Here is a 72,089-nt window from a genome sequence, read left to right as displayed (position 1 = left end):
AGTACACTGTGCAAACTGCAGTGTTATAAATAGAGCTATCAGATGTGAAGGAATTGACACAGTCAGCTTCAGAAGTGCTTGCAGAAGTCTATGGGAATTTTACATTTATGGTCTTGGAAAATTCCCATTAATCTCAAATGATGTTCCTATTGGTGAGCTTGCTCACAATTCATCAAAAATGCAATTGTATACACGATGACGTATTTACGCCATCTGACACCTGGGGGCAAAAATGGTCCTGCAATGGTGCCCTGAGGCCTCTCATGTCAATGTCTGTAGGTTATTTGAACACAGACTTCAGCCCATCATTTGAACACAGATGTCAGCCCCGGGTAGGAAATCGTGTCCAGCTCTCCTTGGTAAACGATTCCATTGACAGGATTGCTGCAGCAACTGTTATCCTGCACATGCCCAATCTTGTCTGGTCTCGGAAGCTAAGCAGGGTCAGGCCTGGTTAGTACTTGGATGGGAGACTGCCTGGGAATACCGGGTGCTGTAGGCTTATACCATAGTCTTTCGAGACTGAAGGTTGCCATCCAACCAAAGTGGTTTTCCTGACTGTCTTTGTTTAGCTTCAGAATATAATTCTTGACTCACATGCATAACAAGCAAACCCATTCTCTGATTTACTTTTAAGTATCTTAAAGGATGCCTTTGCTCTTCCTTTTTAAGTGTTCTCACAACTAAAATTGGACAATTAATGCACATTGTGCTAGCAGGAAATGTGGGATATTTTTTCCCTTTAGCAACACCAGCCAGTAATTACAAAAATGAATTCTTTAAAGTTTGGAAAATTCACCTTCTTATTTGTGTCTAATTATCTACAAATGGGTTTGGGAGCAGTATATCCATTGCCTTCTATACTCTTTTTTTATTATTTTAAATTGGCTACCATAACTGGCAAGTTTGGAGATTTTTGTTTCTTTTTATTGAACTGGGGAATTGAAAACAGGAAAAGAAGTTGGAAAAATTTAGGAACCAACTTGGGGAAAAAAAAACAAAAAACACCTTTGGTTTAAGCTCTCAGTGAAGTGATTGATAAGGTGTCTCCATAATCAAATCCTTTCAATTGTGCTTGGGGAAATCACATGTTTGGCACAGTGGTAAAGAGCCCCTTCAGTGTAATGTTCTCTGCTGTACATTTGCCTGAAATGCAGGGAAACGACACAAGAGCACGGTTTCACTTCTGTGCTCTTCTGTGAATCCCAATCACTTCCATGTTTCTTGTGCAGAAAAATAAAATGAACCAGGCTCCAATAATCTACATAGTGACATGGGAGCAAGTCTGAATTTAACAGACTGCACTCCTGAGTAAAGTACAAGTACAAGTACATGTACATACATGTACAAGTAGTGGCATAGCTATAGGGAAGGATCAATTGTTCTGGTTGCCATGCCCAGGGAGGGTGTCAGGGGTACCTTTCTGAGGCATTATGAGACGCATCGGTAAAGCAGCTACCACGTTTTCCAGACTCACAAAGAGAGTCTGGTCCAACAAGAAGCTGACGGAACATACCAAGATCCAGGTCTACAGAGCTTGCGTCCTGTGTACACTTCTGTACTGCAGCGAGTCATGGACTCTTCGCTCACAACAGGAGAGGAAACTGAACGCTTTCCACATGCGCTGCCTCCGACGCATCCTCGCCATCACCTGGCAGGACAAAGTTCCAAACAACACAGTCCTGGAATGAGCTGGAATCCCTAGCATGTATGCACTGCTGAAACAGAGACGCCTGTGTTGGCTCGGTCATGTCATGAGAATGGATGATGGCCGGATCCCGAAGGATCTCCTCTATGGAGAACTCGTGCAAGGAAAGCGCCCTACAGGTAGACTTCAGCTGTGATACAAGGACATCTGCAAGAGGGATCTTTAGGAGTGGATCTCAACAAGTGGGAAACCCTGGCCTCTGAGCGGCTTGCTTGGAGGCAGGCTGTGCAACATGGCCTTTCCCAGTTTGAAGAGACACTTGGCCAACAGTCTGAGGCAAAGAGGCAAAGAAGGAAGGCCCATAACCAGGGAGACAGACCAGGGACAGACTGCACTTGCTCCCAGTGTGGAAGGGATTGTCACTCCTGAATCGGCCTTTTCAGCCACACTAGACGCTGTTCCAGAACCACCTTTCAGAGTGTGATACCATAGTCTTTCGAGACTGAAGGTTGCCAACATACGGTCAGTTATCAACTGGGATGACCAGTGATGATCAGGGAGGCCATGATTACGTAGTTTAAATGATCTTAAAGGCATTCCCCCATATAGCTGACATTTGTGTCACTTCTGAAGCACAACTTGCCATGGAGCCTGCTGTGTTCTCAGGCTTGACCACTGCACAACACACTAGCAATGATCCCAACTCTAATCCAGGCTGCTAATACTGGAAGCACCTATTGCAGGTCCGTGAATCAGCAGCCGCATTGTTGCTTTGGAGGCTATTATTAGTTTATTATTCTGAATATTTATATACTGCTCCTCAACCAAGATGTTCTCCAAACCATATACACAGCAGGAGAAATTAAGAAGAAATTTATAAAGATGGTTTCCAGTCCTAAAGGAGTTCATCATTGTTAAATAAATAAATAAATAAATAAATAAATAAATAACCCGCAAGGGAGACACCAATAAATAGCCAGTGGATAAAAGTTACCATATATAGAGAGGAATAGGAATTATATTTAGCCCTCCCTCTGCTAAATATAAAAGAACCATCACTTAAAAGGTGCCTTTTTATTGATTGAGCAGGGACAACTAGCACATTCATATTTTTTTTAGCTGCAGCTTTTAAAATAAAACTCTGTGCATTCAATTTTTAACAGAAAAGTGGGACAGAGGTATTTTAAAGCAAACCCATCATCTTTCATCTCTAACCCTAGATGGCACCATCTGAGTATGACAGCCAGTTCAGCCCTGACCTCCTCACCTCCTGGACTGAAAATTGCCACTGACAACCAGAAGGAAATGATTTGGTGCAGAAAGCCTGTTTCCCCAACGCTGAAAGAGGCCTCAATGCTTTACCGACTCCAGCCTGAATGTTGAGTGTTCAGGTTTTGAGCAGCGCCCAAATAACAGGGGGCGGGTGGGTTAAGTTAATTTTAGGGCACAATCCTAACTGCGCCCTATGCCGGCCCAAGTCCCTTGGGCCAGCCAGGGAGGGTCACAAAGGTGCTGTAAAGCACGTTTGCACCTCCTCAGGAGGAAGCCAAGCCGGCGCACTGAGAAGCACCGGACTGCAGAGGCTGACGGAAGCCTCCGCGCCAGCTACCCCCCAGCTCCTTGCATTGTCTTGGATGAGCCGACGAAAGGTAGGCGTGGGGGGCGGGGAGGAGGAGGGAGGGAGCCATTCTTGGGCGGGGGAGGGAGGGCGATGGGCGGCCTTGGGGGCAGGAAGGCGAGGAGAGGGAGGCAGGGCTGGGATCCTGGAGAGAACGGAGTGGCTTCAAGCCTCTCTGCTCTCCTTGAACTTGTGCCACCTCAGGAGCTGGCGCAAGTCCGAAGAGACCCATTGGGGCCAGCAGCCTTCATCCAGGGGTAAGGGGAAGAGTTTCCCCTTGCCTCTGCCTAAGCCACTTCTGACCACAATCCTGCGCTGGATACAGCACAAGCCTCCTGGCTTGCCTGTTCCAGTGCAAGTTAGGATTGCACCCTTAATTAATTATATTTACATCAAATTAATTAAATTAAGTTTACAAGCCCTTTCCCATGACATGCCCCAATTCTGGTCATATCTTGATCCCGTGTCTTCTAAAAACCAGGAGTTAAGAGGGTCACCAAAATAGGTGAGGGGACTGGACACCCCCCCCCCCAATCCTGAGCTTATCAGGGGAAGATTCTAAGATTCTCTTGAAGGCAATCTAACTGCATATTAACCTGGCCTATAATGAAAGCAACCCTTTATCATTAAGCTTTTTTTGGGGGGGGGGGTGGAATTTCATTTTGTTTATCGTGAGACTACTTTTTCTGATTTAATACATCATACTCCATGTGTGCCTGTAGGTGTGCATGAAATTTTGCATTAAATCAGCAAATTCATTTTTGCACAGAAGTAAAAACTGCAATACTTTAAACCTAGATTTTAAAAAAAAAAAAAACTTTGGAGACAGGCTTGGCTTTTCATATGTATGAGCAAAATGAGAAAAAAGTTATCGCAAAAACTTGCAAACATCTGTAATTTCCCTGGGGAAACACAGATTATTGGTTAGAATGGTGTGGGCTGAAATTTGCTCCCCCCCCTCCCCCGCTGGCTGAAAGTCTGGAGCGTTGCCAAGAAGGTTTTACATTTCCCTTTTGCTCAGCTGCTGTTTCCAGCCTTGGCAGTCAATGTCCCCATTATATTTATCGGCCTGAAATGCTGGTCCCAGCTTTGGCATGCACCAAAGTTGTTCTACTTGTTCTCCCCTCTCTGCCCCCCTCCCCCCGCATCACTGGAGTGAAATCAGGAGGAAAAAAAAATCTCGCTGGAAATTCTGGCCAGGTCAACATAAGTCAAAATGAGCTCACGCGTTCATGGGCAGGCAGAGGCATCAAGGCTGGCCTTAGGAGCTGCTGGGGCCCAACTGGAAACACTTTTTGCGGGGCCCTAGGTTCACAGCCAAGGTCTGTAGAATCTTAGAGATATAACTAAAATTTATTATAGACTTTGTAGCAGAACAATCAAAATGTGCATTATAAAAGCACATGCAGGTTAATAGACTAAATGGATGCAAGCACATTTTGGCCTAGATTACCCTAGTGCGGGGGGGGGGGGTCTTAGGCATGGGTCCAATTGTGAGCAATTGGTCCAATTGGCTTAAAGCTGGCCCTGATGGGCATGGGATGTAGACAAACATCTCTGGCTGTAACTTCTGGCCTCCCTGGAGTCAGCCTTGAATGATTCATGTGATGGACCTGTAGGTCAGTGAACTTGGTCTGCATGCAGAAATTCCCAGGCTCTGCATATCTGGGAAAAACCCCTGTCTGAAGCCCTGGAAACCTGCCTGCAGTCAGGATCCCCAAATGGAGCTAGAAAACCAGTGGCATGGCTTGAGATGAAGCTACTCACTACTGTAGTCCTCTTGTCTAAATTGCCGTACTGCATAAGCTCTGAAGCACAGATGGAACTCCTGCACACAAAAATTCCAGGCATTGCAAGATTTGAATCAGGTCCCCTAAAACCAGAATCCAGCTCTTTAGATACCAAAGCACTGGAACAATTGGATAATTGAGGAAATTGCTGAAGAGGGGCCCTTCCAGATGGCAGAAAATATAATATGCCTAGTGTTGTGTCACCTTGAGCACAAATCACAGTAGAAATGTACCCATGCTGCTTACAAAAATGGAGTGTGTATTCTTGGAAGGGGAGAGGACATCAGTGTTGCAGAGGTAACATATATAACAATAACACTGCAGTGCTGCAGAGGTAAAATAGAGACCCAATAACAAACTTTTTAAAGGTTAATTTGCAGCTCCTGGTTAGGGAAATCATGCTTGTAGCTTCACTTTATTTATTTATTTTTTACCACCCTTCCTCCAAAGAGCTCAGGGCAGTATACACAGCTGCTCCCCTCCTTTTATCTTCACAACAATCCTGTGATGTAGGTGAAGCTGAGAGAGAATGACTGGCCCAAGGTCACCCAGGAAGCTTCGCAGCTGAGGGGGGACTTGAACCTGGATCTTCCAGGTCCAAGTCCACCTCCCAAACCACTACACCACCCTGGCTCTCACTCTTTACACTGGCATAGCTAGAGGGGAGGGCGGTGCACTATGTTTTGCAGGGAGCCTCCCTGTAGTGTGCAAGCGGCTCCTCCCCCTCCCCTTGAGAGCCATTCGCCTCCGTTTCCCCTGCCCACATGGTTCCAAAGGGGAGGGGTGGAGGGGAGGGGAGGAGTCACTTGCATGCTGCAGTGAGGCTCCCTGCAAAACTTAGTGCGCCACCCCCCCCAGCTACACCAGTGACTCTTTACACACTCTTTACAGTGTGCTGGTGGTGGGTCTTCTGAGATGAGATGGTTTTAGCTCAAAGGGATCTGTTTATGGATTTCATCTGAAGAAAAAAAAATTCATATGGATTCTATACAATGCAGTGTTTCTCCTGTACCTGAGTTTCTCCAACTCCTGTACCTGAGTTTTCCAGTTGGGTCCAGGAAGCAGCACTTCAATGGAGATAAACCAGACATTGAGAGAAGACCACCATCTGGTCCATTTCAGTAGAACATCATACAAATCCACCCAAACATTTATTGTGAAGTGAATGCACAACGGCAGTGTTTTGAATGTTTCAGGGTACCTTACAAATGCTGTAATGTGAAGACCCCAGGAAGGGGGTTAAGATTCAGTGGGTGCTGCCACTACTGAACCTGCCCCCCTCCCTGGCTTGATCCACCCTTCTGCCAACCCCCATTCCTTCCCCATTCTGCCTGTCCTGTCCCATTCCACTCCCTCCCTGCCTCCCTCCTGACCCCTGCACAGTCTTTCAATCATTGGCAGATATCTAGTGTCCATCATTACTCTAACCCAGCCATTCACAATAGCCGTAAAGCTCTTAAATAGCCCATAGGATTAGACCATGAGACTGGGAAACTAGATTTAGGACAATTTGATTGGAAAGTGATTTCACTTATCTGTGCTCAAGGAGGCTGGATTTTGAGGGGAATATGTGGGGGAAATCTCAGCACGTCCTTCTTAAAATGAGCTGGTGAGTACTTTAGAATCAATGCCATTAGGAGACACTACATGATCTGCTGTTCACATGATCACAGTCCTTCATCCCAGAAGGTACCAGGTTAGTGTTCCTGGCCTACTAGAGCTGGCATGAGTCCAGATTGGGCACTCCTGTTCACCTGGCCAGGGTTAGAAATCAGGTTTGGTTGCCCAGGTGACCATGACCAAAGAGGTAGAAGAGTACCATCATAAAAGAAAAGACATTTTCTTATAAAGGGCATATAGAATTATACCTAAAGATGCTCCTGGATCTTAAACCTAACTCTGACAGAATGACTAGTGCATTGTTGGCCATCTTTTGAGGAGAGAGGTGCTATGGTGGTCAGGAGGTATCATAGAAATTCATCAGATTTGGTTTCATTTATGCTTACCTACCCAATTGCCATTGCACTGCGTTTTGGTCTGCCAGTCCTGTTGCTATAAACCTTCTCTCTTATGTTGATTTTTGGCCTGTATGGCCCGGTTGACTCATTAAAGAACATGTCTGTGGTCTGTCTGTCTGAATATGTCTGTGACCACTAGGCCAAATCTGTTGCATCTATTTTTGAGGAAACCTCCCAGGACCTCCAATACATGAGGAACATCCAGCATGGGACTCCTGTCACACACCTGGGACGGAGGATCTCCACTTCTGCCTGCTTTTAACCATTGAATTACTCCCATTTTGTTCTTGAATAAGGGGGGAGGGAAGGTAGGTGCTTCCCTTGACCATCACAGGGGTCAAAGCACTGATGTTGCTTTGGACTAACATTTCAATGCTTGCTGTAGTATCCCTACCTTACCTTTACAATTTGCTCATTTGTACGTAAATAAACAGTTTATTTCTCCCAGGCTCTCCTCCAAAGAAGAACAACTCTTAAAGTATCTCTCTCCTGAATATCATGCTGCTCAACGGAAAGAGGAGTGTGACAATCCTAAAGCCAGCTTCAACCTTTGGGCATAAAGCTGTCTTGTAAAATTGGACAAGTGCTAAACATTTCAACTTTTTTTTTTTTAAGCTCACTAGGTTGGAACATTCTGTGCTTCAGAAACACCTAAGTTGACTTCACTGTTTTGCAGGATCAGATCTGGCAAAGCGACGGAGTTACTAACATGAACCAGGCTTGGTTGGGTGCGAGTCAAGAAACCAAATGCAAATAGATCATGTTTCTTCTATGTGATAATTAGCAGCTGGACATGTGCATCTAGTGCCTTTTTTTTTTTTTTAAAGGATCATTTCTCAATGCTAACGTTGCTACCAAGAGTCTGGTGTCTTCGTGGAGCAGAATGATTTATATGGTGCGTGTGAGAAGACGATTCAAATCAACATTCCAGAGAGACTGGGCTCCGTATTGCCAATCAGATCCCAACAATATTTTCTCCGTACAATTTTCTCATCCCATAAACCAGGGCTTTTCAAACTGGGGCATCGTGATGCTCCAGCCTGTGGGCCCTGGCCCCTGCCCCCTTAAGGGGTGGGGGCAGCCTGGAGGCAGGGAGGAGGTAGCGGTGCAATCCCCAGGATCGTGCTGCTCAGGGGGGCTGCAGGGTGCACGTACCCAAGCTCCTGCAGCCTCCCAGGGGTGCGGGGAGCCCGGTTCGACCTGCAGCAGGGCTCCCCGCAGCAGTGAAGGTAGATGTCTCCGCATCTACCTTCACTAATGCGGGGAGCCCTGCTGCAGGTCATGTCAGGCTCCCCGCACCCCTGGGAGCGGCGCAATCCTGGGGATTGCGCCGCTGCCTTCCCCCGCCCCTGCTGCCTCCCCCTCCCGCCCACGCAAGAACTTAGTGGCTCTCAAACTCTCCCAGAGAGTTTGAGAACCACTGCCATAAACTACTGAAAGCAGAGAAACATATTTTTAAAGCTCTTTCTTTCTTTCAACAGTTGCTGGTGGTTTAAAAGTCAGAACCAGAATGGAAGGCAAGCACCACGGAGTTTGACAAACATTCAAACCAAAGTTAACACCCCTGCAGAGGTTAACCAAGATTAACCATTCTGGCACCCTATTTTATTGTTCTCCTTCCCAAACAGTATGCTTTAGTTAGCCTATATTGGTGTGATCTGAAGCCAAGGGATGTCTTTGCTCTGCAGAAAACACATTTTACAATCCCCTAGTATTCACAGTTAGTAACTAGATATATGGTCAGAATTTTGGAAATAACATCCTTCGAAGCCAGGTTTTCCTTGCCTTTTCCATTGGTCCAACATGTGCATTCATGCCAAAGTGTTACAATTTTTTTTTAAATTTTAGATGTGTTTTTATGTCTAAAATAATGCACATTAAAAAAAAGAGTTTTAAGGTAGATATTAGGTGTTACATGGTCTTTACTTCCAAGGTTAGGAATTAATCTGGCTGTTACATTTTGTATCAGTTTAATTTCCAAATAGCCTCTAAGGAGAGCCCCACAAAGAACATATTATAGCAGTCCATTTGAGAGGTTAGCAGGGCATGTACCGTAATGCTCAAATCCCCTTTTTCCCCAGGACATCCTTTGTAGGTCTTGAAGGAAGACAAATGCAAATCATTTGCATGTATCTTCTAAGAGATGTTGGGGTTTCATCTGCTCATGGGAGCAGTAACCCCAAGTGGACTCCAGAGGGGATGGAAAGTACACTGGAGACTGGATTGGCTGTGAACAACATGTGGGGCATGCGGGGCTTGGGGTTGTGCACTGTCGCTACAGCAACAGTAGTGGCCAATTCTGCATATCACAAGACAGTGCTGGGGACCCACAGGAGACATGCTGTGTTTGTGACATACAGGTGGAGCCTATTAATTCATAGATTTTACATCTATGGATCTGGCTCAACACGGGTCCCCTGAACTTGCATTGAGCCAGGCTCCACCTGTGCCCTCCGAAGAGAACTGGAGCTGTGCTCTGTGGAAGAGCTCTGGAAGAGCTCTGAAGGCCTAGATTACTACACCCGCTCAACCTAGTGCTGTGCTGGTGCAGTATGAGTCCTAAGGAACTGACCCACAAATCAAGACCTAAGCAAGTCACTCCCTCTCAACCTTGTCTTATCTATGTGCAGTATGGAGATAAGCTTGGGGGTTCTCCTGAACTCACAGCTCCTCCCGGATGTCCAGGTGTCGACTGTGGCCAGGAGTGCCTTTGCCCAGCTCTGCTGGTGCACCAGCTGCTGCCGTACCTGACTTGGGCAAATCCGGCCATGGTGGGCCATGCCATGGTGACATCAAGATTAGATTATTGTAACGTGCTCTACGTGGGGCTGCCCCTGATGGTCTGTAAGCTACAGCTAGTGCAGAATGCAGCAGCTCGGGTAGTTGCTGGGGGTCGGCGGTTTGACTCTGTCACACCACTACTCCAGCAACTGCACTGGCTGCCCATTCGTTTCCGGGCTGAATTCAAGGTACTGGTTATGACCTTTAAAGCCCAAAATGGATTGGGACCAGCGTATTTGAGAGATCGCCTTCTTCTGTATAGTCCGGTCCATTCTCTGAGGTCATCAGAAGGAGCCCTATTGGTTGTGCCATCATTGAAAGGGGTGAAGGGGATAGTGGCTGGAAACAGGGCCTTTTTGGTGATGGCACCTGCACTATGGAATTCCCTTCCCTTTGAATTGAGGACAGCTTCCTCGTTATTAACATTCAGGGGGGGAGGGGGGCTGAAGACTTTTTTATTCAGGAAAGCCTTCGAGGCCTTATACGGGCTGTTTTTACATACTATGTCTTTTACTGCATGCTTTTAATCTACTGCTGATTTGTATTTTATCCTGTTTTGATCGTTTTTAATTCTTTTTACTTTTAATGTTTATTTGCATTTTACTTTGTATTTTAAATTTGATTGTTAGCCGCCTTGGGTGCCCTTCGGGGAGAAAGGCGGAATACAATTCTAATAATAAATAAATAAATAAATATAAGATAATAATACTGATGGCCGAATCCTGTCCCCCTCCCCCTGCTGGCATAACTAGTGTTCTTTCCCAAGATTTTGCTCAGACTCAAAAAATGACTCTGCCACATTTTGGATCAAGCAGAAATCTTTTCCCGTTCAAACTTGCTGATCACCTTGAAGGAGTTTTGCTTTCTCCTGCAAGACACATCTCGAATGACATCATCTGGAATTATTTGCTCCTCAGGCATCTTTCTCTAGTTCGTCCATTTGCCGCAATGCTACAGAATGAAGGACATTGGTTGGCCTTTGCAAGGGTGTAGCTAATGATCGTGTAACCCGGTGCCAAGCTCAAAATGTTGCCCCGGATGTTATGTCACAACCGGAAGTGACATCATGCCCAGGCTTTTTAAAAAGTGAAAATTGGGAGGAACTCACCTCCTTGCCCTAGCAGCTTGCCACCTAATTGCTCTTCTGCCTCCCCCCAGTCAGTGGCATAGCTAAGGCATCTATCTGCTACCTGGGGTCAAAGAAGATTTGTAGCCCCCCTAGACAAAATCAAATTAATTTAGTAAATAAATAAAAAGTGTACCCCAATAGGTTTGATAGCTTCACACTGTGCTGGGGTGAAGACAGATGGTTATTCTCCCCCTTTTAAATATAAGAGGGGCACCACTTGAAAAAGTGCCTTTTACACAGTTAGCAGCAGTAACTGTATTATGATACATGGAAATGAGAGCTGACTCATATTAACACCTTATTGGTTTCATGCTGTACCATGATAACATATCATTGCAACATGTCAATAACATGATAATATGTCACTGGCTCTCAGAACAATCAGTCTTGTAGTTCTGTTTTGAATTAAGAAAATTGACTTTTTGTTCCATAAAGCAATTGTGTTTTCATTTTCTGGTTAATTGGCCCTAAATTTTGATAAAATACAAATATTCCAATGCCGTTTGTTTCATTGCATTCTGTATTAAATTACCTTTCCAATGATATATAACATGATGGTATTATTCATACATACCAAGATTTTCACAATTTTGGTCACTAGTGTCAAGCTCAGCTTGTTGCTCCCTAAAGCTTGATGCCGGGTGCAACTGCTACCCCCTGAACTCCCTTAGCTATGCCACTTGGCCTATGAGAGGTTAGTGGATGGATGGTCAGGTAGTTGCTGGATTAGATCAGATCTGGGCAATTTGTAATTCATCAAACTGCACACAGCCACTTGATGTGAGCTTGATAGTCTCATCTGCTCTGTAAGCCCACCATTGCCCCCAGGGACAGCCTCATCACCATACATGACTGATGTTTCACATTTGGCTGAGCTGGCCTAGACCAGATGATCTTCCAGTTTTTGAAGACCCGTGAATGGACCTCCCAATGCAATTTGAACCTACTGCTTGCATTTCTCCAAAGCAGGGGTGTCCAAACCTTTTGGAAGGAGTGCCACATCACCTCTCTGACACTGTGTCTGAATTAATTTACATTTCAAATTTGAATAAATTTACATAAATGAATACTTTAGAGGTGAAACTTATATGAATGAATGAAGGTCTTGCAATAGCCCATGGCCTATAAAAGGCCTTGCACAAAGCAAGGTCGGCCTTTCCTCTGCTGCCACTGCTGCATCATAGACGTGAAACAGCAAGCAGTGGAGGGAGTCCTCATCCCACAGCTCACATGAGAGGTTGAACGCTTGGCCGTCATGCTGAGAGCGGTTGCCTCAGGCCAGCACGGGCTCCAGCAAGTTTCTGGAGGGCCAGACCTCATTGGAGACTGGGGGCTCAGAGGGATGGATTGGGAATCCTTGAGAGCCACAAGTGGCCCCAGGGCTGAGGTTTGGGCACCCCTGCTCTAAAGTAACCATAGGTTGTTTCTGAGTGTAAGAAAGCGCCCTCAGTGTAGACAATTTAGAAATATAGGAAGTTGCATCATCATCATCATCAACAACAACAACAACAACAACATACTGAGAATATTAATGCATATAGGGCCTGATCCAGAGCCCGGCGCACCAGCTTACAGCCGGCATGCACTGTTGCAAGCATGCCTTAAATCACATTTGTGAGCCCTACCATGTGCCCAATGCAAGCTTGCGCTGGGCCAGCTTGGCGCTGGGCCTGTGTTCTGCTACCTGGAGTTTGCCTGGAGCTCCAGGCAGCAGAGAGGTGAGTGGGGTCATGGGGGGAGCACTCTGGGGCAGCAAGAGGGTGGGGAGAAGGCATTACATGGTTGGGGAGGGAATGGGGCGGGAGGGGGAGGGACCGGCAGAGCTGCCACAGAATCAAGTAGCCCCATTGCAGGGCTACCCGGGGGGAGGGGATGAAAGTCCTCTTCCCCTGAGGAGCCACCGCAGGCTGCCCGGCATATGTTGGTTGCCGCATTAGCCATTTTGTCACCACAGCAACCTCACACGCTGGGCAGCTCAGAATTGGGCTGCCCCTCAGTACTGTTGACATTGACTGGCAATAGCTCTCAGGGATTTCAGACCAGAATCTTTCTCTGCCTTACCTACAGAGGCCAGGGATCACACTTGGAACCTGTGTGCAAAGCACATGTTCTACCATTCAGCAACAACCCCTCTCCCAAGTTCCCTGGCAACATGGCTCAAAAGTTCAAGAACATTTCTGGTGCAACTCTCTTGATCTTCAGCCAGGACCTGACATTTGGCTCTCAGCAAAAATGTTTGCTGAACACAGTCTCTCTTTGCCTTCTCACCTCCCTGATGACCCGCCAGCTGTGTTTATACATCTACTATATGTTCATCAATGAGAACATACAGAGGCCATTGGATGTCTTAATGGCTAACATGTGAAGAGACTTTTCATGATGAATGTGTAAGGTACTCAAGTAAATACTGTTTACATTTGAAAGGCCTCTTCACTGGGGTGTTTATTCAACATGTCTTGCTCAATCTGTTTGATAATGGCAGGTTTAATAATCTGGAACCGTGAAGAGCATCTGAGATTTGCAGATGTGCTTTTGACATGGCACTGTTGTGATCCAGATTTCTCTGCTCTGTGTCATTCACAGGTGCAAGGACATTCAAAATGCAATCACATCACGTTACACCTTTGTACTTACTGTACAATACAGGGGAATTAGGGAAGGGGGAAGTGTGAGGCTGCTGTTTGTGATGGAGCACAACATCTCTTGCGATATTTAATTCAGCTTTTGTTCATGCATAAGTAAGCACCAAAACCTCATGTGGAACATTACAAACACCACAAGAAGATAATGCTGCATTGAGGAATTTGTGAGTTTTACAAAAAATTGTGCACCAATGTGCTATTCTCATAAGACGCAGATGACCTGAGTGTGTTCTAAGTTGTCTAAGTACTTTATCTTCTGACCAGTCTATTACAGGCTTGGGTCAGCAGATTACATTAAATAAAGCACACTGACATACTGTAAGTAATGAAAAAGGGCTTCCTAGCACATGTCACACTTCCACCATGAAGAGCAGGCACATGAACTATCCATAAGGATTTGGCAGCACCATCTACAGCTTCTACAAGAAATACAAAAAAGGCTCACTAGATCGCAATTTGAGCTCACCAGTACATATCTAAGGGCACAATCCTAACCAGGTCTACTCAGACGTAAGACCTATTTTGTTCAATGGGACTTACTCTCAGGAAAGTGTGGTCAGGATTGCAGCCTAAGGGTCACAGTAGATAACATGATAATTAATTTGTTGCTGCCAAAAGCAATGCTGTGAGGTTAGTTCCCTTCCCCTGCATCTCTAATAGAACTTGCTTCATGCTATGAGATCACAGTCCTGCATTTCCAAGCTTCAGCACCTAATGCTGTGGAGCGGAGACTAAGAAATTCAGGGCATTGTGATGTCAAGGCACATCGTAAGTTTTATGGTCTATTTTATTATAGTTCATTTTTATTAAGAAATTTTAATACGGTGCTCTTCAGCCTGAAGGCTCCCAGAGAGCAAATAGTTTTAATAGGAAATACAGTCAAACATCAGATCATTATTATGAAAGCCAAAAACTGATAGTAGTCAAATAAGCATGAAACCAGCACATAGTCTTAAAATTCCAGAAATCTTTAAAGGTCTGGACAAATAAAAAGGCCTTCACCTGGCATCAAAAAGATCATCAGATTCATCACCAGATAAGCCTCCCTAGGGAGGGTGTCGAAAAACTGGGGAGCCATCACCAAAAAGGCCCTATCCAAAGTGACCACCTGGCTCATTTCTGAATGCGGGGGGACAATAGAAACAGTATTATTTATTCATTCACTTTTGAATACTGCCCTTCCTCCAAGGACCTCAGGGTGGTGTACATTGTTCCTTCCCTCCTTTTGTTCTCACAACAACCCTGTGAGGTAGATGAGGCTGAGAGTTAGTGAGTGGCCCACGTCACCCAGGAAGCTTCATGACTGTGCAGGGATTTGAACCTGGATTTTCCTGGTCTAAGTCCAACAGCATAACCACTACACAGAATGAGATCTTGATAAGTGAGCAAGAGAAAAAGTGAAAGGGTACCCCATGCTGCATAGCACTTTGAACTGTGCTTGGCAACAGACCAAGAAACAGGGCAGGAACCAGTGTAGCTGTTTTGAGACTGGTGAGCTATGCTCAATAAACCTACTCCGTTTTTAATTGATTGCCGCTTTCATACAGTCTTCAGATACAGCACTACATACAATGGATTTCAGTAGTCCAAACAAGATATTACCATCATATAGATAACAACGGCTAGGCTATCTCTGTCTGAAAGGGCTTACAGATAACACACCAGCCTAAACCTGTTGAAGACACAAGGCGCAATCCTAACCCATTTTCCAGTACTGACCTAGCCACAATGCAGCCCCAAGGCAAGGGAACAAATATGCCCTTACCTTGAGAAAGCCCCCTTGACTGCCTCCCCACTGCAGGATGCAGTGCATGCCACATTGGCACAGCTAAGTCAGTGCTAGAAAGTTGGTTAGGATTGCGCCCACAGTGTGCTACTTGAGACTCCAATGACCATGCTGGATCTCACAACACCCTCAAACTTCAGAGGTCCTTCAGAGGTAGTGCAAACCCAAACAGATGAACCACCAGCTCACAGGTTGGATGAAGAACACACCACACACAGCTCTGGAAGAAAGGAAAGAACCCCATGCATTACATAGGACAACCGTGCAACTCTTTCAGCAAAATGGTGGTGAGTATCATGGCTGATCCCAAACCTCTACTGCCTTGTGGCTACATCCAGTTACGGAAGAGGCTTCAGGAGTCAACCTCGAGGCAAAATCCAGAGCCGGAGTCCCTGAGGCAGTTCATGGCTGAACACAGTCACGTTCTGGCAACTTCTGCGACACCGCTGGAACCAACCGTATTGACTTCTGCCTTTCCATTGGACCATTTCAGCGATGTGGAGAGGGGGGATTTGCTGCATGGGAAACATGCATACTTACTTTACCCAGGCTTCGCGCACTGGAGAGGACACTCTGTTCCAGATCCACCATTCAGAGCATGATACCATAGTCTTCCGAGACTGAAGGATGCCAACATGGATTGTGGCTGAAAACAGACACGAAAGATGCAACATTCAAAGGTCAGTTGGGTATTATCAGTTGGCACCTCACCCACCCCCAAATTCACTTCCAAAATTCCTGCTAGCTGATACTTCAGCTCTGAGTTATTCTAGATTTTGTGAGTGATGGGGGATATATTAGGTGCATGACAGGCATTATGTTGACTGTAACGTCCTTATCCCCTCTGCTATTATAACTAGAATGGAGAAGCAACTTGCCCAGGCTTATGACAGCGTTCATCTCATAGAACTAACACCCAAGATGGCCCACACATTTCCTGGACGGTCAAATGAGACCAACACCCCAACAGAACCACACACACCCTCTCATTGGCACATAGCAAGTAAGACAGACATCCATCTGCATAATTCAAAAACCAGGCAATAAACCTTTTTCCCAGCATAGCGAGGCAGTGATGGAAAAGCAATACTGCTGCTTTACTACCATTCATGCAGCTGTTAAAAGCATAAAGCTCCTGTTTGGTGGAGGTGGTGGGGAAACAGGAAACTAAAAAGGATAAATGTGACAACCCCAGAGAAGTGCCCCAAGATTCTTTATGGCAACGTTTCAGTGAGGCATTTCTGAATCCCATCCACGTACTATTTGCATTACTGGCAGCACTAATTGTTCTGTTGGACTGTATTGCCTTGGCACAAGTGCAGAGTATGCTTTCCCAAAGGGCAAGTCTACTACATCAGTGTTTCTCAACCTGTTAGTACCAGTGGTGCTCGAGGTGGTGTCTGGTGGTACTCATGGGACTCCTGAAGACCTCCTGCCCGGCACTGAGACCAGGAATGCAATACAACAAACAGCAGTAGGAGATTCATTTCAGTGGGCAGAGCTGCAAAGCTTGCTTCTCTACACTTGAAAAAGCTTCCCATCCACCCTGAACCTCTTACTGGTGTTTGTCATGTTGCATCTCACCTCCCAATCCAGAAGTAACTGGCAATAATGTCATCACCACTTACTTCCGGTGGTACTTTGAATAGGTGGACCATGTGAAGTGGTACGGTGAAGGACAAATGGAGAAACACGGTAGTGGATGGAGGCAAATGAAAGGATCTTCTTTGAGTCCAGATAATTATCTGATGGTGCACTATGGCCATTCTGTAGGTAAGCAGCAGCTTGGGTATCAAAAGAATGGGAGCCTGCAAGATCAGTCTCGAAGTGGCTTATATCTCTATGATGGAAGAACTGCGGCAGGAGTGGGGGAGGAGTGGAATAAAGTCTTCGGTATCAGAATGTGTAGCACATTGGCAACAGTCTTATGCACAAAGTCCCACTTACTCCCAGGCAAGTGTATATAGTATCGCAGCCTAAGAACAAAGGTCTTATATTAAGGGGGATGTATTTTTAGAGGGCTTGGGGGAAAGAGGGAGGGGACAATTGCTCACACAATCAATTATAGAGACCATGGAATTTTGGGGAGGCAATAATTCATTGGCAGAGCATAAGTCCTGCCCCACGAACAGAAGGTTCCTGGCTCAATCACCTGCATCCCTAGGCATATATGGGAAAGATCTCCACCTAAACCCCCAGAAAGCCACCATCAGCCAGCACAGACAACAGCACATCACATGACCAACAGCCCAAGCAGGCAGACAGCAACCCTACAAAAACAGCCTCACACAGATAGATTCAGGTTGGCAATTCAGAGAAGGGAGTCACGTATTTGCTTAGATTTCTTGGCCACCTCATTCCAGGCCAAGTACCAACTTCCACATCAAAACTGAATAGAACATAAATGACATCAGAACTGTTTTCCCCTCTTTTAAATTATTCCTTGCCTCAACTGCATGAATTGGGGATGACAACATTTTTCTCTATTACAAAAAAGGAAATAAAGATGCAATCTGGGCCTTTAAAGTTATGTGAGGGTGTGTCACGTTCTTCTGATAAAGAACAATTAAATGGCATCTCAGAAAAATCTGTTTCTCAGTAATAATCAGGGTTGTTTCAACAGGCCTTCCCTGTTCTAAAGATACACCCATTGGCAGCCCTGGGGACTATTCAGTCTGGCTGCTGCTCTCATGTGCCCCTACCATATCTTACAAAAGCAAGCTGTCCCACACTATAAAGTGACATCTCTCTTTGCTTCTGTGTGCACTGTCCTAGCTGTGCCTGAGTACATGTGCTCCTTAAAACAAAGTTCTTAGAGTTAGATGCGGACAACTGTATTATGCAGCCTTCCCATTTGGCAGAACATCCAGGCATTTAGAATAACAAGACAAACTTCTAGATCAGTGGTTCCCAAACGTTTTAGCATGGGGACCCACTATTAAAAATGACACTATCAGGACCCGCCTAGCTTTATGTGCCTAAAAAATAATTCACTTTACCATCCACTCAAAGCCTCTATTTTTATTGTTTTTTTACATTGGGGGGGTACCTTTTGGAGTGTTTGTTGTACTCATTGGATTGGTACCGTTCTGGTGGCTTTGTGTTCCCCTTTACCTGGACTTATCAGAGCTGAAGAATGTTTGTCTGCTTGAAAGTAAATGTGCACATGTGACTCAGTTTCACTTTCCATAGGGCTGGAACAATCCTAAGATCACCGCAAAGAGACTATAGTTTACGGCAGCCAGCATGCATTTAAAGATCAAGCTGTACACAACGGAAAGCTCTGTGGACTGCTTTTGACTATCCTGATAGTGACCACCAATCAACTAAATTTGTTGCCTCTTCTTTGTTGCCTCCCCACCACATCTCCCAATTTGGCTTGTTTCTGGGAGTTATAGTGAACTCTTTTTTAAAATCCTAATTACCTACTGATAAGCAACCTGTTGGCAGCTTTGTGGTTTTTGTCTTAACTCCTATGGGACAGCTCATTAGTTTTTAGTGACAACGCAGGAGGTTCTGTCCCTCCCAAGTTATTTTTGTGCTGTTGGAGACCTTCCTGGCATTTTTAATACGAGCTACTCTGTTCCTGTGGAGTGTTTACCTCCCAGGTTTGTTTTGGATTGTAATCATGGGCAGAACCCCACGGTAAGGGTGTCTCTTGTGTCAGAGCTTTTACTCTACGTATTTTTATCCTGGTGAAATTTGAAGGACGGGAGATTAAAGGATTGGAATTATTATCTTGTAGCTTTGTGGCCTTAGCTGGGAACGTTTGAAATGGTTCTCACAAGACAAGCATGTAAAAAGCTGGCCTTCTCTCCTCCTATATTAGATCTCACTCAAGGGAGAAAAAGTAAACAAACAAAAATTACATCTTATTTGTCTGTAAATGAAGAAGAGAGGAAGGCTGTGGATGATAGTTATACTAGTCTTTTTGATTGAACTGTAAGATATGTAAGGAAAGGTCTTGATGCTGACTTGAAAGACTGGGAGGAAACAAAATTACATGTAACAGATCTTGCATCTGAGATTACCCATGCTGAACATTCAGTGGGTTCTATTAATGAAACTGAATTGCATGCAACAGATTTTGCATCTGGAATTGCCCGTGCTGAACATTCATTGGGTCCAATTAATGGAAATTGTAGGATCTTTCGGTCTGGTTCTGAAGCCAGTATGCCTGAACCAGATTTGGGAAGTCCTTCCAATCATTACAATGAGGAAAGAATCCCTATGGAGACTTTAAATGTATCCTGTGAATCAGGATTTAGAGAGGAAAATATCTTCATTCCAGTTATATATATTCCAGCCCTGATTGTAGAGATAGTTTTCTACACCAGGAAAATGTGGATAGTGCACTGGCAAAATACTTGGCTATCATAATTACAGAATTGGATTTAGTTAAGGATTATCTGAAGGAGAGCCATGGACTGTAAACCACTCTGGCAGAGCTTTATAAGAGTAAGGAGAGCTCTACATTTAGGAAGGAAAACAATATTAGAAGTGAAATAGAAGCAAAAGAAAATAAAACAAATTTTGGTCCTAAGAATGGAGATGAAAGCAAAGAATTTAGTAAGAAACTATCAAAGAGGAAGAAAGAACCTTCTAGGAAAAAAAGTAAAAACACTAAATTCCCTAGGAAGGGTTCAAATCTAACCAAACAGAAGAAATTTAATTATAAAATAGTGTTTAATCTGATGGAGATACCTCATAAAAAGGACTCTAGCGTCTCAAAAAAGGAGGCTCAAGTACTGAGAGATAGGGAATATACAGTCTCAAGGAATAAAGAATCATCTAAAGATTTGTCTGTTTTTGTGGTTGAGGAAAAATTAAGATCACATTCCAGTGAAACACAAGACCCCAGACAATACGAAATACCTGAACAAACTTGTTCAATAGACAACCACCAGGAAGTTGGCCAACATCAAATTAAATTTAAACCAAAACTTCAACAGAAATGGGACTTAGTGTTAAATCGTCAGAAGCTGATTTTTCTCAATTTTCTAAAACCTAAAGGTAAATTTGCTCTTCTGCAACATAAAACTCATTTTTTAGAATTATTGACTGAAGCAGCCCTACAGTTTCTTCAACCTGATGATATTCTTGATATAGAATACCTATTTTATAATTATTATTCTCTTCGTGCAATAGTTACATTTAGGAGCTGGATGACTGCCAATAACTTGTGTAATGCCAGGTACAAGCTTCAAAATGTGGGTCTGAAAGTGACTAGGTTATTTGAAAATTATACAACCACCACACTGTTTCATCAAAAGCTAAGAAATAATAGTAGTCTCAGGAAGGATGGCCCACCAAGCACATTAGAGGTTATATGAACTAATCAGTGTGAAATGCCAAATAAGAACTTGGAGTGGCAACAGCAACGGAATTCATATGAATTAAAGGCTGAGCTTGATCCGGAAGAACTGAAACTTTTAAACTCCTGTAAAGCCCTGCCTCTGCACGCACAAGAGGAAATAATTGATAATCTTTTTTCTCTGTGTGATGCTCTTTTTTACTATAAGAACATAGATAAAAATGTGAGACCCCAGTGCAGGTTAATTATATAATCACCAACCAAACAAAAGAGTATACTAAGAAAGCCCCTATGACTAGTGAGGAATGGCTACAAAGAAGATACCTGGATCCTGAAGAACTGGGCCAAAATGCCCCCATGTCATCAACCCAAGTGATAACATCTAAACAAGAGTACTTTGATCCCTCAAAAGGAACTGGGTATGCTCTTCGGGATAAGGATGGCAAACTGAACTGTATTATGGAGACAGAATGACAGAGATTACATCAAGATGCCCCCACTGTTAAATTCATCTCTCCAGTACCCGATAGTTGTCTTGGGGTTAAATGAAAGATTTTGACTGAGGCATCTGAGAAATTTAAAATAGTCTCATGGAATATAGCAGGACGGGCCTCTAAGCAAAATGATGTTAAGGTTTTGGAATACTTAAAAGCCCATTATGTGATTTGTATTCAAGAATCTTGGGCTATTGAAAAAATCTATTTAAACGGGTTTCTAACAAATGACGTATTTGCCGAGCCACCTAAAGGAAAAGGTAGGCCTAAGGGAGGTTTGGCAATACTGATATCAACAGCCCTGCAAGCATCAATTAAATGGGTTTCTCCTTGTGGGAAAATAGCAGCGGTCAGTCACATAGATTTTGGAATTAAATCATTTTTGTTGATTAATGTATATATTCCTCCCTTTCCAACTCAAAATTCTATCAAGTAAGCCTGGGATGATTTAGAAAATTTTATAATAGGATTAGAATCTAGGTTCCCTAAGGCCCAATTACTTGTAATGGGTGACTTTAATGCTAGACTAGGCCCAAATAATAAGGTGCTCTTCTCATCTGCTTTGTGGGGGACAGTTGAAAATGAGATTATGCCCACTTATGATAGAATTTCTAAAGACCCTAAGGTGAATTATGGAGGCATTTGTCTGACTCAAATGGTGAGTTGTCTTGGTCTTATAATTTTAAGTGGAAATTCTTATTATGGTAAACGAGCCCTATACTGCTCTGTCCAGGGTATCTTAGAGATCGCCTACTCCCGTACAATCCGGCTTGTCCTCTTAGGTCATCAGAGAAGGCCTTTTTACAAGTGCCGCCGCCTAGGGAGGTACGTGGGACAGCGGCAAGAAATAGGGCCTTCTCAGTAGTGGCACCAACGCTATGGAACTCCCTTCCCCTTGACTTGAGAATGGCTCCCTCTCTTGAGACTTTTCGGTGAGGCCTGAAGACCCTTCTATTTAAACAAGCCTTCTGAGTTCATGGCCTTTTTAACATCTTTTCTACATCTTTTAGTATGTTTTTACAGGCCTGATTCCTTTATGATCTGCTGCTCTATGCTCTTTTTACCTGACTTTTTATCTGACTACTGTTTTTTATGATATCTGTCAATGTGTTAATATGTTTTTATCTGTTTGTTAAATGATGTTTTAATCTGCTTTTAACCTATTGTAAGCCGCCTTGGGTCCCTTTGGGCAGAAGGGCAGGGTATAAATAAAGTTGTTGTTGTTGTTGTTGTTATTAAACAAGCAGAATTTACCTTTTTATCCGGACATGGAAGCAGTGTGGTGGATTTTGTGCCGATTTCTCACTGCTTATTTAGTTGGATATCTGAATTTTCTGTGGGATATAGGCTTGATAGTGATCATCTCCCTCTTACTGTTACCCTTTCTTTGATGCATGCTGTTCACATAAATATCAAATCTCAATTTCAAGATAAATTTTTAATTTCTAAACACAAAAGGATATATTGGACTGCGAAAAACAACATTAAGGTGAAAGATTTCTTTGGCTCTTCTGTGGGAGAAGCTCTCAAAAATTCAGTTGTAGGGATGCTTCTTTAATTAATGCTCTGAATATAGTTTTAACTTCAAAGCAATCTGATACAGGAGTAAAACCACAAATAACCGGCCCAAAATGGTTTGATGGGAACTGCCATGCACTAAAAAAAAGTTGAGAGAGATATATAATCATTATAGAAAGGGAAATTTGAATGTATTACCTCGAGAATATTATGAAGTTAAAAAGAAGTATAAACAGATGATAGCTTTTAAAAAGAGACATGAAGTTCATAAGAAATGGAATATACTGATAGAATCTTCATTGAATAAGAACTCAAAACTTTTTTGGGCTTTAGTTACTGATGCTTTGGCCACTCCAACAAATTTGCTTTGTTGCAACATATCAACAGATGTGTGGGAACAGTATTTCTCCAGCATGTTCAGGGATGTAAAAGAGGGTCCAGTGAATAACCTTGTTACTATAGATCTAAATGACACTCTTCCCTGGGACCCAGTTATGCAAACTAAAATAGAATTTCTGATTAATTGTATTAAACCAGGCAAGGTTCCTGGGCTAGATAACGTTCTTCCAGAAACGTTAAAAGCAAATATAAGCTGGTGGGCAGCTCTACTGGCAAACTTGTTTGCACATATTAATAGCTCTGGAAAATTCCCCATTGCCTGTTCGGAGGCCATAGTAATACCCATCTTTAAGAAAGGGGATAGGGAAGATCCATCAAATTACAGGCCAATCAGCTTACTCTCAGTCGTGGGTAAATTGTATGCCAGCTACTTAAATCAAAGACTAGTCTCCTGGATAGAAGATGAAAACATCCTGGGAAATGAACAGGCAGGTTTTAGAAAGAGTAGATCAACAACAGACCATTGCATTATCCTAAATCATCTTGCTGAGAAATATATGAATGTGTATGGCAATGGCCTCTTTACTGCATTTATAGATCTAAAATCTGCTTTCGATTCTATCCCAAGAGACAATTTATGGTTAAAGTTGTCTCAAACATGTATAGACAAGAGACTCCTCTATCTCATTATGCATCTCAACCAGGGCACCACACTTAGAGTAAGATGTGGGACAGAAGGAAATTTGACAAAATCAATTTTTGCCACCAGAGGAGTCCGTCAAGGATGCATATTAACCCCCACGTTATTCAATCTTTACCTAAACGATTTGAATGAGTGTTGCCTTGCATCAGATATCCATACACCTCAGTTGGGAGATACTAAATGCCTATTATTATTGTATGCAGATGATGCTGTTTTGTTGTCATTATCTGAAATAGGCCTTAAGCGCTTAATGCGCACATTCATGACTTATTTACAATAAGTTAACCTGCTGACCAAAAATAATAGTAAAACAAAAATTTTGGTCTTTTGCTGGCATGGAGTTATAAAAAAAGTGGATAATTAATGGCCAATGTTTCGACCAAGTTAAACACTTTAGATATTTGGGAATTACATTTCAACATAATCTTTCGTGGGCTGCCCATAAGAAGTCCACTGTACAGGCAGCCCAGAATTCTACCAAGGCAATCGCCCGTTGTTTTTTTTACTAAAGGAGCTCAATTTATACCCACTGCAATTCAGGTTGTTTAAGAAACAATTCAAGAAACTTTAAGGCCAAGTTTCTCTCTCAACTTTTATATGGGTGCCCAGTTTGGATTCTGGGATTTCATTTAAGTATTGAAAGTGTTCTTACTATATTTTTAAGATCTATTCTTGATCTACCAAGATATGTCCCGGCAGCAGGATTACAACTTGAGGCAGGTGTTTCTTCTTTAGAGTGTATTGCCTGGCTATATGCATTTAGGTATTGGATAAAAGTGTTACATGCTGATGCTTCGGCAGGATATTTACATGCATTACAGAATGATGTTTACACGAGCTCCTGGTTTAAAACTTTCTCTGACAAATTGCATTTTCTGGGCCTATTTGGGGATTCTATCTATGGTTATGAGTTTAACACACTTAAGTCCATTATGGAAAAACGGATTAAAGATATTGATTTTCAGCATGCCATGTCAAGCGCCTGCAAGACTTGCTCGCCACTGCACTTTGGTTTGAACTTTGAATTTAATCAAAGTGCTAGATATCTGGACAATTTAACTATCCCAAAATATTGGCAATTTTTTTCAAGAGCTAGATTTAATTGTCTTCCATTTACAATCTTGGAAGGACACTATAATAATGTGCCATATGAAAATAGATTGTGTCTTTGTAATAATATAATAGAGACCTTGGAACATGTTATTTTTGTATGTAATTTTTACAGGGACGAGCGTACAAGATATATTAACCCTATTGTGTGTAATCTCCCAGGTAGGACTCTTACATGGTATTTAAAATATATCTCAACTGATAAGTCCATAACCGAATCAGTGACCAAGTTTCTTTTTTTAGCACAAAGAACAGGAAAGAAGATTCTTGCTTCTTTTTTTATAAAAGTTTTGTTTAAAACATTTTTATGAATGTTTTTATGAATGTTTTAAATGTTTTATGAATGTTGGGTCTGTGACCGTAAATAAAGGATGATGATGATGATGAATAAACTAAAATATCTTTTACTAAGTTGTTTCATTGTCTGTTGGGGACAAAGATTCAGAATCCTGCCTAGCCATTCAGCAAGCTACCAAGTGCTCATTGAGGTCGAGTACCTACTGAGGCTTTAATTGGAGAAAGAGCTCAGTGCCTGCAAGGGATAGAATTAAGCCTAGAGGGTCTCAGTGTCCCTGGACTGAGGCACTGGCACCTAAAGGGTGGTGGCAGTACTACTGGGCAAGGGACCTTGAGGGCTTTAGGGTTCAAAAACCAAGAATCCTGAGCATCCAATCCCCCTCCTTTGTTTACGACAGGGAGGTGGCGGGGGGAAGGCAGCAGCATGATTCCCAGGATCGCGCCACTCAGGGGGGCTGCAGGGGTTTGGGTGCACTTACCCAAGCTTCCTGCAGCCTCCCAGGGGTGTGGGGAGCCCTGCACAACCTTCTGCAGGGCTCCCCGCAGCAGTGAAAGCAGAGCTGAAGCTCACATTCTGGCAGCACACTGTGCTTTACAACACTGCAAGATGCAGAATGCTGTCACACGCTGCCAGGTCACTGCTGAAAACAGCAAGCAGCAAGGTGTGCACAGCAGCATCTTCTGGAACTCTGCTGGGCCCAGTAAGTTGCCAGAGGAGTTGGCCATATAATAATAATAATAATAATAATAATAATAATAATAATAATAATAATAATAATAATAATAATAATAATAATAATAATAACTTTATTTTTTTACCCCGCCTTTCTCCCCAAAGGGACTCAAGGCGGCTTACAACAGATTAAAAACATAATTTAAAAAACAAATAAAAACATATTAACACATCATAAAAAACAGCAGTCAGAATAAAAAATAGGTTAAAAGAGCATAGAGCAGCAGCAAGTCATAACAGAATCAGGCTTGTAAAAAATATTGATGTTAAAAAGATGTTAAAAAGGCCGAGAACTCAGAAGGCTTGTTTAAACAGAAGGGTCTTCAGGTCCTGCCGAAAAGTCTCAAGAGAGGGAGCCATTCTTAAGTCAAGGGGAAGGGAGTTCCATAGCGTTGGTGCCACTACTGAGAAGGCCCTATTTCTTGCCGCTGCCCCACGTGCCTCCCTAGGCGGCGGCACTTGTAAAAAGGCCTTATCTGATGACCTAAGAGGACAAGCCGGATTGTACGGGAGTAGGCGATCTCTAAGATACCCTGGACCAGAGCAGTATAGGGCTTTAAAGGTCAATACCAGCACCTTGAATTGGGACCGGAAATGAATGGGCAGCCAATGCAGCCGCTGGAGAAGTGGACTGACAGAGTCGAACCGCCTACCTCCAGTAAGCACACTGGCCGCCGCATTCTGCACTAGTTGCAGTTTCCGAACCGTCTTCAAGGGCAGCCCCACATAGAGCGCGTTACAGTAATCTAATCTCAATGTCACCGAGGCATGGATCACCGTGGCCAGGTCTGCATGATCCAAGTACGGCCGCAGCTGGCGCACTAGCCGAAGCTGAGCGAAGGCCCCCCTAGGCACAGCTGCCACCTGGGAATCCAGGAGCAGCTACGAGTCCAGGTGGACCCCCAAGCTGCAGACCTGCTCCTTCAGTGGGAGTGCAACCCCATTCAGCGCAAGCTGATAGTCCAGCACCTGCATCAAGGATTTCCGAACCAGGAGAGCCTCTGTCTTTAATTTCAGCTTGTTAGCCCCCATCCAGATCCTCACTGCCTCCAGACAGCGCTCCAGGCCCTCAACCACCTGGAAGGTGAGGCATGGTGTGTTTCAGGATGGATCTAGGGTAGGCAGGGGGAAGACCAGCGGAGGGAAGGGTGGATCCCAGTGGTACTGGCATGCCCCAGGATCCTATCCCCATTACTTTGCCAGTTCCCTTCCCTTTTTTCTCCTTGGACACAACAGCTATAGAGCTGGTTTGATCTGATGAGCAGTGGCATAACTAGGATAGAGCCTGAGGGGCATCTGCCCCAGGCAGTACACCAAGGGGGGCACAATGTGCAAGACAGTCACTTCTGGGTTCTCCCTGGAGACAGAGATGATGCTGGCTTCCCAACCCCCCCCCCATTCCTTCTCCTGTGGAGGCTCTTCTTTGAAGGGGTGCCCCTTTCAAGGGGGAGCCTCCATAGGAGAAGAAACTGGGGTGCGAAGCCACCAACACCTCCTCCTCTGGGGAGAACCCGAAAGTGTTGTCATCATGTCATGTGACATTGTGATGTTACTGCCCCAGATGCCAGAGCACTCCATGGCACAGCTGTTTTGGCGTCAATGGCAGGGAACTTGATAGGGGCATAACTGAGATCTCATTGAATGTATTCCTGGAGTTAATTTTGAATACTGCTGCAACATAGTTGAAAAAACAATTTGCACATTGGTAGACTCTAGACAGGTAATGGCAATGGACACACCATTGTGAGATAATAAATTTGCCAGTTAAGTACGGTTTGAACTAGCCAGCCTCTCTTCTCAAGTTTTTCATTTCTCAAGTTTTTCATCTCCCAGATGAATCTTAAATGAGCAGGAAACAGTTACCTGTTCTCCTTCTCTTTCAAAATCTTGATCAGATGGTCCTGCACACCACTAACCTTTGAGCAGATGATTGCTTGGGGCCAAACAGAACCCACATTAAGCATACAGATTTAAGACTCTGCTGGGAGTGTGTGTGTGTGTGTGTGTGTGTGTGTGTGTGTGTGTGTGAGTGAACTGGCCTTGCTTTTCACACTGAATAGCCCATGTCCATGTAAACAGTATCATAAAACATTTTGCATTGCCAGTTTTCCAAATGTTTCTCAAAAGGGTGACGCGGGGCAGCAATTAGGTCAAACGATGCTCTTCATGATGCATTTGAAAGTTTATTCATGGCTTGCTTATATTAAAAATATAACTTGGTTTTAAAGAACTGACACTTTTCTCCTCAGCATAGATTTTGTGGGAAGGGATCAGAGAAGTGTGTACTTCCTTAAGCAAATATTTTTTAGTCTTTCTTTCTCCAGGAGAAGTGGGGGGGGGGTTCTCCAGTGTACCTTCTTCTGTACTTTGGAAAATGGAGCGGTGTTGCTTTGGCTTCAGGAAGCAAAGCATTGGGTTAACATTTAGCACATCTGAGTAGCACAGAGATCCCTCGACTGTGAAAGACAGGATTGTATTATGTAAGCCTGACTGCCAAATACTTATGCTGGCATCACTCAACTCTCTATGCACCGTTGACATGAAAACCCTAAAGATCTGATCCAGAGAAGGGATCTGAAAGAACATCTTGTGTTTCCCCCCTTCAATCTTTACAAACAGGAATTTTTTTTTAAGCATAAAGATACAGAGTCTTGTTTGATAACTGAGCAAAAAGGAGTTTTCTCCGGAGTTTTGGCTGTTTATTTCTTTAAGAGCAATTGCTTAGAACAAACCGTTTCTATTTACAGTGTTTATCGCATCATCTAACCTTGCAGGAGGGACCAAGCCAGCAGTGGGGTCAATGCCTGCGTGTGTCCTGAATTTCATGACAGCTCACCTTACAAATACGGATTCTTCACACGCATAATGGCGTTTTACATCTTATTTACACACAGTACAAATATTAACAGTCTCGCAGTAACAAGGCTGACTAGCCACCTTGTAGGAACATGTAAGGTCATAGGGTGTGACGTTAAAAGTCAGTGAGAATTTGGCTACTGGCAGCAGTAAGAATGCAGATCACTCCCCTAATTCATCTGGTTTTGGCTTTACTCCCGGGCGTAGGTAGGTCTCTCCTAATGAAGAACCCACCAGGATGTCACTCAAATGTCATTAGACTTGAGTCAAACAAATGTCTCTGTGTTCCCAATCTGGAATAGTAGTTTGAGGCGCAAAGAATGATGTTTCAGCAAACTGCAGCTGGGCTAGCTTTAATGCCCAGATAAAATTAATGAATGAATTTCAATCTGATGGTTCAGGGCCAAACTGTGCATGGTGTTTAAGTGTTAATAGATCATAAGGGCTTTGTTTTTCTTTAGAAAATAGTGCCTGGATCTCAACCTCTGCCCAGCTCACCACTTTATCTGGTGTGCTCCCTGGGGCATTTGGTGGGCCGCTGTGAGATACAGGAAGCTGGACTAGATGGGCCTATGGCCTGATCCAGTGGGGCTGTTCTTATGTTCTTATGTTCCACCAGTATTCTTGCCTTGGTGAATCAGAAGTGTGGCAGGCAGTGGGCTTTAGTTTGACACAAATTCATCTGCCATGATCCCAATCTGGAAAGGATGCAGTCTAGGTGCTATTGAATAACTGATGTTGAAAAAGTTGGCAGCAAGGATCACCTTTTTTCAGAGGGAAAACATCCCCAGGTGACCAGTCTCAGCATGTAGATCAGTGGTTCTCAAACTGGGTTGGGACCCACCAGTGGGTTGTGACTCAATTTTGAGTGGGTCATGAAACTCACAAGGCAGATTAGGCTATGTGCATAATTGGTTAAACAAGCTGTTATTTGGGGGAAGGGAACACTGCTGCCCAATCACCAATATGATCACATCCCTTGGCATTCATAGATCAGGCAGGCTTGGTTCAAGTGAACACAATGCACCCCAAATGGTCCCAACTCAATGAATGTGGAGTTCAACAAACGTTCCAGAAAGCAGTGCCCCCCTTTATAGTAAAAAAAGGATAGAAGCAGAGACTTGAGCAGCTGATGAAGCGAAACACTTTTTTTTAAGATTCGTAAAGTTATATGAGTCCCAATAAAGTATCATTTTAAGTGGATCCCAGTGTTAAAAAGTTTGAGAATCACTCATGTAGATCATTTAGATGTTAAATAACATGGAGAACAGAATAAGAGCCCTGCTGCGTCAGACCAACAGGCCAGGTGGGCTAGCAGCCAGATTGCCACAGTGGCCAACCAGACGCTTCTGGGAAACCACCACATATTACCCTGCAGCACACCATAGCATAACTATCACAGCACAGAGCAACAGTGCCCTGGCACCACCTTCTGGACATGACCATCCTAGTGAGAACAGAACTACTGAAACACAATGCCTCTGACCTCCATCCTACACCATCAGTCAAATTATGGTCCGTGGTATCAAAAACCAGAGGGATGTCCAGTAGCTTAACAAGGACACAATCACCCCCCCTTTTTTTTCTTCTAGCATAGGCCATCCACAAGGGCATCCAGAGCCATTTTTTAAAAGGCATGTATTTTACAGGAATGCTTGCTAACTCTGACTGCCCAGATGTGTTGACCTGGCTGTGGTTTTGGCTTTTTGTTACTACCTGTGATTAATTATTTGTAAAACAGTTTCAAATGTCTGGATTAATTTAACGCCTGAAGTAATGCCTCAAGCCACACAGTGGGTCTTATAGGGATGGAAGATGTGGGGTAAACATATTTTTTATTAATAGTAAATAAACAATGCATCCATTGCAAAATCACATAGAACTGCAGGTCCTCTCCTGGATTGAGACCTGGTTGAAGACCAGGAAGCAGACAGTGGGTGTCAATGGGCAATTTTCACAATGGAGAGAGGTGAAAAGCGGTGTGCCCCAAGGATCTGTCCTGGGACCGGTGCTCTTCAACCTCTGCATAAATGACCTGGAGACAGGGTTGAGCAGTGAGGTGGCTAAGTTTGCAGACGACACCAAACTTTTCCGAGTGGTGAAGACCAGAAGTGATTGTGAGGAGCTCCAGAAGAATCTCTCCAAACTGGCAGAATGGGCAGTAAAATGGCAGATGTGTTTCAATGTAAGTAAGTGTAAAGTAATGCACATTGGGGCAAAAAATCAAAACTTCACATATAGGCTAATGGGTTCTGAGCTGTCTGTGACAGATCAGGAGAGCGATGGGGGGGGGGGGTTGGACAAGTTGATGAAAGTGTTGACCCAATGTGCGGCAGCAGTAAAGAAGGCCAATTCTATGCTTGGGATCATTAGAAAAGGTATTGAGAACAAAACGGCTGATATTATAATGCTGTTGTACAAATCGATGGTAAGGCCACGCCTGGAGTATTGTGTCCAATTCTGGTTGCCGCATCTCAAAAAGGATATAGTGGAAATGGAAAAGGTGCAAAAGAGGGCAACTAAGATGATTGCTGGGCTGGGGCACCTTTCATATGAGGAAAGGCTATGGCGTTTGGGCCTCTTCAGCCTAGAAAAGAGACACCTGAGTGGGAACATGATTGAGACATACAAAATTATGTAGGGGAAGGATAAAGTGGATAGAGATGCTCTTTACACTCTCACATAACACCAAAACCAGGGGACCCACTAAAATTGAGTGTTGTTAGAGTTAGGACAGACAAAAGATAATATTTATTTACTCGGCGTGTGGTTGTTCTGTGGAACTCCTTGCCACAGGATGTGGTGCTGGCGTCTACCCTAGACGCCTTTAAAAGGGGATTGGACAAGTTTCTGGAGGAAAAATCCATTATGGGTTACAAGCCATGATGTGTATATGCAACTTCCTGATTTTAGAAATGAGCTATGTCAGATGCAAGGGAGGGCACCAGGATGAGGTCTCTTGTTATCTGGTGTGCTCCCTGGGGCATTTAGTGCGGCTGCTGTGAGATACAGAAAGCTGGACTAGATGGGCCTATGGCCTGATCCAGTGGGGCGGGTACTTATGTTCTTATGCTACTGAAGTGTTGCCACGTCAGCTTCCTGACATTCCCCTCCATAAATGACATCAAGTTCAACTTGCCCAGTGTTCTGACTACATTATAATGTGCATATTTTCTTGCTCTGCCTCACTGACTTCCACTGACAATTAAAGGGAAGTGCACATAATAATTATGATAGGACAAAGGGTAAGTTCAACTGAACAATAAGGGAGAGAATTTTACTTTTCATTTGCAGTTCAGTAAGCGGGTGCTTTTCTCTGTGCTCCCAACCAGTGGCGTCACTAGGATTCGCGTCACCCGGTGTGGGAGGCCTGCGCGTCACCCCATTCAGTGGGTGGGGCAACACCCCAGGTGGTGGGCATCACCCTGCCCCCACTGATTTTTTTGGCTGTACCTTTTGATAAAACACAGATATTTCAATGTGGTTTCATGAGCATTCTGCATGAAATTACGCATTGATTGATATATAACATGATGGTCTTATTCCTCCAAACTCTGATTTTAGTGATTTTGAAAACTTGTAGAGTCTCACACACACACCCCGTGTCAACTTACTAACACCTTATTGCAGCAGTTCTCAAACTTTGAGCACCAGGACCCACTTTTTAGAATGACAATCTGTCCAGGACCCATTGGAAGTGATGTCATGGCCAGAAGTGACATCATCAAGCAAATTAAAATAAATAATTATAAATAATTAAATTAAAATAAAAGAAATAATTAAATAAGGGGGAGCTAGTCCTGTTCCACCAAGTGAATCTACTCTGAAGTAAGACCCATAGTGGTCAATGGGGCTTACTCTCAGGAAAGTGTGGGTAGAATTGCAGCCTGTGAGCCCAATCCTATGCATGTCTACTCAGAAAGTAAGTCCCATAGTGGTCAATGGAGCTTACTCTGTAGCCTGCCTGCAATAACCCCCCCCCCAAAAAAAAGAATCAGTGAGATTTCCAGCCCTCCCAGTGCCCAGTTTAAAGTTCTTCTATTTCAAGCATATTAAGATAAAGACCCTCCTGGCTTTGCAAGTGCAAAATAGAAAATATACCTCTTACCAGTTCAAACCTCTTTTTTTGTCCTTTTTAGTGTGTGTGTGGGGGGGGGGGGGAGAGGCTGGAGCATTTGTTGCGCTCCAGTTCCATTGGATTGGGACCATTCTGGTGTCCTCACTTTCCCCTTTGCCTGGCCTGATCACAAGCCAAGGCACGTCTGCCTACTCTCGAGTAAACATGTGGCTTAGTTTTGCTTTCCATAGGGCTTAGTACATTCACAGCTGGGAGGGAGGGACCTCCTTCTCAGGTGTTTGGGGGGGGCTGCATTAATTGGATCAGGACTATTATGACATTGTTGGATTCCTCTCTTCCTGCCCTTTCCGATGGACTAAGGCAAGTCCACCTACTCACAAATAAATGCGGCCGCATGGCTTATTTTTGCTTTCCATAGGGCTCAATACCCTTGCAGCTTGGAGGGAGGGACCTCCTACTCGGGTGCTTTTTTGGGGCTGCTTTCATTGGATAGGGACCTTACTGGTGTCGTTGGATTCCTCTCTGCCTGCCCTTTCCAACGGACTAAGGCAAGTTCACCTACTCACATGTAAACGTGCAATATGGCTCAGTTTCACTTTCTATAGGGCTCCATGCATTTTTTGTTTACTGTTTTTTGGCCATAACTTTTGAAGAAAAGGAGCTATTTCACTCTGGTCTTTTGCATTGCATTCCGCTGGAAATTCTGCATCCAACAGTATATGGCATGATGGGGTTGCTCCTATAACCACGATTTTAGCGCATCATTCCCCTAATGTGCATCACCCCCCTTGCGGGTCACCTGGTGCGGTCCGCACCCCCCGCACCTCCTAGCAACACCACTGTTCCCAACAAATGGATAAAGAATGATCTCCTTCCTTCCTATTGGTGAAATGTATAACATGGCTGCAATAAAATCATCATGTTACCTGATTGGAGGCATGGACAATACCTGGTCATTCCATCCCAACCCCTTGATCTGGTTGGACATGTGTGCTACTCAATGAACAGTGTTGCTAAGCAGCATAGCTGCCCCAGGCAGACGATGAAGTTCAAATTCACATCCCTATGTGACTGTGGTTTTTCAAACAAAGACAGGACAAAAGAATGAAGAATGCCCCAGCAGCTTCCAAGCTGCTGAATGGCAGATAAACTGCTGGGGATTTAAAAACTGTCCCAAATACAGAAAAATAGACAGAAAATAGGGAAAAACACAGCAGGAAATGTGGGGGATTTGTCACACCAACTTATATGTTACGCTTAATGCGTAACAGGGCCTGATGTATCTGCTCTAAACTTTATAAATAGCAGCCTGGAAGGTCTGCAAAACAGTAGATTTGCAGCAGGGGGTTGCAAGACTTTTGTAGTTTGCCCCCATAGTTTTGGTTTTTTCCTGATTGCAACCCCACCATGTGTAATTGTAAAGGGGAAAACATTTTAAAGGGAAATAAATATGCTTAGCATGTAAGGGCTCTTGGGAAGCAGGACAGGACAGAGTGGTAAAGTCCCTAGGACCACCACCGAACCATAGGTTGCTAATGTGTCATTTCACGCATCCAACAAAAAACTTGATCAGCTTACTTCTACTACATCTGAATGCAGAGTTCCTTCATTATTGCAAGGTACAGTTGTTATTCTTACATACTATGAAGCTAGGAAAAACAGGACATTGAGCACTTTGCAGACACTTTTGGAAAGGCTCTCGTAAACATCAATTAGGTGGCAACTTGGGTTGTTTTTCGCTATTTAAGGACACCTAAATGATTACGGGTGCAATCCTAACCAACTTGCCAGCACTGAGGTAAGGGCAATGTAACTCTGAGGCAAGGAAACAAATATTGCCTGACCTTGAGGAGGCCTCTGTGACTGCCTTCCAAGTGCAGGATGCAATACATGCCCCGCTGGCACAGCTATGCCAGTGCTAGAAAATTGGTCAGGACTGTGCACTAAGTAACTGAATGAAAGTAGCCTGGCTTTTAACAGCCCCCAATTTTCCATGAATGAAACATGAAAGAGTTTTAAATCTTGCTCATAGTACCTTGTAATATTGCTTATTTATAATGTCAGCATGCAGGGCTTGATCTCCAAGAGATGGGGCTGGCACTAATCCTGGAAAGATCTAGAAAACTGAAGAACTATAAAGGAGATTCCAGATGGATGCCACAACATCCTCTTCTGTATGCAGCAGCAGAAGCCATGGTCCCTTTGCTGAGAATGTCATTCATTCCTTCACCACTATAAATAAGAAAACCACCACAGTGTTCCAGTGTTCTCTTTTCTAAAGGGAAAGTGAATCCTGGTGGTGGTGCTGACCTGCTGGAATGTCCCACTGCTTTGGAAAGTGAGGAGCACAGATGTGTCAGGATGATCGGACTGAAGGAATCACAGGAGTGAACATACAGCATGCATGATAAAAATATGGATTGTGGTTTTGATGGCTTTAAGGTGTCAGTTCACAGATTGGTGCAGAACTGTGACAAGGTAATGTTTCGGGAACCTTCCTTCAAGAGCATGCAGGAGCATGAAGCTGTGGAAAGCATAAAATACAGAGTTTTTTATCTCCCTAAAAAGGGGGCAGATGGTGACTGTTTCTTTCAGCTTCATACAACGTTGTAGTATCACAGCTTCACGCTGGGCTTGGTGCAGATGTAAATGATTACAATTTGACTGCTAAAGTGAGCTAGAGAGCTCCCAGCTCAGAGGATATATTTCAGAGTGTTTACTTTGCTTGTTTCGCAGGGACTTCTGTTTCACCAAAGCTACTACTTATGGTGAGACATTATTTTCACCTTGGAAATATAAATTTGGCAGGGTCTCCATTTCCCCATTGTAGTACTATCACACAGATAGACTGTTCTACAGGGTATGATCTTCTTTCACCAAAAAAAAAAAAAAAATCATCTCACTCTGGTCTGCCCTTTTACTCAGTGACAGGCTACCTAGAGTGACATTGTCTGAACTCCCACTTCAGCTAAACACCAAATTTCAACTCCTCTAAATACCCTTTTGTTGTACTTTTCCGCCTTCCTTCCTCCATCTTGGAACTTTGAATGCACATTTCTCATTAGTTATCATTAAGCCATTTACAGATTGTCCCTGGGTGGAATGTGATTGGTTTACTCCTTTTGGGCAGGTGGGACATTGCCTTATCTGTTGCACACACATATAACAATTAAAAAAAAATGCTGCCACTCCTATTTACCAGGGCAAAAATGGGATGAGTCTGTGCACACCACATGCACCAATCTCTCTTTCACCTGCGGCTAAAGGAAACAAAAAATCATGTCTCCACACTAGAATTTTCAAATAACCCAGAAGAAGAAGAACTATTTACACAGCATATCAAAAATTACAAGTGCTTGGAAGTTTTGCCCAGGCTGTTCTATTTTTCGTCTTAGAAACTGTATTTAGAACAAACCTTTAGTATCTCTTTGGTTATTCAGGGATATATTTACATCATGTCCAAGCAGGCAATGATTGGAGATTGGTTCCAGCCCTAGAGCCAGATCACTTTATTGTTGTTGGCAACCTTCAGTCTCGAAAGACTATGGTATCGCGCTCTGAAAGGTGGTTTTGGAACAGCGCCTAGTGTGGCTGAAAAGGCCAATTCGGGAGTGACAATCCCTTCCACACTGGGAACAAGTGCAGTCTGTCCCTGGTCTGTCTCCCTGGCTATGGGCCTTCCTTCTTTGCCTCTTTGCCTCAGACTGTTGGCCAAGTGTCTCTTCAAACTGGGAAAGGCCATGCTGCACAGCCTGCCTCCAAGCGGGCCGCTCAGAGGCCAGGGTTTCCCACTTGTTGAGGTCCACTCCTAAGGCCTTCAGTTCCCTCTTGCAGATGTCCTTGTATCGCAGCTGTGATCTACCTGTAGGGCGCTTTCCTTGCACGAGTTCTCCATAGAGGAGATCCTTTGGGATCCTTTATTAAGCCGCACCTATCATTGCAAATTGACATTTTGCCGGCATTTACTAGCAATTCTGAATGTTCCGCGTCTCTAAGTCAGGGCAACCCATTGGGGATGGAGAGAACAGCCCCCTCCCCTTCAAGCACCACTTATGCTCCTGTCTCAAATATTTTTGCCCTTGAGTTTATGTGTATAACATTTCGTGAAACAAGATTCTGTCATTTGTATGGTGCTGAAGTTATGCACTGAAAAGTCTCAGAGATAAAGCTGCTTATAGTACATGTTATATTTTAAAAACATAAATATTATTATGGAGATAAAAGAGATGTTGGTTTGAGAGTCTAGGCACTATGTAATATTAGCTTTGTTTTTTTCTTCTCTTGGGGGATCTATATCTATAGATGGTGCTATCCCAAGCTTGGGAATAATGAAGGGGAAAGCCATTGAAACTGGCAAGACTCTACCAACAGGCAGGTTTGGCTTGCAATGCCAGCACGTTGGCCTGAACCTGTGCCCATTTTCCAAGCCGGTTTATTTGCTTGGGTCTCTGTTTTGTTCTCCCCTCTCTTTGGAAGATCTGGTCCAGTCAGGAAGCCAACCCAAACACAAAGTCCATTTTTTCACTGGGTTATGCTTGGCTGACATTTCCTGAAGGGAAGAGCCCCATGGATATTTATTGGGCAGGATGATAATAAAATTAAAAACTCATTCAATTTAGTAATTAAAATCTCCCCTTATGTCCAAGATTCAGTTGTGAGGCATATGTTTTTTCAGTGGATGAAGCCAGGGAGCCTGAGGTGGAGTTGGGAGAAATTAAGCCTCCTAATGTCTCAGAATATTAAGTGGAATACTGTGTTTTCCGTAACATTATTTTTAGCCACTTTTTTGTTTTATTGTGTGATGCATGGGGGGGGGGGGGTTCCCACTGTGTTATTTCACATATCCAAGCCTCCAAGGTGTAGTTTTAATGTGATTTGTACTATAAAGTTACTACAAGTAGGATCAAATCACACCAGCCTCTTCTATAACTTAGCACCCTGATACCGCCTACGACCAGGCACTACTTAAGAACAGCCCCACTGGATCAGGCCATAGGCCCATCTAGTCCAGCTTCCTGTATCTCACAGCGGCCCACCAAATGCCCCAGGGAGCACACCAGATAACAAGAGACCTCATCCTGGTGCCCTCCCCTGCATCTGGCATTCTGACATAGCCCATTTCTAAAATCAGGAGGTTGTACATACACTTCATGGCTTGTAACCCGTACTGGATTTTTCCTCCAGAAACTTGTCCAATCCCCTTTTAAAGGCGTCCAGGCCAGACGCCATCACCACATCCTGTGGCAAGGAGTTCCACAGACTGACAACACGCCAAGTAAATAAATATTTTCTTTTGTTTGTCCTAACTCTCCCAACACTCAATTTGAGTGGATGTCCCCTGGTTCTGGTGTTATGTGAGAGTGTAAAGAGCATCTCTCAATCCACTTTATCCTTCCCCTACATAATTTTGTATGTCTCAATCATGTCTCCCCTGACACACCTCTTTTCTAGGCTGAAAAGGCCCAAACACCATAGCCTTTCCTCATAAGGAAGGTGCCCCAGCCCCGTAATCATCCTAGTCGCTCTCTTTTGCACCTTTTCCATTTCCACTATGTCCTTTTTGAGATGTGGCGACCAGAACTGGACACAATACTTCTAGGTGTGGCCTTACCATAGATTTGTACAACGGCATTGTAATATTAGCTGTTTTGTTCTCAATACCTTTTCTAATGATCCCAAGCATAGAACTGGTCTTCTTCACTGCTGCCACACATTGGGTCGACACTTTCATCGACCTGTCCACCACCACCCCAAGATTCCTCTCCTGATCTGTCACAGACAGCTCAGAACCCATTAGCCTATATGTGAAGTTCTGATTTTTTGCCCCAATGTGCATGACTTTACACTTACTGACATTGAAGCGCATCTGCCATTTTGCTGCCCATTCTTCCAGTTTGGAGAGATCCTTCTGGAGCTCCTCACAATCACTTCTGGTCTTCACCACTTGGAAAAGTTTGGTGTCATCTGCAAACTTAGCCACCTCGCTGCTCAACCCTGTCTCCTGAACTGGCAGCCCTATGCAAGGAAATTAATGTATTGCTTACATTATTGCTGGAGTCAGGGGTGGTGCCGGGGAATGGCTAAATCAGGCAGTGCTGAGGGCCTATGTCTCTCAGAGAGGGCCCCTTGACTGGACCAACTTGGAAACCCTCAATACAGGTGGCAGTGTTTGTGCCTAATGTGCCATCAGGTGGCAGGTAGATGTAGTGGAATGGTCAGGCAGAGCTTTTCCCAGGACCCAAGCAACCTGGCACCAGCACTGGCTGGGAGTAAGTTTCCTCTTTTTGAGAGTACAGGTACAAACATACCCATAGTTTACCCATTCTTCTTTAATCAGGCCTTTTGGGTTCATTGTTTTGAGGATTAGTGGTGGTATTCTATTAAAATGGGTACTCTATTTAAATCTGTCCTCTCCTTGCTAGCATAACAGATTTTGAAAAAAAAAAAACATTATTAGCATTTAATCACTGCTATTTATTTCTAGAGATAGGTGAAAACAGTTTTATTCTGTCGTGGATATTGATATTTTCCAAAGTTAACAATGCAGAAAGCAGTGTTGTCTGTTTTTATTCAAAATTTACAAGCATAAATTATAATCACTTTTAAAGTATACTAGATAGATAGGAGTGTAATGTCAGCAGATAGAGGCAGTGATTACCCATGCACCTCTCCCCCCAATTAAAATAATAAAAAGCAAATGGTTTTTTCACAGATTTTGAGGGTTGTTTTTTGTTCTATTTTTACAAAATTGAGAAGTGCATAATGTGGTGTTATGTGTCTTTATTTCATTATCACAATTTTCACCCAACTCTATTTATTTCCAGTTGTTAACCTGTATTGTATTATTCAGTATTAAAGCTTTGGGCTTCTTTTGCAGAAAACGTGTATTTAAAAAAAAAGAAAAGAAAAATGGAAACATAGAAGCCAGAAGAAAATGACCGTTGAGCACATAGCAGCCACAGGTAAAATGACCAATCAGCACATAGCCACCTCATGGAAATATTAGAAAGCCACTGGGAAAATGCTGGTACTGTGAGTCTGAGCTGAGCTCCACCATGTACAAAAATTAGGTCCCAGCAATGCAGAAACATGACAACTCTGTCATTGGCCTGCCTTACAAACTTGTCAACAGTAATTTTCTAGCACCCCAATGAAAGAGATATACTCCATATGGATCATCCTTTAAACTGCAGAGAGCCTGGGTTTGCTGTGCCCCATAGCCCTGCGACTCCCAATATTACCACTGAGAGAGCCAGCAAATTGCAAACACTTGGCGAGAGCTTCAGTTATTCCCCCTTGAAGATATTGCTGGCATCAGTTCCCCTGGCTGGGGAGAACATCTAATGGAGTGCAGATGATGTGAACTAATCTTTGAATAAGAGTTTAATTTGCTGGCCAAGTTCTGATTGCCCTGCTTCTTCTTCTTCGTCTTCTTTTTTTCCTTGTGGTTGTATTCTCTAAATGAACATAAAAAAGATTACAAGATTTGTGAATGCAATCAGTCTCCTGGAAATGCTGGCAATTGGCTCAGCTCTGACTTTCCTTGGCGCTGGGTAATTAAAAACATTGGGGCTACAAATGCTGACATCCAGTTGGGGCTCGCCCAGGCTGGGCTGCGGAGCTGCAGCAGGAGACACTCAACAGCACCTTGAGACACTTGCCATGAATGGAAAGGGAAAGGACACATCACCACATTTCTCCTGAAAGTTAAACCCCTTTCCCTGAAAGCAGTGAGCTTGGCTCGCTTGCAAGCCGGCAGATTGAGCTCCCCGATGTATACGCTAATTAACTTAAACCTTCGCCATGGGAATACTGGTTCTCATTAGGCCCAAGAAAAAGCACACAATACCATGGCAGACACCACAGGCTCGGACAAATCAGTGCAATTCTCAGGACATCCAAATGGCTCAGATCCCTGCTTAATTGCAGGAGTCATAAAAACACCTGTGTGGGGATTGGATCTTGCAGTGGGAACCCTGCTTCACTGCTAACTCCCCAACCCAGAACTCTGCTGTTGGATATAGGGATGGAAGAGAAAGAACCTGAATGAATTTTTATTTTTAGCGTATGGAAAAATTAACAGTTAATTTTTCCGATGACTTTACACGATTATGGGGTGGAAACCCTGTGACAGGAGGTTCCATCTTTTTGCAAAAAGAAAATGAAAGAAACCCCAAATAAAGAGCTATATACAAAAGACCCGCCGAAGTTAAGCCATTTCAGCTCCCATTAATTTGAATGGGATAGTTAAACATGCCCTTACAGCCCAACCCAGTTCAGGGCCTATGGCAGTAGATCTTGTGATAAGCCTCCCGAAGCTCCGTTCTGGAGACACGAATGCCATGCCACCATCATGAGCTTCAGAGCTGCCAGCACAAATGGCCAGATGCTCCACACACCAGTGGCTCCTGATCACTACACCAGAGCAGGTAAGGTGGTAGCAGGGGTTGTTTGGGAGCAGTTCAGGAGAATATACCAGGCAGGGATCAGGCTGAACTTGGGATGATTTGGGAGAGGGGAAAGATCTGGCCTGCAGCTGCACACACCAAGATCCTACCCCCCTTTCCGCTGCCCAGCACCCCAATGAAATGGCTAAATAGCTGGCATAGGTCTGAGGAGGTCCATCAGAGGCTTGGTGGCTTATGGACAGGTAAGTAAAGGACAAGTATGGACAGGTAAGGACAGGTAGACTCTTGGGCTGTCTGGTTGCTCCCCCCCCCCCACCATCACATGCTGGACAACTCCATTGGCACTGCCGTGTAGCACAGGCTGATGGGGGATAGGATTGGGCTGCCAGTCTCTCTCAATGAAATGAATGGGACTGAAAAGCGCTTCGCTTTGACTAGACTGCACCCAACATACTGTATCTTTTAAAAACCCACACATATAACAGCATGTAATGTGAGTGTTTTAAAGCTACAATTATATACTGTATATTCTTTATTTGGTTGTAAATCATAACGTTGAATTGCTCACAAGAAATAAAAAAGAAATAGAATGACTTAGGGCACAATCCTAACCAGGTCTACTTCAGAAGTAAGTCCTATTTTGTTCAATGGGGCTTACTCTCAGGAAAGTGTGGTTAGGATTGCAACCTAAAGGTCCAATCCTATCTCTTGCCAGCCCATATCATGGACCGCCAACAGAGCACACTGCATGCTATGGTGGCAACCAGACAGCCTGTGAGAGATAAGTAAAAATCTTTGTTACTTTCCCTGTGCACTGCCTGGCCTCCCATGGGTCTCCTTGGACCTATGCCGGCTATTTAGCTGGCATAAGTTCAAGGATATTCAGAGGGTTGGTTCTGGGTGAGGAAAAGGGGATTGGATTTTTGCATGCATGGTTGCTGCTAAGGTCATCCCCCTCCTGCCCCCTGCCTGGCTTGCTCCCTGCCCCAAACCACCCCCAAACCACCCCTGCTTCTGACCTATCTGCTGTGGCACACCTGCAAGCCACTGTTGCTTGCACAGGCCTTCCAGTCTTTAGTGCTGCTGGCCCTGGCATTTATGACGGTGGTCCTGGCATTCATGACAGTAGCATGGCTTTCTCACCATCAAACTAGAACTATACAGTGGCAGATCATGAATCCACCACCACAAGCCCCAGAAAAGACTGGCTGCCCTGTAGTGGGAAGTACTACCATACTTTCTCTACTTATGACCAATGACAAGTATGACTCTTTTACAACACATACATCTCCTTCATCCTTCACATCCAACTTGGAGACTCCCATCACAGGAGAAGTCAAGATCTAGAATTACTATAAGTACAAGAGTGAGGACACATTTCACAACACAATTATCAACATCAGTTGTGGACCTACCATAAGTTCCGATGGGGCAAAAGCCCCAGGCGCGAGGCACCAAGACCCCACGGAAGCCTCTCTGAGGCTCCTGACAGGGGCAGAAACTGTGCTTCTGGTTTTCCGAAAGCACAGTTTAAAGCGTCGGGGAACCTCACAGAGGTTTCCCCGATGCATTCCTGGGTCACGCAAGGCTCTGTGAGCCTCAGGTGAGTACAGGGCAGATGTCTGCATGGGGGTAGGCCCAAGGGGGTTACCATCGCAGACTTTGCCCCAGGCGCGGGGCTGAGGAGGTCCGCTGCTGATCAATGTGTGTGTGTGTTTATGATTTTTGCTCTTGACTCCATTCCACCTTCTGGTTCATTCCTCTCACTTTCACTTTCTAGTCTGGCACAGCACTTTAGTTTGCCAGGTACTCGGGCATTTCCTGGTCAGGCTCTACTTTGTCCAAATCTAGGCTGTTTCTAACACTGGGGACACTTGCGAATTACCCAAATGCTATTTCTTGGATTCTGTAGGCCTGGGATTTAGGGTAACCTAAATGGAAGGGGTATGTTCAGGGTAACTTATGAAAAGGCCACTGCAACTCCTAAGTAAATATGATATGATTGAGAAGTACAGCAAAGACACTGGTGTTTTTTAGCATTTCTTTGGGGATATGCAGAAAATGGACATTGCTGATCTGTAAGATCTGAAGGAGAAGAAAAATTCAGGTCAAGGGTAACTTCATCTTGAGCAGGAGTGACTCAAGATCTTCAGGCTTCAGCAATGAGATTCTGTGAGTGCTGTCTCCACTGGCCATGCCCCTGGTGGTGGGGGGGAAGGTGCCATGGGACTAGACTGAGCAGGGCTGAATACTCATGCAAGGGTTGTTTTGGCTTCTCTGGGGCTCCTGGGATTGAAGCCACAACATGCCTTTCCTCCTACTCTCACGATGGGCCTCAGAATGTTCCTCCAGGGAAGAGGTTGTGTCAGTGGCTGCTGCTGAGTGACTCTCTCGTACCTTTTGGGCAATGTTCTGAGTCTACTGGAGAATGTCTGTGCATCCCTTTCTGTAAATCTAGGCAGACAAGTCTGTGTCAGATAACTGTGTCTAACTTACTATGAAGCAACATGAGACAAATTGCTCGGGCAGCAGATTTCAGAGGAGGGACCACTTTTCTGCCTCTAATTACTGATGTGGTCAAATTTTGTACTTCCTTGGTTTGGAATAAAAACATTGTAGATTCATCACTCTCAACTTCATGAGGCTTTATTCCCCCTCTCCCCCCCCCCCCAGTTCTTCTCTGGTTCAAATTTGAATTAGCTTCTCGCTTTCCCCACAACTACCTCCACTTCCCCCACTTCTACCGGCAGAGAAAGAGAAAAGAAGAAGTCATCGGTGTTTGCCACATCCCAGGAATACTTCATTTCAAGTGACTGCATCAAGCCACAGCTAATGAGAGTTCACATGTAAATGTTTCTCTCACACATGTACCACTGAGGAATGAACCATCCTGCTTGCTCATATCCTTCTGGATGTCAAGTTCTCTAGATTGCCTCAAAGGAGTTCTTCTTGCTTACTTCAAAATCAAACCTCAAGCAGCTGTCGTTCTTGGAGCCGATCTTCCCATCACAGGTTTCCCTCTTCAATCTACAGCATGCCACTCTGTTCAGACTGAACAATGAAACTTGAGTCCACAAGAACACAAAGAGCTGCCAGATCGACATCTGGGTTGCAAGTGCGGAAAGCAATGACAATAAATGGATGCTGGAATGTTAAAAACAGATGTATGTGGCGTGGTTTCTAGAGGCAGATGTGAAACATTCACAGTTCCCCTTGGCCTGCATGAGAACTGGTTCTCCAGCTTTGGCCTCTGATAACCAGATCATTTGCTTTCTTCATATATAAAGCTACCTCAGACTGAGTCAGACCATTGGTCCATCTGGCTCAGAATTGTCCACACTGACCGGCAGCAGCTTTCCAAGGTCTCAGAGTTGGGTCTTTCCCAGCCCTGCCTGGAGATCTCAGGGATTGAACCTGAGGCTTTCTGCAAGCAAAGCATGTCTTCTACTACAGAGCTATAATTTTGTGACAATCGCGATGTCTGTGCTTTTCAGAATACATGCAGTTGGATTAACATGTTGAGAAGATGACTGAATAAACGCTGAACACAAGGCACAATTTTTGGCAATGAATGAAGACGAGAACAAACGCAGGCCAGTGGCATCACATCGGCCTTCGTGAAAAATGAGACAGAATGATTACATTATCATTACGGTGGGGTGATGTTGTATAAAGAACCTGGCACTCTTGTATACATCAGTGATGCACAGCTTCTTGAGATGGTTCCAAAATTAGCTCGCCACCTGCAATAAAATCATTACGTCACCTTTGTCCAAATATGTACAGTCTACAAGGAAGCTGCTGGAATCTACCCTGGGTCTGCTGTTTACCTTGAGTGGCGCCTGTTTATAAAAATGGTTTCAGCTCTTTCTAGTCCAACCTAAAATCTGCCATGTGGAAGAACAACTAGATTCTACAATATTTTCCAAGCAAATAATGATAAGAATGAAAACCCCCAATCGTTCTGTCTTTGTGATAAGTAGGCACTCTTCACAAAAGTCATATACAAGGTGAGGGAAAGAAGCAAGTAGCAAAAAGAAAAAAAAATACATAAATATCTGATGAGTGATTCAGACAAATTTTAATTTAATTTCCTGTTTATTCTTCATATTTAGAAACAGTGGACAGGACTGTTCGACACATGCATGACTGTGTCTGGATACAAGGCCGCTTCTTGAAGGGCTGACTATGCGTTTGAAATTAGCGTTCCGTGAGCGTCTCGCTTTTCGCAGTGCCCCATGTAATGAGTTCAAGCTGTTAACCGAGATCCATTCCAGGCATTATTTCACTGTCTTCAGCGTAGCTCCTTCACCAGGAATGAATTTAGAACGTCTTCTGCTCTTGGAAATATATTGGGGGGGGGGGGTTGGAGCAATTCACTCTGTGCAAATGACACCATTCCAGCCCCTGATTGTGTCTTGTAAGGCCTCATTCACAGAGGCCAGTTCTAAAATCATACACTTTTAGGGCGACAAGGTATATTAAAACAACATCTGGTCCATCCTTGGCCTCCAAGAAGAACTAGCTGTACCCAAACTTTTTTTTCTGACAGATGCTTCCATAATGCCAAAATTCTTAAAAGTGTGGAGGAGCCTATTGACAAGCCTCCTGGTGCTGGTGGACAGTACACAACCAAGGCAAAGAGCAGAAGAGTCAGAAGAATCAGGGCAGGTTCTTCCAAGGAGCTTCAGTAGCCATTTACCTTTGGTTTATCACTCAGAAAGAGGATATTCACTGACTTGGACCAGCCTAAATATCGATCTTAAATGTGTTGGATGCAAGGAGGTGGTAGCCAGGCAGGGGAACAAGCTCAAAGCAAGGAGCAATAAAGGAGTAGAGCAGATAGGTGTGGTAACCTAAATGGGATCATTTATGATCCAAAATTAGCATGGAAGCTGTTATGGTCAGGCCAGGGCAAGCCAGTCAAAAGTCTGGGGGTTAAACCATGCTAGAGCCTAAAAATGATAGTACTATACTGCCCTTTTCTTTTTCACTTAGCAGCAGACCAGGAGGGCAAGTCCAATCTGATGCAAACATCTTGATGTTTACATAGGACTGAGTGCTGGTGTCAGGTTGCTGGGGCCCTGGAGCAATCCACTGAAATAAATGGATTTATTTCTGATGAGACATGCATAGGATTGGGTTGTGAGACCATTGTTTCACGGGAGGATTGCCAAGAGCGCTTGAGGGATATTTGCTCTCACATGCAAATATTAAGAATCATTATACAAACGACATAGAATTGAATCAGCAGACCTACCAGACATTGTTGGACGGAATGTCCATCTTTCCTGTTGCCTTTTTTATTTCCACTTTTTTCCCCCCCATTCCCACTTATAGTAAAACACTAGTCTTAACAGCCTTAGAAATAAACATTAAAAACAAAACCAAAAATGCCCCCTCAACTCACATGGATTAAAATTTGCATTCAGCAATTAAAATTGACCCCTCTTAAATGGATTAAAGCTTACAGTTCTGTTGTATAGACTTGTTATGACAGTGGCCTTGGATAGGAGTGGGCTGTAAGATTTCTTGTGTTTTAAGATTATATATGTTGGGCAATCATGTTGGCTCCAGCTCTGTTCCCAGATACAGATAGCAGCTGACACTGGCAACATCAAGGGGATGTATGATGGTATCAAGCAGGCCCTAGGTCCAACACAGAAGAAAATTGCCCCTCTGAAGTCTGCAACAGGCGAGGTCATCCAGGATCGGGCGCAGCAGATGGAACGCTGGGTGCAGCACTACTCTGAGCTATATTCCAGAGAAAATGTAGTCACCGAAGAAGCGCTGAACAACATTGAGTGTCTGCCTGTGTTGGAGGAGCTTGACAGTGAACCAACCCTAGAAGAACTTCACGTGGCCCTGGACTCCCTTGCCTTTGGCAAGGCACCTGGAAAAGACAGCATCCCTGCTGAAGTCCTACAGTGCTGCAAAGAGATCATCGTCACTGAGCTGCATGAAATCCTCTGTCTCTGCTGGAGAGAAGGTGGAGTACCTCAAGACATGAGGGATGCAAACATCATCACGCTGTACAAGAACAAAGGTGACAGGGGTGACTGCAACAACTACCGTGCCATCTTTCTCCTTAGCGTTGTAGGAAAGTTGTTTGCCTGAGTTGAACTAAAGAGGCTCCAGGTACTTGCAGAGAGCGTCTATCCAGAATCGCAGCGCGGATTCCGAGCCAACAGGTCCACCACTGATATGGTATTCTCCCTTAGACAACTGCAGGAGAAATGCAGGGAACCATGACAGCCACTCTTTATAGCCTTCATAGATCTCACGAAGGCTTTCGACCTGGTCAGCAGGGACGGCCTCTTCAAGATTCTCCCCAAGATCGGATGTCCACCCAGGCTCCTCAGCATCATCAGATCCTTCCACAAGGACATGAAGGGCACTGTTGTCTTTGATGGCTCCACATCAGACCCCTTTGACATCCGAAGTGGCGTGAAGCAGGGCTGTGTTCTTGCACCAACCTTGTTTGGGATTTTCTTCGCTGTCCTGCTGAAGCATGCCTTTGGAACTGCAACAGAAGGCATCTATCTCCGGACCAGATCTGACGGAAAGCTCTTCAACCTCTCCAGACTGAGAGCAAAGTCCAAAGTCCAGCTGAAATGTCTGTGTGACTTCCTCTTTGCCGACGATGCAGCTGTCACCACCCACTCTGCCAAAGATCTCCAGCAGCTCATGGATCGTTTTATCAAGGCCTGCCAAGATTTTGGACTGATGATCAGCTTAAAGAAAACACAGGTCATGGTTCAGGATGTGGACTCACCTCCCAGCATTACAATCTCTGCGCATGAACTGGAGGTTGTCCATGACTTTGTGTACCTTGGCTCAACGATCTCCGACACTCTTTCTCTCGATACCGAGCTAAACAAATGCGTCGGTAAAGCAGCTACCACGTTTTCCAGACTCACAAAGAGAGTCTGGTCCAACAAGAAGCTGACGGAACATACCAAGATCCAGGTCTACAGAGCTTGCGTCCTGAGTACACTTCTGTACTGCAGCGAGTCATGGACTCTCCGCTCACAACAGGAGAGGAAACTGAACGCTTTCCACATGCGCTGCCTCCGACGCATTCTCGGCATCACCTGGCAGGACAAAGTTCCAAACAACACAGTCCTGGAACGTGCTGGAATCCCTAGCATGTATGCACTGCTGAAACAGAGACGCCTGTGTTGGCTTGGTCATGTCGTGAGAATGGATGATGGGCGGATCCCAAAGGATCTCCTCTATGGAGAACTCGTGCAAGGAAAGCGCCCTACAGGTAGACCCCAGCTGCGATACAAGGACATCTGCAAGAGGGATCTGAAGGCCTTAGGAATGGACCTCAACAAGTGGGAAACCCTGGCCTCTGAGCGGCCTGCTTGGAGGCAGGCTGTGCAGCATGGCCTTTCCCAGTTTGAAGAGACACTTGGCCAACAGTCTGAGGCTAAGAGGCAAAGAAGGAAGGCCCATAGCCAGGGAGACAGACCAGGGACAGACTGCACTTGTTCCCAGTGTGGAAGGGATTGTCAATTCCGAATTGGCCTTTTCAGCCACTCTAGACGCTGTTCCAAAACCACCTTTCAGAGCGCGATACCATAGTCTTTCGAGACTGAAGGTTGCCAATATATATGTTTGGCAATCAAAATAGCTGCTACACAACCACCTGTGCTGGACCTTTGCCAGATTCCACTCTCTAAGAAAATAAACCAAAGCTATACAACTAATTAGGGCCCAATTGTATCCAACTTCCCAGTGCCAATGCAGCTGCAATGTAGCCCTTACCTTGAAATGTTCCCTTACCTTGAGAAGGCCTCCATGACTGTCCCCTCCCCACAGGATGCCGTGACAACCCATTGGCATCATTGTATCTGTCTTGGAAAGCTGGATAGGATTGGGCCCTAACAGTGCAGTCCTAGACATGTCTAGAAGTAAGTCCCATTGTGTTTAATGGTGTTCACTCTCAAGTTAGGGTTAGCCCAATCCCAACCATGTGCTATGCCAGCAGAATGTTCATTCTGCCAGCATAGTGTGCTTTGCAGCTGTCACAGATATGACTCCACTGCCCCGAAAGAAGAACGATTTTGCAATTGTGGCCCCAGATAGGTAGACTCTCTTCCACACATTGTTCTGCATTGTGCTTTTAATCAAGTGCTCAGAGACCAGTATTTCCCCTTGTTGTCAGGAAACAAAAAAGGTCTCTCTGAGATCACCTCTTTACAACTTTTGCTGGTGGGTGAATTCAAATTCGTGACCCTTCCAGTTGCTAAATTTTTACATTTGAGCAACTTGAAGCGGGCTAAGCTGCTGGTTCTAAGCAACTTGGAGTAACTGTGTAAGCAAATTGTTGTGTTTTAACCCTTATTTCTTATCTCTCTTTTAATATATACCTGCATACATGACTGTTTGGAGATATTAGTTGTAAAACTATATGCCTAATAAAGGTTTGTTGTATGTTATGTTATGACTCCCCTGGAGAACATAACCTGGCCACCACTGAACACAGCAAGTGGCCGCGTCCATGTAGCGATGGATACCAGGCGCCTGCCAAAGTCTGCACTGGGGCCTGGAGGCAGGCAGGGAGCGGGTGGAACAGAGAGGTGGGTGAAACAGAGTGATAATGGGGCAGGGAGGTGGGCAGTTCAGGCCCAGGAAGGGGGCAGGTTTGGCAGCAGTGGCGCCCACCAGATCCTGATCCCCTTCCCATGCCTAATCTATCTTCACAAGTCAATATGGACTTGTGATACTGCTGATGCAGGCCCAGGTTTACCCACCGAGCCCACAGGGGCTTTCCACAGGGCAAGGGAATGAAAGTTCCTTTACCCTGAGGAGGCCTCCTGAGGCCAAAGCTCCCCCACGGATTCAGCAGACTCAGTACTGGCTCGGTTGTGCAGGGAGTTGCAGTGGATTGGGCTGTGTGGATAGGATTGCAGCCTAGATGTAAGAGAGCAGCTTGTATCTTAAATAACTCAGCTGCTACACTCTCTAAGTGTAGAACACATCTTGCCAAATGGGACCCACTTTCTGCCATAATGCCCAAAGTGACTTACCTAGATCTCATCAATGACTTCTGAAGGCCAGAAGTCTCAATACAGGTGAGTCCAGTTTCATAAAAACCACAAATGGCTCTTAGTCCTTCTTTTCCTCCTTCATCCTAGTGTTTGAACCAGTTGTCAGTCACTCAGCACATGATTGAGTTGTAGAACATTTCCTAATCATAACAGGCAGTTATCCAACAGCTTGAGCCAAGATGAGAGGCGGAAAAAGTATCATGTGTTGGCTATAATCTAACTGTGCTTTAAAACTTACTCTGATGCTTGACTCTTCCAAGCCCACACCTCGGCCAAGTGTCATGTTTTGGCAGACAGCAGCAGCTGCTGAAGATGTGATATGTGGTCTGCACTGGGGAGAAAAGTGTCCCTTTTTGGAACAATAGGGAGAAAATTCCCACCAGCAGGAACAGCAGAAACCTCATAAATATAGTGAAGAAGAGGGGAAGGGGGGCTGTGCCAGCATCAACTTTGAAGGGGGCCATGGAACCCTTCATAGCACATGGCATCCCCACTGAATGTATTCAATGCGCATGAGTGTGTGCATGCACTAGCTACTCCCTGGTGCCTGAACTGCCTGTGAAGTGAACAGAAAATGTAAGCAAGTCCTTCATGCCACTGCTACAACAGTAGTGTGCAGAAGAATTGCTCTCCCCCCAGTAGCTGCTTGTTTAACCCTTGATGCACATAGCCTAATCTGCCTGTTCAGTTTCGCTAAGCACCAAAAATTGGGTCAAGACCCACTGGTGAGTCCTGCACACACAGTATGAGAACCACCGATCTAGTCAAAACAACTGAATGAGGGAGTATTTGGGTTGTACTTCATGAGGAGCCACTACATGCTCAATTACCACATGCAATATCTCTGTTAGACAACACTGTTTACATTGCAGGAATAGAAGCCTACTTAAGCCAAAAGATAAGGGATAATCTGTACAGCTTGTAGAATGATCCTCTTAAGGAAGCACAGGATACTACGCCACAGAAGTCAAAACTGGGGCAAGGACTGAATTAGTTAAGCGTCTGAGTCCAGGTATTCAAAGAGACAATATAAATAGACTGGAAGGAAACGAATGTCTGTGATCCTCAGCACAAAGGCTGTGGGTCTTTTGATTTGCCTTTCCTTCACTGGAGTTCCTCCTTCAACACAGCATGCCTTTATGAAACAGGTTCTCGACTCAAAAGCTGCAGCGTTTCATTTGTGTTTTATCTCCACTTGGGAATGCAGGGCTCTGCAATCAAGAGGAAACTATGCAGTGAAAAGCACTCAAAAGCAAAGAGGTCAAGGATCTGAAGTTACCCACAATATTAATGACAAACCAGTGGCTGCACCATGGCAACGGAGAGAAGGGTGCTCAGCGTGGAAGTCATGAGAGCGGGGCAACGCTTTTGGGAGAACACAAGAGGGAAATGAATGGAAATAACATGATGTTCTAGTTCTTCTCTGCTGGGACAGGCATGTGCCGCTTAATCCCTAATGGCTGAGGTCCCACAACTTCCAAAACACCTCCTGCAGAAACAGATGGGGAAGGCAAGGTGAGCTGGGAAGGGATGTCTGAGTGGGAAGGCAATAAAGAGTTAACCAGTGAGTGTTATGTGCAATGGAACCACTTTTGCTGTGGGATCCCGTCAGAGGTGGGGGGGGGGAGAGAGAAAGAGAGAGAGAGAGAGAGAGAGAGAGAGAGAGAGAGAGAGAGAGAGAGAGAGAGAGAGAGAGAGAGACCAAGTAAACTGAGTGACTGTAGAATAAGAATCTTGGGCTTTTGCTATGGGTAGGATTTATTATCGTTTTCCATTAATTCAGGATGCAGCCACTCGGCTGCTAACCGGCACTGAATGTTTCTTACCCAGTTTTGAAACAGCTGCTCCTGAAGAACAACTTCTTCCACATAGGCTATGCGCTAAGATAGTCATCACATGCCTTTCTCCAAGCACCCTCTCCTCTTCTGCATGCTGATGCAGCCACACCAAAAGGGCAATAATAATAATAATAATAATAATAATAATAATAATAATAATAATAATAATAATAATAATACATGTATTTATATACCGCCTTTCTTGGTCGTCAGATTTCTCCTCAGACTTTATTCAAGGCGGTTTACAAAGGCAGGCTGTTCTAAACCCCCGTAGGGATTTTTACAAGGGTTCTATCTTTCAAGAACCACAACATTTCAGATGGATCTTTCTGATTTGGTATCACATTCTGGCCTCCAGTTTCCTCCCATGCAAGCTGACAAGCAGCTCCTTCATCTCTCACATGGAGGGCAGCCAAGATGCTTCTTCGCTCACACCAAAGAGCAGGTGGAATAACTCGGCTCGGCTTGTCTGGGACCACCTATGGGTCACCTTGGGCATATGGCATCACTTTTGGTGGCAATGTCCAAGCAGAGCAAAGAGGCAGGGAAAATTGGAATAGAGTGGGTAGGATAAGAACATAAGAAGAGTCCCACTGGATCAGGCCAAAGGCTCGTCTAGTCCCGCTTCCTGTATCAGTGGTACCTCACCCACCAGATACCTCAGGGAGGACAAAAGACAACAGCATACCTGCATCCTGTTGCCACTCCCTTGCACTTGGCATTCTGAAGTAGCCTACTTCTAAAACCAGGAAATTGCACGTGTCCATTGTGGTTTGTAACTTGTGATGGACTTTTCCTCCAAAAATGTGTCTAATCCCCCTTTTAAAAGCATCTAGGTCAGATGCCATCATCACATCCTGTGGCAAGGAGTTCCACAGACTAATTACATGCTGAGTAAAGGAATATTGACGTTTGTGTGTCCTAACTCTCCCAACACTCAATTTTAGTGGATGTCCCCCAGTTTTGGTGTTGCGTGAGGGGGAAAAAAACATCCCTATATCCACTCTATCCACCCCCTGCATATTTTTGTATCTCTCAATCATGTCCCCCTCAGGTGCCTTTTCCTAGACTGAAGAGCCCCAAATGCTGTAGTCTTTTCTCATAATGGAGGTTCCCCAGCCCAGGATTCATTTTGGCTGCTCTCTTCTGCATCTTTTCCATTTCCACTACATCTTTCTTAAGATGTGGTGACCAGAAATGGATGCAATACTCCAAGTGTGGCCTTACCATTAATTTGTACAATGGCATTATAATATTAGCTGTTTTATTCTCAATCCTTTTCTAATGATCCTAAGCATGGAATTAGCCTTCTTCACCACCGCTGCACATTGGGTCAACCCTTTCATTGAGCTGTCCACCAGCACCCCAAGATCTTTCTCCTGATCTGTCACAAATAGCTCAGAACCCATTAGCCTATATGTGTTGATCTTTCGTCCCAATGTGCATGACTTTACACTTACTTATCTTGAAACACATCTGCCATTTTGCTGCCCATTCTCCCAGTCTGGAGAGATCCTTCTGGAGCTCTTCACAATCCCTTCTGGTCTTCCCCACTCGGAATCTGGTGCCCACCATTGCCTCTGGGTCCGCCTGGAACCTTTCTGGTAGTGTTGCATTCCTCTTGACCTGCCCTTCAAAATGGACTTAGGCACATTCACCTACTTGCCAGTAAATGCACAGTGTGGCTCAGTTTCACTTTCCATAGGGCTCCATGCATTTTCCTTGGCAGCTTCCGAGCATGCTCAGAAGCCTCTACAGCCAGTTAGGAGAACGCAGCAGAGCTGTGTGTGGCATTAGGGGCTTAGAAACATAGTCAGAGAAGCACCCAGAACAGTTCACAGATGCTCCACAGCCACTTTAGTAGGTAAATTTCAGTGTTATTTTGTTAACTGAACAGGATATAGCATCTTATTGTTTCATAAGCCCAATTTCACATAATTTTGCAGTATTTCGCTGATACTATTTTAGACTGCCTCAAGTTATGGGTGTGGAAGAGACTCCCAAGATGATGATGATGATGATGATGACTTGCATACCACTTTTCAACATAAAGTAGTTCACAAAACAGTTTACATAGCAAAATAAATCAGGAAATGCCTTGAATTTAAATAACAATTGAGAACATTATCACAGATTTTGGTTCTGTTTATCAGTTGCTGCCTATTAATGACCTGTGCAGCTCTCCTTCAAACCAATAAAGGTCTTAAGAGATATAATTTAAAAAAACCCTTTTGACTAGCAGTGTGTCTTTGCACTTCTGAACTGGGAGGAAAGTGCCAAATCTTGAGCTATCCTTTTGCTTTTAAAAAATGATGGACTTTTATGGTGTCAATTTGGTGTAATGGGGGAGGGGCAGTCACCCTATCCTTAGCCTCAGGCAGCTGAATGTCCTTCATTAATTCACATGAGAAATTCAAAATGCAACACAGTGAGTGGCCATGAAGAAGATATTAGACTCAAGACCGGAAGAAGTCACACAGTTGGAATTTGTGAAGAGAGTCAAAATAAGAACAAGATGTGCCATGGAGAGAAGGGAGAGAAGGAAGTGTTACTGTATGTAATGAACAGAGAGAAAGTATTTTGGCTTAGCACCTACAGTGCTCAGTGTGTACTAAATGCATGAAAGCAATAATTCCAGAGGGTGTTGACCAGGGATGGGAACTTGAACTCAGGTGACTTGAGTCCGAGTTGCAAAAACACATTTTTTGCTGACTCGTTTACACTCGAGTCACCCGTGTCGATGACTCAGGCACTGACTCGAGTCTGAGGCCCCTGACTCAGCACTTGGTCCCACACATGCAGACTCAAGTCTGTGTCTGTGTGTGCTTGCTTTTTTTGTTCGGCGCAAGAAAGACCATATGAAGCCATCATTCAGACCAGGTGAGCAGCAGGGAAGTTTCAGGAAGGAGGCAGGGAAAGGTTAATGTTTTGCTTTTGCATCAAGCAGGAGGGAGGGGAAAGGCGGGAGCTGCCTCTCTTTTTTTCTCTGAAGGAACCGATGGTCATTAGATGAAGGATGAGTGGTTTGATTTGTTTCTTTGGGTGAGGTAGGGCAGAAGGAGGAGCCCAAGTGGATTCTTGCTTTAGAATTGGCTGGACAACCGGGGGGGGGGGGAGGAGGTGCAGAAGCTGGTGGGGAGGCAGTTTGTAGTGATCACATTTTCCAAACACATGGCCCCTTTGAGTTCCGTTGTTATTTGGGAGGAGGAAGTCTCACTGAATGACTGGCACAAATAGGACTACTTCTGAGTAGAGCTGCAAGGGATTGGGTCATACTGGTAAACCTTGCAGCTGCTGTGCTTGACCCTCCTCCCTCTTGCTGCTTCTGTCCCACTCTCTTGTAGTGCCTCCCACCCGCTCCTTTGGGAGGTGGGATGGGGACAGCAGGGGAGAACTCTGACACACACACACACACACACGCACACACACACAGGCCCCGGCAGCAGTTCCATTTTTTTTCCTATGGAGCTGCAGCTGGCTTTTTAAAGGGAAAGACTAGTGACTTGAGTCTTTTCGAGTCACCAAAACGTTCAGAAAGTCTGCCCATTAGGTCTCATTTTCAAGTCAAGTCATGGGAGATGGAGACTCGTGACCTGACTCGGGTCAAGCCGTGCTTGACTCACCATCCCTGGTGTTGACTTTGAAAACACTGGGGCCTGTGAAAATAATGACTACATATGTAGCAACCAAGAACTTGAATAATCCTTGATTGCTTGGGTAAAACTGATTTAAATGCTAAATCAGGGAGCAGGAAAAGATACTATAAAAGATAGTATACCTTCAGTTGGAATGTTTATTTATTTGCTTCCAATATCTAGGCCTATATTTTTAAAAAGTGCACATATAAATTAAATACATGTATGACATTCATTTAAAAAAACAGAGAAGCAACACTGAGTACAAGTTTTAAACCAGTTCCCAAAAGCGTGGCTGAATCAAGTCTTCACCAGTTTCTGAAAGGTGGCTAGGGAAGAATGTGTGTGGACTTGTCAGGGAAGGCCATTCTCGCAGGGCCAACTTTCAGCCAATTTGACCAATTGCTTCCAATTGAGTCCCATGCCTGTGGGGGGCCGTCACTACTGTAATCCACTCTAGTCTTATCAAATACACACAGCAGCAACTGTTACCCTGCACATGCTTGATCTTGTCTGATCTCGGAAGCTAAGCAGGGTCAGGCCTGGTTAGTACTTGGATGGGAGACCGCCTGGGAACACCGGGTGCTGTAGGCTTATACCATAGTCTTTCGAGACTGAAGGTTGCCAACCACAACAACACATTGCAATAGATAAACATTGCAGGTTTTACAGAGAACAGCAACAATCTTAATTTTCTTATGAATTCCTAAAAAGTCAGTAGTGTTTGTCAGTCCTGCTTATATTTTGAAACTGGCTGTGAACCTGGGCTCCTGAAAAAAAAATGTTCCCAACCGGGCCCCACAGCTCTTAAGGCTAGCCCTGCATTCTCATAGAACTCTGGAATCCTCACAGAATAGGCCATGTTCCTGGAAGATGACGGCCTTACCACATTAATTTTACGTATTGAATATTTCATTTACATGCACACTCATGTGGTGAGCTCTGGTATGCACCCCAGGAGGGAAACTAGCTGAAAGCTCCAGTTTGCTCTTGTGTGCCAAGTGTCGGCTCTTTCCACATAAGGGACTATTGAAACAAAATGTTCTGCATGCAAAAAATGAACTAGTAGTTCATAGTCTGATAACTTTATCACATGGCCAGAAAGAAGCTTGAAAATCAAGACTCATTGCCCTCTATTTCTTTATTCATTTAAATGGTTTCTATCCCACCTTTCTGTCCAGGAATGAAACATATGTGTCAGTACTACTGCATGCTCCCTATGTCCCCAAGTGCTGAGAAGTTGCAAGGGCAAAGCTACCTTGGTTTGGTTTCCTGCCCTGCACTGCACTGTATCCAGTGCAGGTTTGATGCAGGCTGGGATACAACTCGAAGTAACAGAATTTCCTTCCTCTTACCCTGAGAAGCACCACAGGCAGCCTTGTGAGGCTACTCAGATCAGCCCCCACCATTTCGCAGGTGCAAATCCAAGCAGCCCAAGTCGCTTGGGACGGGAATGAGGGTTGGGATCCGGCCATGGCCAGTCACACCCCCAATCCACCCCCTGGACAACTCTCCACTTCCTGCCTCTGGTCCTCCCTCTCACTGCCCTCTCCCACCCCCTGCATTGGTTGGCCTAGTCCGGCACAAATCTGTCGCCGCAGGGTGTGGGGCTGGCTTCTTGAGGCCAGCGCACATCTGTGTGCTGGCCTATCCTGCTCCCAAGTCATTGCAAATGTGCTTTGTGGCACATTCGCAATGACTGGGAGCTGGCACAACGGAGGGTCGGATTGCGCTGTTACCAACTAACCTGGAAGATGTAACATTTGCTTTGTTTGGAAATGGATACGTGGAGCAGAAGTGAAGGTAAAGAGCATGCATTCCTGCAAGGCAACATACCTGCTATGCCACATCAGAACTTCAGAGAGGCACGTGCACCACAGTTCTCCAAGCTTTCAACTCACTAAACAAAGCTCAGTCTTCCTTCTCCTATCTCCAAATGCACAACTGCTATCTCTCTCTCTCTCTCTCTCTCTCTCTCTCTCTCTCTCTCTCTCTCTCACACACACACACACACACACACACACACACACACACACACCTGTTCTTCCTTAGTTAGAATGGAATGTCCCAAAACCAGATGGCTGACACTCAAGAGAGATCTCTAGGTACCCATGAACCAATTCCTAATTATTAGCACCATTTGAAGAAATACCAGCCAATCATTCAGGGCTATTAACCAGCAACCTTCTTTACAAAAGCAGCTGCAGTCTTCCCATAACAGGACATTATCAGCAAAGATGCTCATAAGAGTGTTGAACAGCCCAATCCTATTCCCAACCTCCGCTGAAGGAATGTGCACTCCACCAGTGGAAGCATCGGGATCCAACAGGAAAGGTTTCTTGTAGGGAAAAGCTGCTTCAGGATGGAGAGGTTTTCAGTACAGAAGTCATAGGAGGAGGGAATTTTTCTGCTTTCCTACTATTTTTCTGTGGAAAATGGCCTCTACCTGCTTTTCTCTTGTGGGGTTCTAGATAGATGTTTTCAATGTTATTGTAGCTTTGCAAGGAGAAAAGCAGCTTGAGATGATTGTGGGAGAAAAGCAGTAGATGATGAAAAGGTTAAGTACCAGATCACCCTTCCAGGGATTTAAAAGGAGGGGGGGGGCTGTGTGTAATGTGTAGTATTGCCCTGAAGATTTGGGCTGCAATTCAGTACACACTTCCCTGGGAGTAAGCCCCACTGAACATAACGGGGCTTACTTCTGAACAGGTATGCATAGGATTGGGCTGTCAGTACGCTACAATGAAGTGACCCCAATTTCCCACTTTTTTTTTTTTAGTTTGGGGTTTCTCCTATAGAAATGAAGGGTTTTCTTTGGCACAGGACTGTTCAAAACTACAGGGCGATCCTTGGACTCCTACGGTAATGTCAAGGAAGACCAAATATAGATAGAAAACAGAGGAAGACAGATTGCTTCTCTCACCCTTCCTGATGAGTGGTAATAACACTCCTCTCTCCCTCCCTGGCGTCAGACTGCTAGGAATACATCTCTAGGACTTTGGGGACTTGGGCACATGACAGATTATTTACAGATTGGCTTGGTTTCTCGGGGCAGCTTGTCCCTGAATTCCCACTGCCATCTTGGCAGCCAGAGAGCTGTGGAAATGCAGCTGGCCTCCGGCATCCTCTGTGAACAGGACTGTGTTGTATGAAAGTGCCTGGCATATGCAGAAAGTGAAGTTGACCAAGTCACAAGATATAACCCAGTTCTTACAAGTTAATCCCACAGAATCACTAAAGAGCATTTTACGTACCCACACATTCCAATGCTGCAAGATCGCATGTTTTTGTTGCTTATAGCACACAATGAAGCATTTTTGGTTCAGGATCAGGAAAATGTTGTGGTACTGATGACAGCATGGAGCCTACGGGTGCTACACTAGTTGTTTTGTCTGGAATCAGAGTTTGTTCATTTTTGACAGAGCGCTCATATGATGTTGGTTGAGCTCATGTTTTCAGAGCAAGCCTCCTGTTTTATTCCCTTACTCCAGACCCAATTTGCCGTGACGTTTTCATGTCTAGGAATATAATTGCAATGGCAGCCCTTTTCAGTGTGGACACATAACATGCAGAAAAGGCAAGTCATCTCTTCCTGATGCTCCAGTTTCATGCCTGCCTCATAAACTGGACCTAGATAATTTTCTCATTTATTACAGATGTTGTTCAGTACAACAGAAACAAGGTACAAACTTGGAGCCAAAATGGAGGGATATTATTCATCCCTTAAATCAGCCAGACCATCCTCTCAACTAGCAGCAGCTCATCCAGGGGAACCAAAAGTGAGGGAAGGAGGTTTGTCTTTCCAGGCAATATCCAAACTGATTTCTCTTTGCAACAGCCACACCCTGATCAGTACTGCTGCTAACTTGCCACCCAGCTTCTATGGAGTGGTAGTAAATTTTCTCATGTTTTGGATCATGGAAGAACATGTCCTTGGGGGTTTGAAGCTGCTGGCTGAATCCCAGGAACAACTATAGAAACAGAAGCAGGGTGAAAAACAAAACTCCATTACACTCTCTCTCTCTCTCTCTCTCTCTCTCTCTCTCTCAAACACCAGGCTAGTTGGCTAGTACCCAAGGACCTTATCTTCCACAATCTCCATTTTTGTCATTCCTGGAAGGGAGCTGCAAAACAAAAATTGTTCCATGGCCAGCAGCAATAAGAATAACCGTTTTTATTCCAGGTGTCGTTACCTGGGGCTTCTATGAACTAGACTTGTGCACACCCTTCAAAGAACAGTTAAGAAGAGCACTTTATTCTGCAGCCCTTAAGCCACATTCCCTGTTGTGAGAAGCCTAGTTACTGACCATGTATGCTGGTAATTTAGAGGATGATTTTTTTTTGGGGGGGGGGGATCCGTATCACCTTGCAGGCTGGTTGTTGTCCACAATGCTAATTTTTTTTCATCTTCTTTGCCATAGGGTTGTATAAGCAGGAAGATGAGTCATAAGCGACCCAGATGTTCCCTCCCCCACAAAGAAAGCAGCTCCGTAATCTGCTCCTCTTTACCAGCTGCCTTGGCTACCCGTGAAAATACAGTGCTGTTTTCCTGCCATATTACTTCCCCAAGGCAGCTGTCCAAAAATGCCTGGTGCCAAAAATATACCACAGTAAGCAAGATCTCCTCTTTCCACTAGTAAAAGGAATGACAGACTTATGCAACTCACATAAGCATGAAACCATTTTAGAGATACAGTCTCAACATTGCTCTCGTGCGGAATGCACTGGGTGGCATAGTTAACATATTTTGAGAAGATGGAAAGTCAAAGCACTTTCATAGCCATGAGATTTAGTGAGTATTAGCTCAAGGCTCTTGGACAAAGTATGACGTCTTTGCTCCATTTTTACTAAGGTCCTTTTCAGAATGAAGGCTCTCATGATGTGTCAGAAATAGAAAGAAGTCAAAATAAGGTGTTTTTTTCCCCATCTACTCAAGAAACTCAGATTTTGGCTGCACTGAAGTCCAAACTACACTTGATGTTCAAAGCATGATTAGTTCTGGTGGGTTTAGTTCTTTTAATCAATAGAAGATAGTGTCATCATCCCCAGGACAAATCTAGCCAGATCAGGATGGAGGGCTCTGGATCACAACTGTGAGGGGTAGGTTTAAAGCCTCTGTCCCTCCACAGGGATCCACAGAGAGCCCCAATTCAGTTGCTATTATCTATGCTAAAGAAAAACTCTGACTGCTAGAACTGATAATGCTAAGCATCACACATGTAAACAGCTCTGAGTTGGCCCACTAATTGGTGAAGAAGATAGGAAATTGGCTACTACTCGTACAATCTATCACTTTGTGATGCCCAGGTGATCATTAGCAGTAGACTGTAATATCTTTGCTGGGAACAGATGGATATAACTGTGGAGAAATGCAGAATGCTGCTGGACATTGGCATAAGTTATAATATACGTAGTTGCACCAAACAGAAATAAAACACTGTGCTTTTAAAGATGGCTTCCAGTGCTGGGTGTGTGGGAGGGTATATCTGTCTTTTGTGAGAGGCAGGATCAAATACCTTAATTATGAATAAATCACAAGCCACAGCATTACATTTAACCACACTGCATCTCCTTCTAACGCTTTTGGATCAGGATTGAGCTCTGAACGAGGAACATGAACACTCCTCTATACATGACGGTGGGGCAGGGGGACAATCTCTCCTTGAAGAACCAGCCAAAGAACTGGAGGATTCCACCTATGCTAACACTTCTGGACAAGAAGGTTCTCATGTATATCTTTGGGCACCAATATCTGTTTGACTATTAAGAATGGCCCATTAGGAATAGCCAAATATTTCAAGGGTGGAGTCACCCTTGAAATATTTGGCCAATTGAATTGACTTCAAGACAGATTAAAGAGCAGATAAAGGAAGTTACCACAGAATGCATAACTAATTCATGGAATTCACTACCAATGCATTGGGGATGGCCACTGGCTTAGATGACTTTCAAATGGAATTAGATTACATAATAGAGGAGGTTAGGTCTATCATATTGGCTGTCAGTCTATGGATACCAGTTCATAGAGGACAACAGTGGGGAAGAAGGAAAATCTACTGCCTCCATGACCTGCTTGCTGGCTTCCCAGAGACATCTGGTTGACCACTGTGGCAAGCTAAATGCACAACTAGATGAACCTTTAATCTGATCCAATAGGTTTCTTCTTCTGTTCCTATAGCCTTACAACTCTGGTGTAGTCAAATCCTGGTGGAATTCTTCATGGAACCTGCTTCTAAAAATGTAGTTGCCACAGGAAATGGTCTATCACCTGGTTAGATATATAGGGACACTACAGACATCTCGTTTTTCAGACTCACAAAGAGAGACTGGTCCAACAAGAAACTGACGGAACATACCAAGATCCAGGTCTACAGAGCTTGCATCCTTTCTGTACTGCAACGAGTCATGGACTCTTTGCTCACAACAGGAGAGGAAACTGAACGCTTTCCACATGCGCTGCCTCCAATGCATCCTCGGCATCACCTGGCAGGACAAAGTTCCAAACAACACAGTCCTGGAATGTGCTGGAATCCCTAGCATGTATGCACTGCTGAAACAGAGACGCCTGTGTTGGCTCGGTCATGTCGTGAGAATGGATGATGGCCGGATCCCAAAGGATCTCCTTTATGGAGAACTCATGCAAGGAAAGCGCCCTACAGGTAGACCACAGCTGCAATACAAGGACATCTGCAAGAGGGATCTGAAGGCCTTAGGAGTGGACCTCAACAGGTGGGAAACCCTGGCCTCTGAGCGGCCCGCTTGGAGGCAGGCTGTGCAGCATGGCCTTTCCCAGTTTGAAGAGACACTTGGCCAACAGTCTGAGGCTAAGAGGCAAAGAAGGAACGCCCATAGCCAGGGAGACAGACCAGGGACAGACTGCACTTGCTCCCAGTGTGGAAGGGATTGTCACTCTCGGATTGGCCTTTTCAGCCACACTAGATGCTGTGCCAGAACCACCTTTCAGAGCGCGATACCAGAGTCTTTCGAGACTGAAGGTTGCCAACAGTACAGACATCTCTGAGAGGAGGTAAATACTAGGGCTGGCCTTAGGGCTATTTTGGCCAATTCCACCAAATTGGGTCCTGTGTTTTTGTAGGGGCCCCACACTGCCACCTCCACCATTCCTGAAAGGAATCATCTATGCTTAGGAGTGGCAATCAAAGCACTGAGTTGGCCCTCCTGTCTGTCACTGGGTCCCTCCAGCCCAAAATGGACTTCCTGGAAGCAGTTGGCACTGACATCATCACGCCAACTATTTTTGGGTGCTGCGCTTCACGCATGACACCACCAGCGCTGGGATCACCACTGCAGTTGCCGTGGCTGCTTGGTGAGTGGGGAGTCATGGGGTAGGGGACCCATGCAAATGTTTTGCATTGGACCCCACTGCTCCTAGGGCTGGCCCTGGTAAGTATAGTCACTTCATGATGAAATGCTTATAGCCGATGAATCAGCCTGCCAATTCACATTTCAAATGGCCCCATAAGTTTTGTTCTGTCATTCCTAGAAAGATCATATTACATTGTACTCTTCTGACACTCCGGTTTTCCCTGCAAAGAGCCTGAAATCATCACAGCGACAACAACGAACAATTTTCTTTTCTGTATTCTCAGGGCTCTGCTTATGATCTCAGACATAATTGACACACAGTCCATGCCATGCTGAAATCATAAACTCAGTGCACGTTCCTATTCCCTCTGGTGTTGCCAAGCACAGCATGTTCCTTCAGCATCACAGTACAACCAAAACAGTAGCGCTGTTAACTGTTCAGTTATCTGCGTAATGATCAGAGTACTTAGGAGCCCATTGAAAAGCAGCTGCAGCCCAGGAGCAATTTCATGCGACGACTGCGGGGATGTACATCCCATTGCCGTGCAGTGACGCTTACGGTGACCACATCGATGGATTCTGAATTCCAGCATTTCTGTCAAGCCTTGAGAGGTTGCTGAGCACACAAGCTATGTTGGCACAAGCTGCCAGCCTTTCTCCCACTTTTTTCCCTTCTGCTTCTTTTGCATTAAGAGTATTTACATGGGTTTCAATGAGGAGTTGCCATTCAGGGCAAGGGGCTGCATCTCACCATTCAGACACATCACAACCTGCGTCATTCCAATCCCCTGCAGTGCCCAGGATGCTGCTAGTGGCTGAATGCCTCTGTCAGTACAGGCTTTTTCAGGCAAGAAGGATCATCTCCATGCAGACAGTGAATGTGCATGCGGCAGAAAACAGCCGGCTCCCATCTCCACTGTATGTGCATTCAAAGGCGCATCTGCAACATGCCGGAGTAAGCTTGTGACAAGCATGGTCAGTGCTCTAGGCCAGAGGTTCTCAAACTGGGGCATCACAATGCCCCAGCCAGAGAAGCCCTGCCTTTGCACCTTTAAGGGTGGGGCAGGGCAGGGGGGTCGTGGCAGCACGATCAGAATGATCGCACCACCAGTGGGGACCCAGGGGCTTGGTTTGTACTCACCCCTGTCAGCTGTGGCATCTCGGTGGTGTGGGGAGCCCCACGGAACTCTTTGCAGGACTCCCTGTACCTCAAAATGTTGAAGAAAGACAATTGCGATCCACTTCCCAGGTTATGATCGTGAAACCAAAAGTGGGTCCCTATTGCATTTCTTCAACATTTTGAGGCACAAGGAGCTCCATGGGGCTCCCCACACCCCCTAGATGCCACAGCAGACAGGTGTGAGTAAAAACCAAGCCCCTGAGTCCCCACTGGGGGCGCAATCATTCCAATCACATCACCACCATCCCGCCCACTCCCACAAACACTTAGCACGACTCAAACTCTACACAGAAGTTTGAGAACCGCTGCTTTAGAGCTTGGTCACTGATTCCCAAATTTTTTAGCATTGGGGCCACTTTTAAAAACTACACTCTATTGGGACCCACCTAGTTTTACGAGACTTTTTAAAAAGTTTCACTTTACCAGCCACTCAAGTCTCTGTTTTTATCTGGTTAAAATGGGTGGGGGGCCTTATGGAGCATTTGTTGAACTCCGCATCCATCAGATCGGGACCATTCTGTGTTCCCCTTTGCCTGGTCTTCAATAAGAGCTGAGGCATGTCCACCTACTTGTGAGTAAACATGCATGTTTGGCTGAGTTTTGCTTTCCATAGGGCTCAATACATTTTCCATATCAGCTGGGGGGGGGGGCTTCCTTCTCCAATGTTTGTTGGAGCCTGCGTTCATTGGATGGGGACCATTCTGGTGGCATTGTATTCCCTCAGCCTTCCCTTCAAAGTGGACTGAGACTGTAGTCCACAGAGGTCAGTGTTTGATCAGGGGTGGGGAGAGGGGTGAGCAGCATCTTTCATTAAGCACTGAGTGATTGAGTGGAGTGTGCATCATACTTCTCAGATATGGACACAAGTAGGGATTGCAAACCCTGTCCAGATGCCAGGAATTAATGGGGGCCCTCATGATGCCTTTGCATGCCAAGTGAACGAGAATATCAAGGACAACGATGAGTCATTGGAACATTTTTCTATGAGCATAACACAAGAGGAGCCTACCTCTAAGCCAGGGGTGTCCAAAGTTTTTGGCAGGAGGGCCACATCAGTTCTCTAACACTGTGTCAGGGGCCGGGGGGGAAAAAAGAATTAATTTACATTTAAAATTTGAATAAATTTACATAAGTTTACATAAATGAATATATTAAAGACGAATGAATGAAGGTCTTGCAATAGCTCAAGGCCTATAAAGGGCCTTGCACAAAGCAAGTCTGGCCTTTCCTTTGCTGCCGCTACTGCATCACAGATGTGAAACAGCAAGAAGCGGAGGGAGCCCTCATCTCACAGCTCATGTGAGAGGTCAAACAGTCGCCCTCATGCTGCAAGCAGTTGCATCGGGCCAGTGCAGGCTCCAACAAATCTCTGGAGGGCCAGAGGCTCATTGGAGACTGGGGGCTTTCTGAGGGCCGCATTGAGAGGCCTCGAGGGCCACATGTGGCCCCAGGGCCGGGGTTTGGGCACACCTGCTCTAAGCAAACATGCTTAGGGCTGTGCTATTGGGTATACTATCTTTCACTTCAATCATACATTTCTTGCTGTTGGTTTCATCAGGGCACAGCTTAATTATTCTTTATTTTTGGCTTGTGACGTAAGCAGAATGCAGTTTTTTTCAGTAATGTATTAAAATAAAATTTGTATTCTGCCTTTGTCTGCAGAGTAGATTCAAGGCAATGCTAAACAATGCAGCAACATGACCATATAAAATGCAATAAAAGATAAATAGCAAAGGAGAACTAAACGGGGGGGGGGCAGCAAAATGACAGATCATGAAAGGACACATTGAAGTATCAAAGTGACGATCCATCAACATGAATTGGAGATGCTGAAAGATGGTAGGGTGCATCACATCCAGAGACACTGACAACCCCACACAAATGAGTTCTTAAAGGAATTGAGGCTGCACACACTTTCCTGGGGGTAAACCCCATTGAACACAATGAGGCTTACTTCTGATAAGACATGTATAGGGTGGTGCTGTTAATTCTTAAAGAAAAGAAATGTTGACTTCATCTCAGAAATAAGAAGTGCAAAGAAGTCTCTTTAAATGGCAATTCAGCCCCAGAGTTTTTAAGGAAGGAATCGGTTCTTGGAAGATGTCTTTCATGATTGCCCTTTCCACAGTACAGCCTCCAAGAAATTACCCTGCATGTTTTTAATGTCACCATCATTGCCTGCTTATTATTAGCAAGGGGATCACAAGATGTAATGCACTCCTGCTCATCCAGCTGCCTGAGGCTCCGAACAGCCTCTGCAAGCAGCACACCACAAATATGGAAAGCAGAAGGACCGCATACCTATTATGGATTTGGTTACTCCCGGACACTGACTGCCAGCATGGAAAGCAGCTTCCATTCACAGGCATTTCATTCATTCATGTGAAGTGCGTAATCTTTCCCTTGGGAGCCGTGCATTATTCTCCCTACTTTGGCTCAACCATTTCAGGTCCTCTTATGTCCAAATGTGGAGTATGAATCTGCTGACATTTCAAGCGCTTGTGGCTTAGCATAGAAATATGTTTAAAGTCCTTAGCACACCAGAACTATCTCAGATGCCTCTTTGCAGTTGAAAGATGGTACTTTCTATATCTAGGTATCTAGATACACACACATGCACATGTGTGCACACACAAATACACGTGTGTGTGTGTGTGTGTGTGTGTGTGTGTGTGTGTGTGTGTGTATTTGGATATCTAGATATAGACAGTACCATCTATAAAATGTATATACCAGTACATAAAATGTCAACATATATAAAGCACATCTCGCTGCAGTGCCTGGGAGCCCATGTACACTGTCTGGATTTCCATGATGGAAGGCAAGTAGGATGTTGCACATTGTTTTGAGTTAGGTTGCAAGAGAGAAAGGGAGAAGAGTTATGCTGTAGTGGCTGCACGGCTTCTATATATTCTTGCGTGGTGCTTGGATACAGTACATTCAAGCCTGCAAACAAAAACAAAGCTGTGTTTAAGGAGCTCTCTTTGCCTTTTCTCAACAGAGGACAACACATTTTCTGATACTAAGGGACTTGTGTTTCCCAGGACTGGCTGCAGTTCAGGGGACCCTCAGCAAACTGTCCTCCATGGGCTCTCTCTGATCTGGAAGGGCCCTCACAGGAGTACTCCACCAGTACCACATGAGGCTGTGGGCACAGAGTTGGTCCCAGGGACCAGCAGTGAGCCCTTCTGCAGGGGCCCTTGACAGCTGCCCAGCAATGGCAGCCCCTAATGCTGGCCCTGGCATTTGTCACACACCATTTTTGTCAATAACCATTCAGGGCCTAGTGCGAGTGAGCTGGACAGAGGCATAAGTGTGCCTGATAAATCACATTGTCCAAAACATGAAAAGTAGGTGATTGCTCCTCATACCTTCCCTAAATGCATGGAGAATATGGTGAATCTGGACCGCTAGAAGTGAAGCTCAACATTAGAGAGAATCGCATTTGACCTTTTCAGGAGTGATCCATGGTTTAAGGATTGGGATGGAGGCTGATCTGCAAGTCAGTCACACACACCCCAGTTGTGGGAACTGCAGTAGCTTATGGGTGCTTGTAGCCTTGCCAGGTAGCAGTGCTGTAACTGGAGGCTCCCAACCTCTGCTAAACTGTTCCTTTTTCAGGAGACCTCTTTCCATGGGACAAATGACAGCACAGGCACAGCTGCAGTGCACTCTATCTGACTCTTCACATGATGGGGCCGCTCGTTTTCTGCCACTTGAAAGCAGAGCATCATCTTAGCATGGAAGAGGTTAAGACTGTGGCATATGCCCTGTGAGCGCAATTGCTGCTCAAACTCTGCATTTGGGTGTAGGCAGCCACGATTTTTCAAGAGTCATCACATACAGGGAGTAAAGGTTCTTTTTAAAGGATGGCAACATTCCTCTTGCCACAGATCAGCCCACAGGGCCCTAATTGGAATTAATGTTCTGAAGTGAGGTATGGGGAGGAATGGAAGTACACGAACTGATAATATCTTTTCCTCTCTCTCTCTCTCCCCACACTGCATATTTAACATGTGCATCTTTTTCTGTTCTGTTCCTAAACTCTTCCTCGGGCTGCTAAGCTCGGATATTTTTATAAATGCAGGATTAGTAGCTATAGGAAATGAGTCAAAAGGTAGTATCAGAAAACAGCAACAAGGAGGAGGTGTGAAAATCACCAATAAAATATATTTAGGAACTGATACATAAAATACATTGATTTTTTTTTTTTTGCCAAGTTCTTCAAATTTATCTGTACACAAATAAACTCAAGGCCGCTCACTTACATAAGAAGAGGGATCAGGTGATTATGCCGGCAAAGCATTAACAGAAATACAGAACAGAAGGAGAAGAAGGCCATGCCCAGTGGTTCCCAAACTGTGTGTGCAGTGCCTGAGAACACGGTGGCAAACTCACTGGATGTTTGATGTGGTGGTGGTGTGGATGTGGTGGTGTGGATCTCTCACCACAGGTGGTGTGGATGTGGTGATGGCGACTGGCCTGGACGCCTTTAAAAGGGGTTTGGACAAGTTTCTGGAGGAAAAATCCATTACGGGTTACAAGCCATGATGTGTATGCGCAACCTCCTGATTTTAGAAATGGGCTATGTCAGAAGGCCAGATGCAAGGGAGGGCACCAGGATGCAGGTCTCTTGCTATCTGGTGTGCTCCCTGGGGCATTAGGTGGGCTGCTGTGAGATACAGGAAGCTGGACTAGATGGGCCTATGGCCTGATCCAGTGGGGCTGTTCTTATGTTCACTGGGGCACCACAGGATGTCCCCAGCGGCCTCTTCTTCCAGTTCTCCCCAGCATCGTCTTCCTGGCTGGCCTGAGCTTGCACAAGATCCTGCATGATTCTCACATGATTTCAGGGGAGTGCTGACTGATTGCACTGCTGTGTAAGCAGCAATAGAAGAAGAAGAAGAAGAAGAAGAAGAAGAGGAGGAGGAGGAGGAGGAGGAGGAGCCATAACCCCAATAAGCCTAACCCAACAGTCTACATTTTACATATGAGAAACTGACATCCTATAGGTGTGATACACTGATGGATGTCACTATTTGTCAGCATATCATGTGGGCCACTGGCACCACAGCCGCTCTGCTGTTTTGCAGAGTTGCCAGCAGCACAAGGACCAGAAGGTCCTTTTAGACTGCATTAACAACTGCAGCTTCCAAGGCACGAGAAGTTGTGGTTTCCATTCTGGGCACCCCACTTTAAGAAAGATGCAGCCAAACTGGAGCAGGTTCAGAGGAGAGCGATGAGGGTGATCATTGGGCTGGAGGACAAGCCCTATGAGGAAAGGTTGAGGGAACTTGGCATGTTCCGCCTGGAGAAGAGAAGACTGAGAAGAGATATGATAGCGCTCTTCAAATACCTAAAGGGCTGTCATATGGAAGAAGGGAATAATTTATTCTCAGCTGTCTCTGAAAGTAGAACTAGAACCAATGGGTACAAACTGCAAGAGAGGAGATTTCGATTAGACATCAGGAAAAAATTCCTGATGGTCAGGGCGGTTCGGCAGTGGAACAGATTGCCGAGGGAGGTGATGGACTCTCCCTCACTAGAGATATTCAAGCAGAGGCTCAACAAGCACCTGTTGGAGATGCTCTAAGAAGATTTCCTGCCTAAGGCAGAGCGTTGACCTATTAGGCCCCTTCCAACTCTATGATTCTAAGGCCGTATGTGGACTACAGCAGCTGTTAGCTCTTTGCTCAGACATAGCCAGAGTTATGCAAACAGTTGGTTCAAGGAAAGTTGCAAGCAGCTGAGTTAGCTGAATTGCATTGCACCTGTGCTTGCCACACCCTAATTAACTGGGCAGACTCTGATTGGGTTCTCAGCCCACTTAAGCCTCACTAGGCAGCTCCACCAATGCAGTGGGTAAACTGTAGAACTGCTGCTGGAGACTTTATCTGTATATGACTGTATAATACTGTTTATGACCTTGGACCAACTTTGACTGATTTGTGGATACTGGACTAGGACAAGGTAACTCTGGACTGCTGTATTATATGTGTATGACCTGGACTGCTTTGACTATTCTGTGTATGGCTTTGTGCTCTAAATACATCAGCAAACTCAAGACTCTGCTGTGTCTGCAACTTTGTATGTGCCCTGCTCTCAAACAGGACATACTCGGGTTACTACCTAACAGCAGCCAGCAGAACTTTTGTTGTTTTTGTCATGCATTGAAAATCATTTGGTAATCATATCTTTGTAATATGTACATGTGGTAGGCAGGTGCATGTGATTTCTACACATATTGTGTACATGTTTCCCACCTACAGCAGAGGTTCCCAGCCTGAGAAGATCTACCTTTGCTCCTTTGTTGAGGGGTGAGTAAGGGGTGAGTAAAAACCAAGCCCCTGGGTCCCCGCTGGCAGCACAATCATTCCAATTGCAACACCACCATATCCCTTGCCGAGCGGCTCAAACTCTACACATGAGTTTGGGAACAGCTGACCTACAGTGCTGTAGGCAAAATGTTATGTGGGATTACAACTATAGTGGGTAGTAATATAGTTATCACAGCTCATAACTGACACAGTCCCGTTGCAGTAGACCCCACAAAAATTACAATCCCACAAGTCCCTTGATCTTCCTTTCTGTTTGGAGAAAAGAGAAGAAGAAAGGCCCCTGCCACATAGCTTTAACTCACTGCCAAGGAGGAGAGGAGCCCCCCACTGGGGTAAGCACAGTAAAAGGTACATTGGCACACTGAATGGCCAATGGGGAGGGTGTTTGGGAAATGGGAGGGCAGGCAAGGCATTTTCCAAACCTCAAATGCATCAGTAAAAAATTTTCAAGTTTTTTCCTGATTTTTTCAGGAGAAAATATGGAATTTTTGACACATTTAGAGGCAAATATCACTGATTAAAACCTCCAAGATCACTTTTAGTCGTCACCTCCATGCTGATTCCTGGAGACTCCAGGCCAGTTTCTGGAGGGTTGACAACTCTAGCATACAAACATTGCCTTCAGAAGATAGTAAGAGACCAGAGTTTTCTGTATCGCCTTTCTAGTTTGCCATGCACTTTTTTTTAAGCTAGGCTTTCTTTTCACTAAAGATCCTTCGGAAAAGCCAGTCACTCTTAGGCAATCTTGATAGAGTATCTTTTACCCACATAACTGGAGACTGAGAAAGACAAGCCTATGTTTTAATAATATGCCTTTTGCAGAACACAACTCTACCACCACCACCACCCTCGCCGTCAACGCCGCTGCCTATCTGCCCCCGGCATGCACATGAACAGAAATTGATGAAGCAGCAAACAAACACAACCGCAAATGAGTGAAACGCAATGGCACAGGACTGTATGTATATCAGCCAAATGGGGAAGAAAATGGTTGCCCAGGGGAAGGAAAGATGCTCTCTGAATGCTCACCTTATGAGTCATTTAATGAAAACACTTTCAATGCTATTGCGCTCAAGGGAATAAACCGTCTAGATTGGATCCCTCTTTCAGTGGCAGCCTTTTAATGTGTCAGGAAGGGCTGGATGGCAGCTATGCTTCTTGTCTGAGGGGAAGAGATGAATCCCTAAATGTATTTATCCGTGCCCATCTTGCCAAAGTATTACTGAGATCCAAGCTAGACATTGCACAGGAGTCATGTGAATAATCTCACCATGTATTTTTTTAACAGGCAAAACAGTGATGGGCGCATACCAGTTTGAGTGAAGGAGTGGTGAGGGGAGGGACTGCTTATCCCTGCTCCTGGACTATTCAAAATTGTCCTCTCCAAACTACTTTGATGGAGACCACATATCTTTTCCGCCCACAGGTGGGAAAGCTACTGGGATTGGGGA

General features: G+C 44.8%; 1 long non-coding RNA gene and 1 pseudogene across 4 annotated transcripts; both read left to right on the top strand.

Annotated features, from left to right (window-relative positions):
* The first annotated feature begins 51,272 nt into the window (after positions 1-51,272).
* LOC136641183 (uncharacterized) lies at positions 51,273-71,714 on the top strand. 4 transcript variants are annotated; one of them, XR_010793847.1, is made up of 4 exons: positions 51,273-51,333; positions 51,529-51,836; positions 59,978-60,112; positions 60,216-61,244. It is a non-coding gene; the product is annotated as an uncharacterized lncRNA (long non-coding RNA). The 4 variants fall into 4 exon arrangements; XR_010793849.1 differs by lacking the exon at positions 51,273-51,333 and adding an exon at positions 71,461-71,714 and having other exon boundaries at positions 51,354-51,836; positions 60,216-60,404; XR_010793848.1 differs by lacking the exon at positions 51,273-51,333 and adding an exon at positions 61,387-62,170 and having other exon boundaries at positions 51,355-51,836; positions 60,216-60,404.
* Positions 56,269-56,388, top strand: LOC136642930 (5S ribosomal RNA; annotated as a pseudogene).
* Positions 71,715-72,089: the final 375 nt, after the last annotated feature.

Source organism: Tiliqua scincoides, chromosome 2 (assembly GCF_035046505.1).
Source record: "Tiliqua scincoides isolate rTilSci1 chromosome 2, rTilSci1.hap2, whole genome shotgun sequence".
In the NCBI taxonomy this organism is placed as follows: Eukaryota; Metazoa; Chordata; class Lepidosauria; order Squamata; family Scincidae; genus Tiliqua; species Tiliqua scincoides.
Note: the sequence above shows the minus strand (reverse complement) of the source record. Positions and strands in the feature narration are given on the sequence as shown.